Source organism: Thalassophryne amazonica, chromosome 12 (genome assembly GCF_902500255.1).
Source record: "Thalassophryne amazonica chromosome 12, fThaAma1.1, whole genome shotgun sequence".
Classification (NCBI taxonomy): Eukaryota; Metazoa; Chordata; class Actinopteri; order Batrachoidiformes; family Batrachoididae; genus Thalassophryne; species Thalassophryne amazonica.
In genome coordinates, this window is record NC_047114.1 from 62,042,853 (window position 1) to 62,102,424 (window position 59,572).

The 59,572-nt window shown below is 40.2% G+C and overlaps 1 protein-coding gene across 1 annotated transcript; it reads left to right on the forward strand.

The window, feature by feature from the left end:
- The first annotated feature begins 18,692 nt into the window (after positions 1-18,692).
- LOC117522337 (nuclear receptor ROR-beta-like) lies at positions 18,693-58,715 on the forward strand. Its single transcript, XM_034183731.1, has 10 exons — positions 18,693-19,192; positions 44,016-44,101; positions 45,671-45,812; positions 46,408-46,926; positions 52,787-52,908; positions 54,059-54,191; positions 54,684-54,791; positions 56,797-56,907; positions 57,895-58,007; positions 58,098-58,715. Exons 1-10 carry the CDS (start codon positions 19,186-19,188, stop codon positions 58,257-58,259), a joined length of 1,503 nt encoding a protein of 500 aa, XP_034039622.1. The 5' UTR covers positions 18,693-19,185; the 3' UTR covers positions 58,260-58,715.
- Positions 58,716-59,572: the final 857 nt, after the last annotated feature.

Genomic DNA, 59,572 nt, shown 5'->3' on the forward strand with positions numbered 1-59,572 from the left:
CAATTCACAATTTTGTTTCTTCTTTTGCATCTTCAGCAACAGATAAATGCCCCTTGCCTTCTTGTGTGATAAACAATATGCATGATCCTCAAGCACAAGAAAGCAGCAGACGATATACACAGGAGTAACCACTGATTCGTCTTCTTCATTCTTTCAGCCAGCCATGCTGTAAAATGCAAAAAGCAATGTGAGAAACATGGTAGTGTAACATTGTGGCTTCCATGAGGGGACCCACTCCCATAGAATAGAATAGAGGGCAGCACGGTGGCTTGGTGGTTAGCCTTTCTGTGTGCAGTTTGGATGTTCTCCCCATGTTTGTGTGGGTTCCCTCCAGGTGCTCCGGCTTTCTCCCACATCCAAAGACATGCAGGTTGGCTGGATTGGAAACTTTGAATTATCCGTAGGTGTGCGTGTGGGTGTGAATGTGTTTGTTTGTCTGTATGTAGCCCTGCGACAGACTAGCATCATGTCCAGGGTGTACCCTGCCTCACGCCCTATGACTGCTGGGATAGGCTCCAGCCCCGACCCTTCATCGGAGTAAGTGGTTGAAGATGAGTGAATGAGAAGAATAGAATAGAACAGAGAATTTATTATCATTGTACATATATACATACAATAAAATTTGTCCTTTGCATATAACCCATCCTAATTACAGTTAGACACAATCCAACCACTAGGGGCAGTGGGCAGCCACAGTCTGGAGCCCGGTCATGCAGGTCATTATATACTAATGGAGAGATGGTTTTGGAAGCTAAATTTCAGCTGATAAACACCCATAAATCCAAAACACTGTAGCTTTAATGTATAGCTGATATAGCATGAGTATGACTTGACCATCACAAAAAAAAAAAAATTTACTCCCCAATTAAGTCACTTGGGGCAGATGAATATTAGGTCATTAGATCAAAGATTGAGGCAAGTAAACAATTGTGATGCTATGGAGGAAAATGTGGAAGAAATTGGAATACTGCATTATACATGCAGGCCTTACGGAAACATGATAATGCTTCCGGCGTGCACATGTATGTTCGTGTGAATGTGTGTGACTATGCATGTGTACGTGCCCAATTGCATTTGCTCAGGTGTAACTAGGTCAGGATCGCATGGCAAACTATGCTGAATTACACCAAAGATAAACAGTCAGCTGCCATGGAAACATGATATTTTTGTGCATGAATATATTTGTATGGGCACTGGATTTCTATGTTCATGTTTGCGTAGATCACACAGTTGTGTCAATTCAGGTTTGCCAGCATGCATACAGGTCTTCATATCCTTTGATCAGGATAGTTTTTGTTTTGATAATACCAAAATTAGAGGGTTGTCGCTGCATGTGCATATGTCCACACCACCACACACTCCTCCCTATATTCACATGTCAGAGGGTGTTGACTTTGAAAATGCATTGCAAGGAACAAAGGCAAGGTGAAAAGAAATGGAGACACTGAGTGACAGTAACAGAGAAATGGTGCTGAAAGTGTTTGCTGAGACAAGCCTGAACATACAGCTGTATGCTCAACGTGCATCTCCCAGATTCTCATGTGCACACTTGGATACTGTAGATAAGAACATTTACAAGAAGAACTATAGTATGAATTCCAAAAAAAAGAAAATTATGTAATGGTGCAAATTTTAAAAATGTGTGCTGAGGAGATAAATCAACTTGGAACTATTTGTTAAACTAATATGTTCCTGCAGAAGAATCAGAGAAGAAACAACCTTGTCGTATTTGGAAACTACTGTTAAACAAGTCATTTTAAAGTGCCATTTAATGTAAAAATGCAACACGTTTGGGTGCATACGCTGGTGCCACATGTCACTGCCTCCACCATACCACGGAACTGATCCAGATCCTAGATGGCAACCACCCAGCCAGAGAGACAACAATCATCACATCACAAAAGCAGCCACCGGTCTGCTGCAGCCATGTGAAACGTGGGCATCCCATTGGCATTTTTTCCAGTTGCTGGGGTCCTCAACGCTGTGGCACCTGTACATTGGTCATCAACATCAACATCTGGTTGTCACATCTAAAAACCAGAGACAGCAAAATAGAAACACCAGAGACGTGATTAGAACATAAACCATGATGAGCCAGACAAGATGATTTTTTTTATTTTTGGATTCTACAGTACAAATAAAACAATTCTGGAATAGTTAATTTGACAATTTTTTGGGATTCATTCTGATTTCTTTTCATTTTTAAGATTAGCTGTTCAGTGTGTAAACCATCAAAATACTGACAACAAAACAACAAAGTGTATTTTCTGGGGTATAAGTTGCACTGGAGTATACTCGGAATTCGCACCTCAAAAAAAATGCATTGTAAAAAATACTGTATGTATACTTAACAAATATCTGTCAGATCTTGTACAGGATGTCACATACAATATTACAGTTGTAAATCGAGTCAATAAACAGAAAGGTAACGTTCTGGATCAGATCACGGTCAATAGTGTGTGATCACTATGTGCTGCAATTATGAAACCCACTAAATGGTGAATTTCTTGTTGAGGAATGGCCTGCCACTCCTCCATCAAGGATCAAGGCATTCTGGAGTTGAACAACAGTGTTTGGTATTGGGATACAAACGCAACATGACGATCCAGAATATCACATATGTGTTCTGGGGGTCTGTCGCGCATCCTCCCTGTGTCAGGAAACCTCCTCCTTAACCAGCTGATGAACATATTGCACATTTAAACGTCTGTCTATGTTCGACGCTGTCAAACCAGCATCCAGCATGCAAATGGCACTTCCCTGAAGAGTTCCAGTGAGGTGTGGTATGGCAAAAATGCAACAAATTTCATATTTCATCATTTGTTTTTATAGGCCCCTCATACCTCAACTAAATCAACACTCATAATCAGGGATGCCAGTAACTAAGTAACGCTTTACTAATCTGGCCGCTTTTTTCAATAATGAGTAATATAATGCGTTAATATTGCCAAATCAGTAATAAGATTAAAGTTACTTCTCCAAGTCACTGTGTGTTACTGTTATTTTTGTATTTTTATACAGTATAAATCAGAGGTCCCCATTATGTTGATCACAATCAACCGGTCAATCAGTGATAGTGTGGGACAGTCGCAGCGTTAAAACTGGCCTGTTGGCAGGAGGAGGTCGGGGGTTTGGCTGAACTCACATATATGAGCTCTGAGAATGGCTGTGCAACGAGGAATGGAGAAAACTGCCCAAAGATACAGTAGTGTTCAGAATAATAGTGCTATGTGACTAAAAAGATCCAGGTTTTGAGTACTAGTATTAGTACTAGTATTTCTTATTGTTACATGGGAACCAAGGTACCAGTAGATTCAGTAGATTCTCACAAATCCAACAAGACCAAGCATTCATGATATGCACACTCTTAAGGCTGTGAAATTGGGCTATTAGTAAAAAAAAAAAGTAGAAAAGGGGGTGTTCAGCATTCAATCAGTGAGTTCATCAATTTTGTGGAACAAACAGTTTTGAATCAGGTGTCCCCTATTTAAGGATGAAGCCAGCATCTGTTGAACATGCTTTTCTCTTTGAAAGCCTGAGGAAAATGGGACGTTCAAGACATTGTTCAGAAGAACAGCGTAGTTTGATTAAAACGTTGATTGGAGAGGGGAAATCTTACACACAGGTGAAAAAATTATAGGCTGTTCATCTACAATGATCTCCAATGCTTTAAAATGGACAAAAAACCAGAGATGCATGGAAGAAAATGGAAAACAACCATCAAAATGGATAGAAGAATAACCAGAATGGCAAAGGCTCACCCATTGATCAGCTCCAGGATGATCAAAGACAGTCTGGAGTTACCTGTAAGTACTGTGACAGTTAGAAGACGCCTGTGTGAAGCTAATTTATTTGCAAGAATCCCCCGCAAAGTCCCTCTGTTAAATAAAAGACATGTGCAGAAGAGGTTACATTTTGCCAAAGAATACATCAACTGGCCTAAAGAGAAATGGAGGAATATTTTGTGGACTGATGAGAGTAAAATTGTTCTTTTTGGGTCCAAGGGCCGCAGACAGTTTGTGAGACGACCCCCAAACTCTGAATTCAAGCCACAGTTCACAGTGAAGACAGTGAAACATGGTGGTGCAAGTATCATGATATGGGCATGTTTCTCCTACTATGGTGTTGGGCCTATATATCGCATACCAGGTATCATGGATCAGTTTGGATATGTCAAAATACTTGAAGAGATCATGTTGCCTTATGCTGAAGAGGACATGCCCTTGAAATGGGTGTTTTAACAAGACAATGACCCCAAGCACACTAGTAAACGAGCAAAATCTTGGTTCCAAACCAACAAAATTAATGCCTCGCAGATGTGACGAAATCATGAAAAACTGTGGTTATACAACTAAATACCAGTTTAGTGATTCACAGGATTGCTAAAAAAGCAGTTTGAACATAATAGTTTTGAGTTTGTAGCGTCAACAGCAGATGCTACTATTGTTGTGAACACCCCCTTTTCTACTTTTTTTACTAATAGCCCAATTTCATAGCCTTAAGAGTGTGCATACAATGAATGCTTGGTCTTGTTGGATTTGTGAGAATCTATTGAATCTACTGGTACCTTGTTTCCCATGTAACAATAAGAAATATACTCAAAACCTGGATTAATGTTTTTAGTCACATAGCACTACTATTATTCTGAACACTACTGTAGGTGCATGAAGCTTGTGGCATCATTCCAGAAGACTTGAGGCTGTAATTGCTGCCAAAGGTGCATCAACAAAGAATTGAGTAAAGGGTGTGAATACGTATGTACACGTGATTTCTTAGTTGTTTTTTTTTATAAATTTTCTAAAATTTCAAAAATGGTAAATGGACTGCATTTATATAGCAGTTTTCCATCTGCATGAGATGCTCAAAGCGCTTTACAGTAATGCCTCACATTCACCCCGATGTGAGGGTGCTGCCATACAAGGGGCTCACTACACACCGGGAGCAACAAGGGGATTAAGGACCTTGCCCAAGGACCTTTAGTGATTTTCCGGTCAGGCTGGGAAAAAGACTTTTTCATGTTGTCATTATGGGGTGTTGTGAGTAAAATTTTGAAGAAAAAAAATTAATTTACTTTATTTTGGAATGAGGCTGTAAAAGTGAAGTGTTGTGAATACTTTCCGGACGTACCGTACACATTATTGTGATAAAGCCAAAAGTACATGATGCAGGCATGTATTTGCAGAGTGAAATCATAGGTAACTGTGGAGCTGCAATTGAATCTATATGCTACCAAATTCTACAGATAGGGTCACATAAAAATGGAACTGATAAGACAAGAAAAACTAAAACAGTGAGGACTGCAGGGCAGCAACAGCATCTGACAGAATAAGAGAACGGGTTATGAAAAACAGAAAAATTGAGATAGAACAGGGCATAAAGTGTATCTGGTCGGACGTGGATGAAGTATAACAGGGAAGGCTGTTTGAGCTCGATCTGACACACTGACCCAGTGACGTAGGAGAGCACACAGATTACAGAACTGCAGGGGTGGGAAGGGAAAAAAAGGGATTAATGGGACCGAAGAGGAGAAAACAGAAAGATTAACTGAATGATGGTGTTGGGGGGGTGGAATTACAGCTCGGAACAACTAAATAATCCCAGCAAAACTGCAGCTACAGTCCAGTACATATGTGTGTGCATATTAGAATGCCTTTTTCTGCACATTAGTATAAAATAATGGCATGTTAGAGAGCTGTAGTTCAGATAATTTAAGAATATAACCATGTGAGATGTTAGACTGGAACAGAAAGCATTGATGCTGCAAAACCATAGCGATTAGCCAATGGGCCTCGCAGTAATCATGTGCAGCCAAACCCTTACAGTTGGTCCCTCATCTACACAAAGGCTCTTTGATGTGAGTGAGGCCTTTAAATTCAACCCCGGGGAGTCACAAGGCTGCAGCAGCTTTGATCCGAGTCAGGAGAAACCTTATGCTGTTCCCAACAACAAGGCTGCTCACAACAACAAAGTGCCTGCCTGACATTCAGAGCCAGCAGCACACACATTCATGTGGGTGAACAAATCTGAAAATCAGCTTTTAGAGCATACTAAAAGCAAATGTTTGTTGGGAAAAAACTCACTTCTGTCCAAGAGTTCTGTTCATGATTAGAAGCAACAACAGGATGACACCCCCGTGTTTTGTGGACTTTTGAGCAAAATGTGACAGCTCCACTACGCCACATATCCACACCCATTAAATTCATACAGTATTCAAGCAATTTGTGAGGCAGTCATGAGCTTTAAAGGTGGAGATGTTCCTTTGTAGCACATATTAGAGATAAAATGTGTGTAATCTTAGTGCAAATAAATTGGTAAGATGCTTTAGTATTTCATCCATTTAAAAGGTGTCATATATACCTGGCAACACTTGAACATACCAATGTGGAATAACCACATGAACCTTATTCCAAAATAGATGAAATTCATTTTTTTTCTCAAAATTCTACATACAATACCCCATGATGACAATGTGACAAAAGTTTTTTTTTTTTTTTTTTTTGCAAATTTATTAAAAATTTACAAAACTAAGGAATCACATGTACATAAGTATTCACAGCCTTTGCCATGAAGCTCAAGAGTGAGCTCACTTGTATCTTGTTTCTACTGATCATCCTTGAGATGTTTCTATAGCTTAATTGGAGTCCACCTGGGGTAAATTCAGTTGATTGCACATGATTTGGAAAGGCACACACCCATCTATGTAATGGAGGCCAGCAGGAGTTGCTGTGCACTCCCCAACTCCCCAACAGCTCAAAAGGATTCTCTGGTCACAAGACCAGAGTTTTAGCCTTCTGGTTAGCAAGTCCTCCTCCCATGCCAAGGATCGTGCATGTCCTGAGGGGAGTGAATGGGCGGAGTCAAAACAACACAATGTAGAGTGCAGCTGCTACATCTACATATAAGATCACCAAACATGTAGTCAAAGGAATTATCTGCAAACCTCCAAGACAGGATTGTCTTGATGCACAAATCTGGGGAAGGGTACAGAAACATTTCTGCTGCTTTCAAGGTCCCAATGACCACAGTGGCCTCCATAAATGGAAGAAGTTCTGATCCACCAGGACTCTTCCTACAGCTGGCCATCCATCTAAATGCATTTCACACAGTGCAGATGAACTCTGTGGATGTGTCTCACACGTCCAGCAGGAATTCATATGATGGTGGTATAAGTCAAAGAACTGTCTAAAAGGAGATGTGAAGTGTGAAATTTGCTTAAACAAACTTTTGCATTTTAACAAATTGTCAAGATCTATGAATTAAACCTCTATAGTGCGTGATTGCCATTGGTCTTGGCACTAAAAATGTCAGCATTATGGATACAAATGGCCATAATTTCTAAATGGTTAATGTAATGTTTTGTTAAACCCTTGAATTAAAGCTAAAAGACAAACGCATCATGATTGTTCATTTCAATCACAAATTGGTGGCGTATTGAGATAAAATTACAAAACTTGTGTCACTTTTGGCAGTACAGTGGGTTAGTGGTTAGCGCACTGTTGCCTCACAGGTGGGATTGCTTCCCACCTGGTCCTTTCTGTGTGGAGTCACCGGGCGCTCTGACTACCACCCACATCCAAAGACATGCTGGTTATGTGAGCTGGTAACTCTAAACTGACTGTAGGTGTGCATAAATGTGTGAATGTGTTTGTCCAGGGTGTACACCCCCCCCCCATGACCCTTGATTGGATTAAGCGAGTACAGAAAAGGAATGAATGTCAAAATACTTATGGATCTGACTGTATTGCAGTTCCTCAGTTAAAGGCCATTTATTCTTAGACCATTCTTTTACTTACTGTATCTCAGTTACATTTTCTATACTCAGCTACTTGAACAGATAAGTAGCCATAGGTTATGGTTACTTTGTGTCATTTATAGATTAGCCATTACATTATTTATATTCAGTTCAGCTTTTGACAAATGATTAAAGCCAAAATATGGATCTGGCCTTTGATCATTGTTTCATCATATTTGGTCAAGGTGAACCTCTCTGCTAAATTTACACTCAACAAAAATATAAATGCAACACTTTTGGTTTTGCTCCCATTTTGTATGAGATGAACTCAAAGATCTAAAACTTTTTCCACATACACAATATCACCATTTCCCTCAAATATTGTTCACAAACCAGTCTAAATCTGTGATAGTGAGCACTTCTCCTTTGCTGAGATAATCCATCCCACCTCACAGGTGTGCCATATCAAGATGCTGATTAGACACCATGATTAGTGCACAGGTGTGCCTTAGACTGCCCACAATAAAAGGCCACTCTGAAAGGTGCACTTTTATCACACAGCACAATGCCACAGATGTCGCAAGATTTGAGGGAGCGTGCAGTTGGCAGCTGACAGCAGGAATGTCAACCAGAGCTGTTGCTCGTGTATTGAATGTTCATTTCTCTACCATAAGCCGTCTCCAAAGGCGTTTCAGAGAATTTGGCAGTACATCCAACCAGCCTCACAACCGCAGACCACGTGTAACCACACCAGCCCAGGGCCTCCACATCCAGCATGTTCACCTCCAAGATCGTCTGAGACCAGCCACTCAGACAGCTGCTGAAACAATCGGTTTGCATAACCAAAGAAATTCTGCACAAACTGTCAGAAACCGACCTGATCAACTCTATGCGAAAGAGATGTGTTGCACTGCATGAGGCAAATGGTGGTCACACCAGATACTGACTGGTATCCCCCCCCAATAAAACAAAACTGCACCTTTCAGAGTGGCCTTTTATTGTGGACAGTCTAAGGCACACCTGTGCACTAATCATGGTGTCTAATCAGCATCTTGATATGGCACACCTGTGAGGTGGGATGGATTATCTCAGCAAAGGAGAAGTGCTCACTATCACAGATTTAGACTGGTTTGTGAACAATATTTCAGGGAAATGGTGATATTGTGTATGTGGAAAAGGTTTTAGATCTTTGAGTTCATCTCATACAAAATGGGAGCAAAACCAAAAGTGTTGCGTTTATATTTTTGTTGAGTGTAATTGAAATTGATTTATGTCTTTTGAAATATCCACCTGAGAACAAAAAATATTATGCACCAAAACTGAACCAGCTTTTCCTTTGTCAAAGGTCTACTTTTCCACTAAATTTAATTGAAATCCGTTTAATATACTGCAGAAAAACTAACTAATGATGTCGTGGGCCCACAGTCTTAGGTTTTTTCCTTTATGATGTCATAATGGAAACTACTGACTTTACTTTATGTTGTCATGGGGGCAGCATTGTGGTGCAAGTGGCTAGTGCACTTACTTCCATTCTCCATGTAATGTGGAGCTGTGTCAGGAAGGGCACCCAGTGTAAAACATGCAACTCTGTTTCCTTTACAAATTTGTGAGGCAGAAATATGTTTTTCTTTGTGATGCCATAAGGCAAAAGGTCTCATCAGGGCTGATCAAAAGAAAGTCTTTAATGTTACGTTACTTTCGGGTTAGTCAGTTACGTATATTAACTCAAATACCATAAACCAATCAGAAAACCCTCCCTGCTCTCTAACGTCTGTAGTTACCTTAATATTAAATAACTAATTTCTGTAGTGCTTTTTCATCTCATGCAGACACTCAAAGCACTTCACAACAATCACACACACACACACACACACACACACACACACACACACACACACACACACACACACACACACACACACACACACACACACACTCATACACTGACTTAACGTTCTGCAATGCGAGGATCTCAGCTACAAACTAGGAGCCAGTTGGGGATTAAGGATCTTGCTCTAGAGCACCGTTATGATTTTCCAGTCTGAGAAAAAATTGAATCCAGGAATCCTCTGGTTCCAAGGCCACTTCTATCTACTCTAGGCCACTACCTCCCCAAATTATTGTTACTATCAATGATCTTCCAATTGATCTAAGCTAGCAAAAAAGTCCTCCTTCTCCCAGAAATTGTGTATATCCACCAAATTTCAATGACTCTGGTTCATGTCTTTTTTGGGGATATCCTGTTGATTAACAAATCAACAAACACACAAGTGGCAGTGAAAACATGTCCTTCTTGGAGAAGTTAATATCCATTCATCTCATTCATTGTATCTCCTGGCCTCCTATCTCCTCCCTCATCCTGTTATGCTGCTACGTGGCAGCCTTCCACTAAAGATCCTCCTCTCCTGCTCTCTCCTTGTTGCTTCCCTTTCCTTTCACCTCCTGTTTTACACCGTGCAACAAAATGTCTACTGTCTTTGAGCCTTCCTCTTCCCACTTTCCCCTTCCTCTGCTGTCTGATAGTGCTGCAGTTGTTATGTAAGAATGAAGGTCAAAGTGTCACTGCCATTGTCAAGGGAAATGAAGAACAGAGGGGCTTTACAGGGAATGTGCAAGAGGCTAGACACAAACAAGGGAGTAAGGGGGTTGAAAAAACTTCAAAATTATGTTGATTTATTTTAGAGACTACAAGGTAGTAAATGAATATGAATTTATTCTTTGTGATTAATGTAGTCAGACAGTCAGCGGGTCCACAGAATTTCCACAAGGAATGCCATAAAAATTACTGCATATTCAGCTCTGAAATTTGGATTTTGATAGCTACAGGTCAGAACTATATCTCATATTTTATGCTAAGTTAGGATCTTTCAAGATACATAATAACTAGGAGTGTGCATCTTTCCCTTATCAAATAATTGCATACCTATCTAGATATGATATGATTTAGGGGCCGTACTTTTTATTGTGGAATGATTCAATTTGTTGCGATATGATGCAATCCAATACAGTTCTCTGTTTAATCTAGATTTACATTTTCCATGATAAATTACAATGAGCCAAAAGTGGCGTTGCTTCCCTTCAAATACATATTTCATGAAAAACCAGGCAATTTTTCACGTTTTTGCTACAGCGCTGCACAATGTTGGCGCTGCCTCTGCTCGCCTTTTGCTCACCACTGGGGGCAACATCACACACAGTAGCAGAAAGTGCAGCATAAAAGAAGCCCAGAAGAAGAAGCCAGCCATTAGCCTAGCGTAAATACATAGCATAGAAAATTTTCCTGTTCTGAACCAGTAGAACAGCATTAACAAATTGCAAACTAAACATAAAAGTGAAATGGGTACATTTATCCGTTATACCACCTTCACTATCAGAAATGTTGATTTTGTTTTTACCATGCAAAGTTAAAGGTTCCTGTGAATAGTCTTGCAAGGGCCTCAAGAATTTGCAAACACAGAAATAACAGAGTAACTTTAACTCAACTGATTTGTAACATTAAAATAGAGCCGTTGACTGGTTCATAGTACATTCATGTGTACAGTTGCCACCTTTCAATTTCAATGTCAAATTATTTTCATTTATATAGCGCCAAATCACAACAAAGTTGCCTCAAGGCACTTCACACAAGTAAGGTCTAACCTTACCAACCCCTTGAAATGAAAATAACGGATGCCCACCAAGGCTCCTCGGGGCCACTACCTCCACCCAAGAAGTGATATATTTAATTTTGGAAAAAGCATTTAGTCATACTTAAAGCTTTAAGTGCTTTATTAACACAAAACTGTTAATGATAAACTGTTCAATTACTGAAGTGTGCAATAAGAAACATAAATATTAAGGAAAACAGACCAATAATTTTATTCTTTAAAGTGAGACAAGTGAAATTTGAAAGTGACATTTTTACTTTAAGTGGAATAAAAAAAAAAATACTTGTTTGCCTACAGTTTGCCTTGTACCCATTGTCACTAACACTGTCAAACCAGAGGTTCGACTCTTCCCCCTCACGTCTGTACATTTGCAGATGTTTTCTTTGGGTGTGGTGGAGTTTTGGGTGTAGATATGCCAGGCAACCAGGCAACCCGTGACAGGACCGGAAAGGTGGGCACACAGAGATGCAGGCGTGAAAGTCTGAGGTCTATCCGCTGTACCTCGTGTCGGGTCCTCACTACAGGACCCGACATGAGATACATAGATGACATTGGCAGCCCTTAATATTTCCTGTTTTATTTTGTTCATTATTCCGTTTTGATGAGTGTGTGAGTGTGTGTGGGACATTTATGAAAATACGAAGCAATTTACATCCTGTATTGGGGTTAATGTGCTTGGTTTCAGTGCAGAAGGTTCCAGGTTCAAATCCCACCCCTGCCACATTTCTCCATGTAATGTGGAGTTGCATCAGGAAGGGCATCCGGCGTAAAACCTGTGCCAATTCAACATGCAGATCCACCTTGGATTTGCTGTGGCGACCCCGAGTGCAAACAAGGGAGCAGCCGAAGGGACTTACTATTGATTAAATACGGGATGCAACAATTAATTGTCGAATAAAGGACAATACTTTTATTTTAAGGAATGAGTGGCAGCCCTATTCATGTGTTGTGTATTGACATAGTCGTATCTTCGACTTTAAAATCAATTTCTGATTTGTATCAGTTATTTGTTATACCACTAATACTAAAGCCAGACAGGTCTATTGTGAAGCCTTGCTGCAGGGTTCTGGTGGCTAAGAAAGCCGCTGATTCTTGTTATGATTCTGAATGGAAAGTGATCTTGCAAGGGGCAGATGAAAAGAATTCAGACAAGAAAATAAAAAAAAAACATAAGCATGTGACTAGTTATATGTGCATGTGGTGATAAACAGTGAGAATCTGTGTTGAGGTACTCTTTGCTATGATGCTCTACTAACCTAGTTTGAGTAATCTCTGCCTTCATGCTGTTTCATAACACTGCTGCCAGAACATTGCATCATGAGGCCACCTGCTACAGGGCCCCGGCACCCGCCCACCTACGGTCAAACACTGCGCCAAGTACATGTTTGCATCACAACCATAATCCCTTTTAATCTTAACTCAACCAGGAGATTAACGATGCATACAAATAACATATTGATGTGCAAAGAAAAACCCTGCAGTTGACATTTAGTGTATGTGTCCCTTAAAACTTCACAACAGTGTGGATAACATACAGAAATTGAGATAAGTCCTTTGTTATGCTTTTGAAGTAGGCAAGGAATGCAGACATTAAACAGAAATGAGAGCGGTGTGTATCCCACTTTAGAGGTCAGTGGGTGTAAACTTTGGAGCTACTCCATAGAGAATAAACTGGGGGGAAAAAAATGAGTAATTACAGTAGAGAACAGCCAGGGATATTTTCAATAGAAAATGGAAAATTACTCTTTCTGAACACAAACTGAGGATCGAAGCTCAGAGAACTATTTTGCAAAACCACAAATTTAATCTGCATGTCATTACAATAACTTCAGACAGTCCATTACTGTCACATTTTATAAAGGGCACATATACTTTTCCAGCAAGTTATTATAATTCTCTTGGTATCTTAAGAACAGATATTACAGTTTGAAGCCAAAAATACTCCCACAGACACTGAGGTGATACAGCCTTTTTTAAAAATGCTATTAAATAGATAGCCAAGAATGCCTTTTTCCACTTGCAGATTCGGCTGATGCTGTCCATGTCTGATGCAGACACCGGCTGATGTTTTTGTTTCATCAAGTATTGATTATTGTAATGTGTTATTTTGCGCATATTGTACATTGCAAAAGTTTATATTGCAAAAGTTTATACAATAGGTTAGGTTAAAAAAAAAAATTGTCCCTTAACTACACCGAGACCTGGAGAAACTGCATTTCGTTCTGCCTGTAAGGGTTGAGTGACAATAAAAGTGAGTCTGAGTCTGATTTTCTGGCTATTTTCTTGCCACACACTACAATCAGAGGTCTTAAAATGGTTCAAAATTCTGCTGCCCGAGTTGAAACTAAGAAAAGAAAAATTGACTATATTACCCCCATTTTAGAATGTCGTTGCTGCTTTCCTTTGTAAGTTTGAATTTAAGGTTCTGTTGTTAATATATAAAATTCTTAATGATCATGTGCCCTCTTCTGTGAAAGGTGTTGTAAAGCTTTATGTACCTACCTGTGCTCTGTATTCACAGAATGTGTGATTATTGTGTGTTCCAATATTTAACTACAGACATTTTTCACGAAATGCCCCGTACTATTTTCCATGTAAAGTGCAGTAATATGTACATGTGTGGGGTAGGTATTTGGTTGAAGCCTCATGTGTTGATGTAAACTGGGATACACAGTGGAAAAATTGGAGATTGACATTATATTTATTTAGAGGATGTGGCCATCAGTGACCATAAAACGTCGGTAGCCTTCGAACAAATGCAACTATTGATAATTTTTTTTAAAGTAGGTCAAGGTCACTGGCCTTCGAACCCATGCGAAGTACTCCTTCAAGGCATGTACCCACCAAATATGAAGTTTTTTGCAAGCAATAGGTGCCGAGGTACATTGCGGCGAACAAATTTCAGGCAAAGGATTTGACAGTTGTGACCATTGGTGACCTTGAAAAGTAGGTCAAGGCCACCGACCTTCAAACCCATGCGAAGTACTCCTCCAAAGCATGTACCCACCAAATATGAAGTTTCTGCGAGCAGTGGGTGCCGAGCAATGTTGTGGCAAAGGATTTGACAGTTGTAACCATTGGTGACCTTGAAAAGTAGGTCAAGGTCACCGGCCTTTGAACCCATGCGAAGTACTCCTCCAAGGCATGTACCCACCAAATATGAAGTTTTTAGGAGCAATAGGTGCCAAGGTACGTTGTGGCGAATAAAATGCGGCCGGACAGACAGACAGACAAACACACAGACAGAGGGAAGGACAGGCGGACAACCCGGATGCTATATGCCCCGCCTCGCAGCACAAGGGCTGCATGTGGCATAAAAAAAAGAACAAAAAGAAGTCAGCAGGGATTTCTTTTGTAAAATGGACTGCATTTTGTAATGCTCACTTTCTGTGATGTCCCAATCCTGGTCTGAAGTTACGTCTGTTCTTTCAAAGTTATAATTAGCTGTCATACCTCATTTTCTTGTCTATCATATTTCTCAGGCACATCAGCTACATGAAAGGATTTAGTCTTGTCAAGCTCTACTTTTTTAAGTATTAGTTGAGTATAAGAACAAAAAGACTGGCAAATAGGTTCATGGTGGTCCTGGAAGTGAAAGAGCTGAAAATGGGAGTGATGAAGGTGGACAGGATTTGGAATCGGCATTTCAGAGGGACAGAGCAGGTAGGACAGTTTGGAGGCAAAGTCAGAGGAGCAAGATTGACATGGTCTGGACATGCGCAGAGCATCTTTTGAGCATTTCTTCTGAGTGTTTATTCCTGCTTTTGCCTTGCCATGTTTACCCTGTTTTTTGCCTCATGCTTTGGACACTGTTTCTTTTAACAGCCAGCCTTATTGTGTACCAGACAATAAGGCATAAAAGTATCCCCAAAAGTCTTGGCTGTTCACAAGCAAAGATGGGGTGAGGATCACCACTTTGTGAACAACTGCGTGAAAAAACAGTCCAACAGTTTAAGAACAATGTTTCTCAGCATTCAATTGCAAGGAATTTAGGAATTCCATCATCTACAGTCCATAATATAATCAGAAGATTCAGAGAATCTGGAGAACTTTCTACACTTAAGCGGCAAGTCCAAAAACCAACACTGAACGCCCGTGACCTTCGATCCCTCAGGCGGCACTGCATTAAAAACCGACATCATTGTGTAAAGGATCTTACTGTGTGGGCTCAGGAACACTTCAGAAAACCACTGTCAGTTAGCACAGTTTGTCGCTACATCTACAAGTGCAAGTTAAAACTCTACCATGCAAAGCGAAAGCCATACATCAACAACATCCAGAAATGCCACCGCCTTCTCTGGGCCAGAGCTCATTTGAAATGGACAAACGCAAAGTGGAAAAGTGTGCTGTGGTCTGATGAGTCCACATTTCAGATTGTTTTTGGAAATCATAGACGAATGTCATGATTATCATGATGATCATGAATCATGTCCTCTGGACAAAACAGGAAAAAGACCATCCAGATTGTTACCAGTGCAAAGTTCAAAAGCCAGCATCTGTGATGGTATTGAGGTGTGTTAAGTGCCCATGACATGGGCAACTTACACATCTGTGATGGCACCATCAATGCTGAAAGGTACATCCAGGTTTTGAAGCAACACGTGCTGCATCCAAGCAATGTCTTTTTCAGGGACGTCCCTGCTTATTTCAGCAAGACAATGCCAAGCCACATTCTGCACGTGTTACAACAGCGTGGCTTCTTAGTAAAAGAATGCGGGTACTAGACTGGCCTGCCTGCCGTCCAGACCTGTCGCCCATTGAAAATGTGTGGCGCATTATGAAGCACAAAATACGACAACGGAGACCACGGACTGTTGAACAACTGAAGTAGTACATCAAGCAAGAATGGGAAAGAATTACACCTACAAAGCTTCAATAATTAGTGTCCTCAGTTCCCAAACGCTTATTGAGTGTTGTTAGAAGGAAAGGTGATGTAACACAGTGGTAAACATACCACTGTCCCAGCTTTTTTGAAACGTGTTGCAGGCATCTATTTCAAAATGAGCAAATATTTGCACAAAAACAATAAAGTTTATCAGTTTTAACATTAAATATCTTGTCTTTGTGGTGTATCCAGGTGTATAGGTTGAAGAGGATTTGCAAATCATTGTATTGTGTTTTTATTTATATATTATACAACATCCCAACTTCATTGGAATTGGGGTTGTAACATAAAATAACACATATGACAAAAAAAAAAAAAAAACACACAGTTTAATAAAATTACATAAATAAAACCAGAGTACCTATTCAGATTTTATGCAAATGGCTTGAAGGTCCTGACAGGTAACTTGAGGTGCTGAAGGCCAAGGTTTTGTCTACTCTGACGTTATTCCATTTTAAAATTCACCTGTTAAATAGAGTCATAATAACACACTTGTGACAAACAAAACTAATTTTCTTTGGATGAACCAAAGACAAAAGGGGGACCTACCTATTATGTAAAAAAAAAAAAAAAAATAGGAATGAACCCCTTTATTCTTTGGGGGAGAGGGGTGCATGCAGGCCGAGGGTGCTCAGCCTTTCTTAGGTACAAGTGAAAGAAAATAAATCTGGAACCACTGTTCCATGAAACAACATATTTCTGTGGCTGTTTAAAATGTAGAGGAGCTGCTGCTCAACAGGGCCCTCACCCTTTGGAGTGGTTTTAAGTTACAGTGGCTTGCAAAAGTATTCAGCCCCTTGGTATTTCATGCATTTTAATTTATTTATGCCATTTCAAAAACAAAAAGTAAATCAGGTTTCTCAATATAAAAATTTGAAAAATTGTGTTCCAAGATGAGCCAAGATGATGGTTGCATAAATAATCAACCCCTTTGGTATCACACCTGTTAATAATCAACTTTATTGCCAGTTTTCTTTCATCCTCCTCTATACCACTTCATCATAAAGGTGTATAACTGGTGATGCAAAATGCAAAACATGCACTATGTACAATTTCTTCAATCACAGCCACAGCAGCCTGTAACTTCTTCTGGGTTGTCTGGGTGTCTTGGTGGCTTTTCTCACTCTTGTCTTTCTTGCAGACTCACTCAGGTTTTGAGCACTGTCTACTCTATGCAAATTTACCATAGAGTGCTATACTGTTTGTATTTCTTTATAATTGCAGTAAATAAAGTCCAAGACATATTCAGTGACTTGGAAATTTTCATGTATCCATCCCCTGACTTGTCTGAAGAAAACTGGCAATTAAACTTATTATTTACAGGTATTATACCAAAGGGGCTGATTACTTTTGCAACCATCATCTTGGCTTTTATATTTTCTATTAATTTATATCAAGTTGTAGAGATTTGTTTTCAGTTTGAGTTTAAGGAACATGATTTTCCAAATTTTAATATTGAGAAACCTTATTTACTTTTTGTATTTGAAATGGCATAAATAATTTAAAATGCATGAAATACCAAGGGGCTGAATACTTTTGCAAGCCATCTCTCTCCCTGTCTCTCTGTCTTGGTGGCTTCCCTCATTATTCTCCTTATTAAGCCTACTGCCTACTCTGGACACATTCACAACACAGTAACTTGCTGTATTTCTTAATGACTGGAAGAAGTCCAAGGCATATCCAAATGACTTGGAAATGTTCATGAATCCATCCCCTGACTCATCAAAAGAAAACTGTCACTAAATGTGACTATTTGTATTCTCAATAATCCATATTTTGTTTGTCCGATTACTTATTGACTCTGAAAATGGAGGGAATGTGTGTAAAAATGGCTGTAATTCCTAAATGGTTGGTGCAATATTTTTACTGAACCCCTTGAATTAAAGCTAAAAGTCTACACTACAAGCACAGCTTGATTTCAACATGTCAGCCCAAATATTTATGGACCTGATTGCAAATATAATATGTGTATGTATAGACTTTTTTATTTTATTATGTCAAGTTTAATAGTAAAGTCTAAATGGGATTTGTGGAAGGACATGTCTGATAGGCCAACTGTACAAAAAAGAAAGCATTTTTTTTATGTCCAGTTTTTCAAATATTTTCCATGTTGGGGAAATGGAGGGTCAGTGTTCAAACATGCTTCCTATTTAAATGTTCAGCGAGTACAATTGTGGCATAAGAGCAAACAGGTCATTAGAGTTGACCCAAATAAATAATCACTAAATGAGGTTATATCATCAACTCTGAAGAACCTGTTTGATGGCATTGCTGCAGAAGTTGACAACACATTATTAAAATAATCATTACTGCAACGCATCACGTACGGTTCAAATCAAGTAAAATCCCTGGAATGCCCCCTAGACTCATCGGGAGGGGGGGGCAGTTTTTGCACATCATCACGGGCTGTTTTGATAAAAACAAGATCCAGTCGTCAGTCATTCGCTCAACCACCTTAAACTCGCTCTCGAGTGCGCGCACCCGAGCGCTGCCAGAGGAGCTGTCGGCAGTGAGATCATGTGAGCGTCCATACTTGGAGAAAGTAGGTTAGCAGGGTAGACTGAGCGGAGAGCCACAGCACTGAGGGGGGAGCCGGATCCCTGCTGCACTACCGTGGGACTAATCTGTCCAAAAGTTCGGCCGAAAACAGGCTCGACGCCAGTGCGCGCGGTGAAAGTGCGACATGCAGCCACTTTGAACTTGGCCGAGCTGTAAAACAGAAGACTTTGGGATATTTCTTTTATTTATTTATTTATTTATTTTTTGGTCGTGCTGAAGAAGAGCTGCCTGCAAACCGGTGCGAAATTAATCTTTTTTTAAGATCCAGTTTAACTCTGGCTCCGGCGCGTTTTTCTGGTCCTCTCTCGGTGGCCACATGTAGGAGAGTTTTCACCCTCCAGCCTCAAAAACGACCCATCAAAATGAGAGGTGAGTTGCTGTGAGTCCGTGTATGTGCGTGTTTTTGAACTTGACCGTTGATGAACGGGACTGGAACGTCCACATGTGTGCGTACGCAGAGTGCGCCCGCTTTCCAGCCTGTGCGCATTAATCGTTTAGGACTGGATTATGGAGCTGTATCTAGGCTGCACGATGCAAAGAGCTCATCTGAAAAATGTAAAAATAGTCATGTTGCTAAATCGTGACGATCAGATCGTTAAATCAGCGAATAAGAGGTGTTTTAAGCAACTCCCGCCGTTTACAGTGAAGTCCACCCAAGACGCGTAATTGCAATTTATATTTTATAATCCACAGCGCAGCTAAATCTGTGTGTTTGCAGACACATGACTTATTTTACCTGGGACTCCCATCTGTGAATTTTTTGCCTCGGGGTCCATGTCAGAGTTATGCAATAAGGAGGGGGCGGGGCCTGTGACTGGCGTTATCTAAAGAATTATGTCACTAAGTGTTATTTGATCTTATCAGCTAAAATAGATGACAAATTATTATAAAAGACATATAATCCCTTCATATTTATTACTGATTATTGTTACTTATTTGTTTATTACTGCTGATATGACGTGTGGGGGGGCGTGAGGGTGCAAGTTTGACAGTTACGTTGTTGTGGTGTGACTGCGATGCGCGCATGGATGGCTGTGTGAGTGCGTGGAGGGAGATGGACCTGGCTGTTCCACTGACCCAGTTGTGTCACCCAGCATTACGCAGCTTTCGAAGTGGGAGGTGGGGCGAGCTCTGGGAACGGCTGTGCCGCCGCGCGGCCGCGCTACGAGGCGGCATGTGCGCACCTACAGCGCGCGCAGGCGGCAGGCCGCAGACAAGCCCCAAAAACATAAAACCACACCACTGTTCGTAAACCTCTTGAATTTGGAGGTAAACAGTTCAAATTCAATTTAAGTTAAATTTAATTAACCATATTACCATATTCCTGCCTGCTCCAGAACAATTTACCATATGTTTTATATTCTTAATGATGATGAAAATGAAATCCAAGACATATTCAGTGATTTGGAAATGTTCAACAAACAAACAAAAAATATAAAAGTGATGATTTAGTTGGTATACTATAGGTTGCCTTCCGTGTGTGTGTGTGTGTGTGTGTGTGTGTGTGTGTGTGTGTGTGTGTGTGTGTGTGTGTGTGTGTGTGTGTGTGTGTGTGTGTGTGTGTGAGAGAGAGAGAGGGGGGGGGGGGGGGTACCGTGCACCTGGAAAGTATTCACAGCACTGCACCGTTACCACATTTTGTTATATTACAGCCTTATTCCAAAATGGAGTAAATTCATTTTTTTCCCCCTCAAAATTCTACTTACAAACACTCCATATTAACAACATGAAAAAAGTTTTTTCAACAGATACAGTACAAATTTATTAAAACTAAAAACTAAGAAATCATGTACAGAAGTATATTCACACCCTTTGCTCAATACTTTGTTGATGCATCTTTGGCTCTTTGGGTAGTTTTGCCCATTCTTCTTTGCAGCACCTCTCAACCTCCATCAGGTTGGATGGGGAGTGTCGATGCACAGAGTTGTCCTGAAGCCACTCCTTTGATATCTTGCCTGTGTGCTTAGGGTAATTGTCCTGCTGAAAGATGAACTGTCTCCCCAGTCTGAGGTCAAGAGCGCTCTGTAGCAGGTTTTCATCCAGGATGTCTCTGTACATTGCTGCATTCATCTTTCCCCAATCCTGACTAGTCTCCCAGTTCTTGCCACTGAAAAACATCCCCAGAGAATGATGCTGCCATCACCATGATTCACTGTAGGGATGGTGCCTGGTTTCCTCCAAACATGACGCCTGGCATTCACGCCAAAGTGTTCAATCTTTGTCTCAACAGACCAGAGAATTTTGTTTCTCATGGTCTGAGAGTCTTTCAGGTGCCTTTTGGCAAACTCCAGATGGGCTGCTATGTGCCTTTTACTAAGGAGTGGCTTACATCTGGCCACTCTACCATACAGGTCTGATTGGTGGATTCCTGCAGAGATGGTTGTCCTTCTGGAAGGTTCTCCTTTTTCCACAGGGGAAAGCTGGAGGCCTGACAGAGTGACCATCAGGTTCTTGGTCACCTCCCTGACTAAGGTCCTTCTCCCCTGATTGCTGGGTTTAGATGGGCGGCCATTTCTAGGAAAAGTCCTGATGGATCCAAATATCTTCCATTTATAGATGATGGAGGCCACTGTGCTCATTGAGACCTTCAAAGCAGCAGAAATGTTTCTGTACCCTTCCCCAGATTTGTAGCCCAAGACAATCCTGTCTCAGAGGTCTACAGACAATTTCTTTGACTTCAGGCTTGGTTTGTGCTCCGACATGCACTGTCAACTGTGGGACCTTATACAGTTGTGTGCAAAAGTTTGGGCACCCCTGATAATTTTCCTGGTTTTTCTTTATAAATCATTGGTTGTCTGGATCAGAAATTTCAGTTAAATATATCATATAGCAGACAAACACACTAATATTTGAGAAGTGAAATTAAGTTTCTGATATTTACAGAAAGTGTGCAATAATTATTGAAACAAAACTAGGCAGATGCATAAATTTGGGCACCCTTGTCATTTTATTGATTTAAATACATTTAGCACTAATTATTGCAACACAAAATTGTTTTGGTAAGCGCATTGACCCTTGATCTCCTTACACAGGTGAATCCAGTCATGAGAAAGGGTATTTAAAGTGGGCATTTGCAAATGTTTCTCCTCTTTGCATCTTTTCTAATGAGTGGCAACATGTGAGCCTCTAAACAACTCTCAAATGACCTGAAAACAAAGACTGTTCAATATCTTGGTTTAGGGGAAGGATACAAAAAGCTATCTCAGAGATTTTAGCTGTCATTCTCCACTGTGAAGAACATAGTGAGGAAATGGAAGACCACAGGCACAGTACTAGTTAAGGCCCGAAGTGGCAGGCCAAGAAAATCACAGCTAAACTGAAGCGAAGGATGGTGAGAACAGTCATATTCAAGCTACAGACCTGCTCCAAAGACCTACAACATGATCTTGCTGCAGATAGTGTCTCTGTGCATCATTCAACTATACAGCGCACTTTGCACAAGGAGATGCTGTATGATGCTGTAATGCAGAGGAAGCCTTTTCTGCATACACGCTACAAACAGAGTCACTTGAGGTATGCTAAAGCACATTTGGACAAGCCAGCTTCATTTTGGATTCACGTGCTGTGGACTAATGAAACTAAAATTGAGTTATTTGGACATAACAAGGGGCAGAAAAGAACACAGCATTCCAAGAAAAACACTTGCTGCATACAGTAAAATTTGGAGGTGGTTTCATCATGCTGTAGGGCTGTGTGGCCAGTGCAGGTAGTGGGAATCTTGTTAAAGTTGAGGGTCACATGGATTCCAGTTAGTATCAGCAGATTCTTGAGAACAATGTTCAAGAATCATTGACAAAGTTGAAGTTGCACCGGGGCTGGATCTTTTAACAAGACAACGATCCTAAACACTGCTCAAAATCTGCTAAGGCATTCATGCAGAGGAACAAGTACAACGTTCTTGAATGGCCATCTCAGTCCCCAGACCTGAATATTATTGAAAATCTGTGGTGTGAGTTTAAGTGGGCAGTTCATGTGTAGCGGCTGCACTCTGCGTTGTGTTGTTATGACTCCGCCCATTCGCTCCCCTCGGGACGCGAACTCACGAGCTCCAGCATGGGAGTCGGACTCTCTAACCAGAAGGCTAAAACCCAGGGCTCTGGCCTTGTGACCAGAGAATCCTTTTGAGCTGTTGGGAGTGAGGTTTACTAACTACATCTGCACAGCGACACCTGCTGGCCTCCGTTACACATGCTCGGAAGCTAACAAACCTGAGATGTTTTGTAAAGAAGAATGGACCAAAATACCTTCAAACAGAATCCAGACTCTCATTTGGAAGCTATAGGAAGTGTTTAGAGGCTGTTATTTCTGCAAAAGGAGGATCTACTAAATATTGATGTATTTTTTCTGTTGGGGTGCCCAAATTTATGCACCTGCCAATTTTGTTTAAAGAATAATTACAAACTTTCTGTAAATCCTATAAACTTCATTTTACTTCTCAAATATCACTGTGTTTGTTTGCTATGTGATATATTTAACTGAAATTGCTGATCCAGACAACCAACGATTTATAAAGGAAAATCATGGAAATCATCAGGGGTGCCCAAACTTTTACATACCATGACCCCAGGTGGACTCCAATTAAGCTGCAAAAACATCTCAAGGATGATCAGTAGAAACAGGATGCACCTGAGCTCAATTTTGAGCTTCATGGCAAAGCCTTTGAATACTTATGTACATGTAATGTCTTAGTTTTTTAAATTTTTTACTAAATTTGTAAAAAATCTAAAAAAAAACAACTTTTTTCACATTGGCATTATGGGGTGTTCTGAGTAGAATTTTGAGGGGAAAAATGAATTTCATCCATTTTGGAACAACATGTGGGAAAAGTGAAGTACTGTGAATACTTTAGATAGATAGATAGATAGATAGATAGATAGATAGATAGATAGATAGATAGATAGATAGATAGATAGATAGATAGATAGATAGATAGATAGATAGATAGATAGATAGATAGATAGATAGATAGATAGATAGATAGATAGATAGATAGATTGATTGATTGATTTGTTGAATGAACTTTTCTTCAATACAAGAACAACCAATAAATACTTTAACAAATTCATTATAAATAAACAAAAGAAACTTTACCAGAAAATTAAAACATCCATATTTTTAAAGTTAAAATGTGTTTTTATTCATAATAAGTAAGTCCCTTCGGCTTCTCCCTTTTTTACTTGGGGACACATTGCAGAGCCAAGATGGCTCTACATGTCTCTCTCTCTATGTGATGCTGTTGCTGCTGTTGGCAGCACCAGAGTAGTAAAGAATCTGTTCTAAGATGTTTAATATTTAAAAAAAACATATTAAAAATACAAATAATAAAAAAGATTTTAACTGTATTTTTAAGTGTAAAAAACAGGAAGGTCTTAGCCCTCTTAGCCCATTTATTCTAGTGTCCTTGTGTCTGTTGCTTTTACAGCATTTTCATCCACATAATCATAAAGCACTAACATCACCATTTAATAATAATAATTATTATTATTATTATTGTTGTTGTTGTTGTTGTTGTTATTATTATTTGGTCTGTTTAAAATTGTTGTTGCTTTCTTTTGCAATATATGTTTTTATTATATAATCTATAATGAGTCTGAAAAGCAGTTCAAAAACAGTTGCATTTTCTGACAACAAGCTGACATCTGTAAACTGTTGAGTTTAACATTCAAAGGTATTTATTTATTTATCTTTTTTAAGTGGGCACATTTCATTGTATCAAAGTCTCTTTATCAATAGTGACCTGGTGGCACAGTTTTCACAGTTATAGCAGAAATGGGTCATTTCATGAAAAGGGGTCACCAATATGTGACATTAGGGTCAATTTTTAAATTTCCTAGTAAAGTGCTATAGAATGTCACTGTAAGATATGAATATACGGACCATGGGGAAAACATAAAATCCACTATTGAGATAAATCATGTTCTACTTTTTTGGATGGGTTCATGGGAAAGCCCCAGCTACTTTTGGCAGCTATATTAGGACTCGAGCATGAAACAAACATCAGGCGAATAATTGATGACAGTTACTTTATTGTTCAACTAAATTCGATCTCCCCATGGGTTTAAGGCTATCAAGAGTGATGCTTTCAAACAACTGGAGTTTTATTTATTGAATAAATTAGCAGTTTAAGAACATGGGTTTTAAATGTAACAGACCGGGACACTACAGGTTACATTCAACACCACATTTTTGGCATGCTCTCTGCAGCCATATCGAGTGATTAAGACACTGGTCTATGGGGGGAATTAATTTTACTGTGTGCCCATCAAATCAGAAGTAAATTCAGTTAAATTAATTGAAATTATTTATGTTTATTTTTACCAAAATAATACTTAGGTGTTGTGTGTCACAAATCTGGTGGGGTTTGGTGTCCTCCTTTTCAAATAAAAACTCAAAAAAGAAAAATTCCAAGACAGTTATGTCCTCTATATTATCACAGTTATTTAATCAATATGTAGAGACAGTCATTTTATATTTTTTTCCCTGCACATAGGGCTGTTCTGTTTTTACCAACCAATAATGTTGGCTTGTGTAATGGTGACCCCTTTTCATGAAATGACCCAAATATAACAACATTAGAAGCATTTATGATATCAAAATAAATTAGAATATATTAACCTAAAGTGAGTGATTAAAAATCACAGGTGTTTTCACTGTCAGAAAAAACTTTTGTACATCACCAAACTAAAAGCTTTGGATTCCTTTTTGATGTGTGACAAATACTTAATTGCCTGCAAATTAAAATGATTACTTTCCTACTGTAAAGCCGACCAACACCTTTATTTACGCTGTTGATCACATGACAGAAATTAATTGATGGTCGTGCAGGGACACACACCCCTATTTAGACTAAGCATGAGCCGCTCCTGGTTGTTTGCAGACGTTTGGATACAGTGCCAATTTTTTGCACATGCTTCCATGGGTTACAAACAGTCCACTGTCGAGCATCCTTTGCTGTGCACTTCCTGGTTCCAAGCATATAAATAATGTCTGCACCTGAGAGAGGTGAGGTTGCCTGTATAAATACTTTAGTGAGCTCATGCTTAACTGAACTGTGGTTTTACAACAAAAACCTTTCGTGGTGCAGGATGGCACATTTTCTTCAAGGGGAGGAAATAGGGAGGGAGGAAGAAGCTGCGGGGGGTGGTGCACTCTGATTGAGGGAGGTTCCCTTTTTGGCAGGATATCCAAATGTAAACATACTGAGGCTGTTCTTAGTTCACAGATGAAGTAGGTTAGTAACTCATAATAAATCAGTTGCCATTTTCTGAGGAGAAAAGCACATCAGCTTGAACACACGAGCACATCGTCGTTAATTGTTTAAGCAGTTGTTGAGTCATTCGAACCGCTTTATCGCACTGATGGATGCTTAGCAGCCTTGCACGATGCCTCAAATCTGTGGTGACATTTCCACTGGTAAACAACGTCTTTCCAACGAAAGAGAAGCTGGGTTTTAACCGCAAATATTACTCCTTATACCACAATGTTTAAAGATCATAAGTCAAATGTCACAAGCTTGAAAAAGGGCTTCGTGGCATTCTTTTTAATCCCTCTGCTGCGGGTTAATCAGAATACTTTTGCGGCTTATGGAGTCATGATGTCAGTGGGCAGAGGTGTGTGGAGATGGTGATGCGTTTACAGGAGGTCCAGGTCTTTCCTGGTGCTTCCTGTCTTACTGTATGGTTGTACTGCCCCTATGATTGCTGCAATTATTGCGATGGATGGTTGTACCATGTAAATGCTACAAGCAACATCACTCATTTCATCATGATAACATTAACATAAGAGGCCTACTCATTTGGTTTTTCGCAGTATTTAGATAAACCACAAACCTCTTCTCCAACATTTTCCCTTGTTTCCTACTCAAGACCAAAATGTTACTTCTTACCTTGAAGTTGCATCAACAATTCATTAACCAAGTGACATTTTTGGAATGTATTTCTGTGGATTGTTTTTTGAAAATGTGCTTCAGAAACCTCCATCAGAAAATGATGATACATCTTAAGATGAAGGAAAGATCCATTTTTCTTCATAGTTACATGGTATGAAAAAGGAGAAGTAAAATTTTGAAATGGCAGCATCTTCAGCTCTGCCTCCTGTCTTTTTGTTTGCCCCACCCCTTGTAAGCTGTACGGCACAGCTGGTCTCACTACTGTCTTGTAAACTTTCCCCTTCACTCTTTCCGATATCCTTCTGTCACAGATTAGTCGTGCCACCTTTCTCCACGCACTCCACCCTGCCTGCACTCTCTTCTTCACCTCTCTACCACACTATCCATCACTTTGAATAGTTCACTCCAAGTATTTAAACTCATCTACAACCCCTGGCAAAAATTATGGAATCACTGGCCTCGGAGGATGTTCATTCAGTTGTTTAATTTTGTAGAAAAAAAAGCATATCACAGACATGACACAAAACTAAAGTCATTTCAAATGGCAACTTTCTGGCTTTAAGAAACACTATAAAAAATCAGGAAAACAAATGTGGCAGTCAGTAACGGTTACTTTTTTAGACCAAGCAGAGGGAAAAAAATATGGACTCACTCAATTCTGAGGAATAAATTATGGAATCATGAAAAACAAAAGAACGCTCCAACACATCACTTGCACCACCTCTGGCTTTTATAACAGCTTGCAGTCTCTGAGGCATGGACGTAATGAGTGACAAACAGTACTCTTCATCAATCTGGCTCCAACTTTCTCTGATAGCCCTAGCCAGATCAGCTTTGCAGGCTGGAGCCTTGTCATGGACCATTTTCTTCAACTTCCACCAAAGATTTTCAATTGGATTAAGATCCGGACTATTGGCAGGCCATGACATTGACCCTATGTGTCTTTTTGCAAGGAATGTTTTTACAGGTTTTGCTCTATGGCAAGATGCATTATTATCTTGAAAAATGATTTCATCATCCCCAAACATCCTTTCAATTGATGGGATAAGAAAAGTGTCCAAAATATCAATGTAAACTTGTGCATTTATTGATGATGTAATGACAGCCATCTCCCCAGTGCCTTTACCTGACATGCAGCCCCATATCATCAATGACTGTGGAAATTTACATGTTCTCTTCAGGCAGTCATCTTTATAAATCTCATTGGAACGGCACCAAACAAAAGTTCCAGCATCATCACCTTGCCCAGTGCAGATTCGAGATTCATCACTGAATATGACTTTCATCCAGTCATCCACAGTCCACGATTGCTTTTCCTTAGCCCATTGTAACCTTGTTTTTTTCTGTTTAGGTGTTAATGATGGCTTTCATTTAGCTTTTCTGTATGTAAATCCCATTTCCTTTAGGCGGTTTCTTACAGTTCGGTCACAGACGTTGACTCCAGTTTCCTCCCATTCGTTCCTCATTTGTTTTGTTGTGCATTTTCGATTTTTGAGACATATTGCTTTAAGTTTTCTGTCTTGATGCTTCGATTTTTGACACATATTGCTTTAAGTTTTCTGTCTTGACGCTTTGATGTCTTCCTTGGTCTACCAGTATGTTTGCCTTTAACAACCTTCCCATGTTGTTTGTATTTGGTCCAGAGTTTAGACACAGCTGACTGTGAACAACCAACATCTTTTGCAACATTGCGTGATGATTTACCCTCTTTTAAGAGTTTGATAATCCTCTCCTTTGTTTCAATTGACATCTCTCATGTTGGAGCCATGATTCATGTCAGTTCACTTGGTGCAACAGCTCTCCAAGGTGTGATCACTCCTTTTTAGATGCAGACTAACGAGCAGATCTCATTTGATGCAGGTGTTAATTTTGGGGATGAAAATTTACAGGGTGATTCCATAATTTATTCCTCAGAATTGAGTGAGTCCATATTTTTTCCCTCTGCTTGGTCTAAAAAAGTAACTGTTACTGACTGCCACAATTTTTTTTCTTGATTTCTTATAGTGTTTCTTAAAGCCAGAAAGTTGCCATTTGAAATGACTTTAGTTTTGTGTCATGTCTGTGATCTGCTTTTTTTCTACAAAATTAAACAACTGAATGAACATCCTCCGAGGCCGGTGATTCCATAATTTTTGCCAGGGGTTGTACTTTCACCACCTCTACTCCTTGCAATCACACTCCCTCTTATTACTGGGCCCCTTTTTATTCACACACATACTCAGTTTTGCTCCTGCTTTCATTCTCCTTCTCTCCAGAGCTTATCTCCACCTCTCTAGGCTCATCTCAACCTGTTCTCTACTCTCACTACAGATCACAATGCCATGGAGGCTCCTGTCTGATCTCATCTGTCAAACTCTACATCACCATTGCAAACAAGAAAGGACTGAGAGCTGATCCTTGATATAATCCTACCTCCACCTTGAATGCATCTGTACATATTCTGCACCACTCTCACATGCATCTCTGCCACTCCAGACCTCCTCATACAATACCACAGTTCTTCTCTTGGCACTGTGTCATAAGCTTTCTCTAAATCCAAAGCTACACAGTGTAACTCCTTCTAGCCATCTCCATATTTCTCTGTCAGCACTCAATGCATACATTGCATTTGTTATGCTTTTTCAACATGAAACCATATTGCACATCTGCAGTTGTTTATCAGTTGTCCAAATTCACTTTTCTCTATCCAGTGCCTGTCTCACCTTCTCCCTCAATTTTTTAATCCTTTTTCCAAAATCAGTTAACATCTTCCCTTCCACACTCCTCTCCTTGATGCCATATCTACCCATTACTCCACCTCAGTTTCCTTCACCAACATGCCCATGAACGTATAGACCAACCACCACTCTTTCATGCTCTGGTACCCGCTCTTCCACCTCATCTCACTCACAATAGAAATCTTCTTTCTGTTTCATCTCACAAACTATCTGTGGGGCATATGCACTGATGACATTCATCATCACCCCTTTGATTAACAGCTTCACACTCATCACTCTGTCAGACATTTGCTTAACCTCCAACAAAGTCTTAATATGCTTTTCCATTAGAATGACCCAAATACCATTTCTGTTCCCATCCACACCAAGATACAACAATTTAAACCCAACTTAAATTCTCCTGGCCGTACTTTCCTTTCACTTGGTCTCTTGTACACATAATATATCTAATATATAACATAACTCGGACTTCCTAATGTTAGCCTTCGGGCTGGCCGTCCGAATGGAATGACTTGTGCATCGATTGTGGCTGAGATTTGACAAAATGCACAGTGTATTCCCTTCTACATCTACCCTTCTCATTTACCCGGGCTTGGGACCTGCACTCAGAATGCACTGATTTTACACCCTATGAGGCTAAGTTAAATATTACAGAATTCTTTATCATAGGAATGCTGATCCTTACATACAAAAACAGTGAGGTTGGCTAATCCTAGCTGTCTTAAAATGCATGCAGATTATGTGTGACATGTGCTGCCTGTTTACACTTTACTACTCGGAACAACTCAAATGCTACAAGTACTCACCATGTTGACACAGAGTTTGAATGCCATCAGTCATTTTATCTATATTATAGATAAAGCAAGTGTGCGTGCGTGTGTGTGTGCGTGCGTGTGTGTGTGTGTGTGTGTGTGTGTGTGTGTGTGTGTGTGTGTGTGTGTGTGTGTGTGTGTGTGTGTGTGTGTGTGTGTGTGTGTGTGTGTGTGTGTGTGTGGCTTCGATCACGGAGAAACCGGGGAGAGATGGCATTTGCCGTTTGGTATGCTTATGTATTTTTGGTCAAGGATGAATGCTGCAAAAATGGAAAGTTGACAGGACTAATATTTTTGGAGAAATTAGCAATTTTATCTAACTAGTAAACAATGGACATTGTGCTGCAATGCACCAAGGGAGTTTGTGGGGATTTAAATGTTGTTATTGTGGTTTATGCTAGTTTAACAGTGTTCTTAGTGTTATTTAGTCATTGTGTTTTTGTAGTTCAATTGGTTTAGTCAGTTTAGTTAAGTGTCATGTTGCTGTTACCTTAAGTGAAATGTCTATTGTGTTTGATGTCTTCTGCCACCTTTTCTGTTTGTGTCTAAAAATAGAAGCACCTGCTTGAAGTAGAATGTGGAAAAGATAAAAACCTCTCCGTGTGTGTGTGTGTGTGTGTGTGTGTGTGTGTGTGTGTGTGTGTGTGTGTGTGTGTGTGTGTGTGTGTGTGTGTGTGTGTGTGTGTGTGTGTGTGTGTGTGTATGTTACGGTTAGGGGTCTGGACAGGACCAGACCGGTAGTTGGCGAAAGACTTAAATGCAAGGAAGCAAGAAACAGGACAGAATATGAACGAAAGGAGATTTATTAACACTAAACAATGAAATAAAGGTGGCCTGCTGAGGTGAGAGTCAGCCCGCTCGTAGTGGTGGAAATCCAGGTGCTGCAGGATTCCGAGCCAGTCTTGAAGGAGAATGTCAACTAAGGGTTCAAGGACCAGGACCAGGTGGAACACTCACCTCCGAAACCAGGAACTATGGGGAATAAAGACACACAGGGTGAGTGAATGCACTCGTAATGCTGGAGCCTCAGAACGGTCACAGTTCATAAAAGGGTTAACACAGGTTGTTTCAGAGTTCATGAAATGAAGTTATCTTATTAAGAAAAACAGTTCACTGTTCAGCAATTGTTCATAGTCCATAAGATGTATCCAAAGGTCAGAGGTCAAGTGCTATGTGTTGAAGCGCATTGCCAATTAAGCAGGACTTGATACAGCTGGGCTGGGTTCTTCAATTGTTTGATATCAGAGTTCATGCAGTTCTTAAACAAAGTTCTTGGAATAGTCCTTTATCATAGCACAGTCACAAACAGGAACAAGTGAGAATGGGATCCCACTGAGACGAAGGAGAACTTAACTGCCATTTAGGCGAGATGCGGCCCACGCCGGGAGCCGAGACGTTCTCAAAGTGACGTTGCGGTGCAGGTAGTTAGTGTCAGGGTCCAGATCCGCTTGGGAGCTGTACTGGAATCGTCTGGAATATCAGGAAAAGAGATTTCGCTCTAATGCAGGAATTAGAGGGGGAGGCCAGCGTTACCTGAGCTTAAGCTGCAGAAAGCTTTGGTGTCTAGAGCGCACGTGGTCAACGTCACAAGGCGGCATTTAGGTCTGGTCCTCCTGGTATCTGTCTGGATCATAGACAAGTCTTCGGAAGCTAGTAAGGCAAAACGAGGAAAGCAAGGCAACAGACAGTAAAGGACATGCAACATGCAAGTATCTGGCTTGGCTCTTGGAAGAATCTGGCCATTCAAGAACAGAAAGTCCGGGTTTAAATAGTCCATCAGAAATCAGTCACTCATCTGATCCAGGTGTGAAACAAAACTGAGGGTGCCATCTCATGGAGAAACTAACACACAACACTGGTAAAAAACAAACAGTTAAAACCAGGATCCAGGGGAAATCCTTACAGTATAGCTTCAATCACTGACAAACTGAAGATAGCTGACATTTGGTGTTTGGTATGCTTATGTATTTTGGATCAAGCATGAATGCTACCAAAACAGAATAGGACTATTTTTGGAGAAACTACAGATATTAGCTAACGTTGCTAACTACATTCTGGACTAACATGCCATTCCAGCAGGGGGTGGTAAATAATCTTTATATTAAAAGTGTGAGTGTGTGTGTCCATGATTTTATTTAGTAAGTTCAATGTACATAATATAATTGTAAATATGTTCAAAATACATGGATGACACAAGAAAATGAGAACACTTATTTCCATTGTGGTCCATTTAAAAATCAAATGACAAAATAGAAGTAAAAATAAGATAAATGAATAATAATGATGATAGTAATAATAATAATAGTGTATATGTGATAACAAAATCCTAAACAATTTATAAATACATTAAGACAGTAAATTAACATTTAAAAATGACATAGTTGGCAGGAAAAAAGATTGAGTTCTTGTCCTAAAAACTGCTGAGGTCTAACGTTCTAAAAACACTCTCACACACCATTCCAACTCATTATAGAAACTTTGCATAATTTATTACCACCCCTGAAAATTGTCAGCCACCTTTTTTATAATCACTACCCAATGTAGAGTCTGTGGATCCCCACGGGCAACATACTAGTAACTAATTAACGATAAAGTAATGTCAGCTTCCATGGACGCTGGTGTCAGCATGTCACTCGAGGGCATGTGCAGCAGGTACTTGGTTTGTTTACACAATGTGACTTGCTTACCAGGCAAACGTGTGAATTTGAAAAACAGGTTGTAGCAGTGTCAAACTGAAAAGTGACATTTGTGCATCTGTGCTGTGCACAAACTTCACTGTGTGATGAATATGTGACTATTCAGACACACGGCTTTGTGTTTCTTACTGGAGAATTATTGGCAGTTTGCATCGTCCTCAAACCTCACCCTACCCTCCCTGAGTTGGCCTCTTGTAAAGATAACAAGGTTACACATTTAACTAACTGATAAGCTTTGTGGGGTCAGAGCATTTGTTGTTGAACCATTGAGGTGTTTGGTTGAATTTCTCGTGCAGTGTTTGAAAAGGCTGTGGTACAGCATGCAAAGCAGCTATATGGTCTCTCGGTTTCATATAATTAAGTCCAATTTTTGGTTACAGCTTTCATTGTTTTGCCTTATGCATTGTTACCCTGCACGTCAGCAAAGCTGTCGGGTTTTGGCCCTCACCAGGGATTTGATTCCATTTTTCTCTCTTTCTCTTACCAACCGTCTGCCCCGACTTTGATTTATTAGTTGTTTTAATTTTGTCACATGTTTATTCTCTGTTCTGTTTTGCTTTGCCACTTTGTTTCTTTATTACTTTTTATACCTGGGCCATCCGCCCTTTTCAGGTTTCAAATCCCGCAAAACCTCGGAGAGGTCACCGCTCTGTGAGATCTCAGTAACATTGAGAACTGCTCTGATCACGCTACACTTTAACCGTTGCACACGGACAACAGCATTAACATCGCAACATAAAACTATTTTTATATTGTGCCTAAAACTCTTATGAATATATTCTCTGGTTTTATAGACATTGTTATTGCGTTTGTTTTATGTAAACATCTGAGAATTACAGGCTGTCTCTCCGTTATTTTCAATGGGAGCTGCTGTGAGCTACGCTCGCTTCCTGATCATGTCGTTCTGGGGGAAAGTGAAGTTTGCTCTTTAACGTCTTGATTATTGTTCTTTACAACACTGGTTGTCCTCTTTGTTCCAGACTAATATATATAATATGTCTGAAATTCGGTTTGCGTTTATTAAATTCCATAGCAGACACGGATTATTCGTTATAATTATTTTAGCAAGTTTTCAGGGTATCATGCATGCAGTCTCTTATTAACATGACGAAAAGCATAAAAAATTTGTAGTATAATATTAATTTACAATTGTCATCCTGTGGATTCTCAATGTTGCTTTGACTGCAGCGACTCTCTGGTGCGCAAGGGATTATGGGATACATGAAAACCCTGGATAGTTCAGTTCCATTCTTGTTTTGTTCAGCCAGTTTGTGCTTTCATTGTTTATCATTAGTTTTTCACTTATTTTCTTCTTCTCACTTGGGATATTGTTTGTTCTGCTTTAGTATCGGGTTTTATTTTCTGTTATCATGTAGTTTCTCTTTTACTTATAGTTTGTTTAGCCACTTTATTTTCTTAGTTGGTTCCAGTTTAGTTTTGTCCTAGTATTTATTTTCTTATATTCTCTTATCAGTTCATATCTAGTTTTCTTCTGTATGGTTCACTTTTCACTTCTCATGTTCATGCTCTGTTCAGTTCCAGTTCATAGTAATATTATATTCTGTCCTCGACTTTTGTTTGATCTTTGTTCTCCATTTTCCTCACTCCCATCTGATTATGTTGTCACTCCTTGCCCCTGCAATAGCCCTTGTGTCTTCGTCTCTCACTGTGACTCTATTCTGCTTTGTGTTTTCATCCACTCATGCTCTTGCACCTGTTCACGTGTAGTCCTTCCTCACTATCTTGCACCAGGCACAATCTTTGTCCTCCACCCACGCCCCCTTTCCAGATTGTTCACCTGCATGTGCACCTTGTTAACACCAGCCTATTTAAACTCCTCCCAGCCACTACACCTCTGCCAGTTTGTCATCTTTGTACACATTCCAGCTCTTGTATTCAGTCCTGTTTTTGCCTAGCCGTGTTTCCGAATCCTGCTCTGTGTTTTTGACTGCGCCTTTTGCCACAACCCTGATGTCAGTGTTTCCTCATGCCGCTGAACCCTGCTTGACCATGACTGTGTTTTTTCCTAGCCCTGTTTGTACCTCTGCTCCACTGATTGACAGGGTTGGGTAGGATTACTTTGAAATGTAATCCAGAAGTAATTAGATTACAAGTAATCCAAATGTATGTACATACATACATGTAATCCACATGTATTCTTTCAAAGTAATCCTATCCAACCCTGCTGATTGATAACCTGTGTACTGTACGTGGGCCTGGAATAAAGACAATTTCTTTTACACCTAAGCCTGCTCCAGGTGTCGGGCACCCTCGCAGCCTGATAAAAGCAGAGTATTGTAATCGCTCTTGTTTGTATGTCTGCCTGTGAACAAGATAACTTTTAATTGGATTGGTGGACAACTTGGTGGGAATAGATATGCCAAGATGATTCACTTTTGGAGAGGGTTTTCCAAAGGTCAAGGTTAATGTCAACAAAAATATGGTGCAAAAAAATCATTTTCTGCTATGTCGCTGTAACCGGTAGGGCTAGAGAGATGATCTAAAGTTTATATTCATGAGCAATATATTTATGATTGCTTGCTAACATAAACTACAGTATCAGACATGCATATATCCCAGAATGCAGAGCGTGCAGGGTTTGCATCATGTCTGATGTCTTTCATATGTAATTTTGGCAATTTGTGATGCAGTCATCAGTTAGTAGATTAAAACTGGAGCACAATGCATACATTTTTGTTAAAAAACAAAACAAAATGGTCAAATGGCTCCAGGGGAGTGTATTTACTCTGCATTTAAACGGCATCATGCTGTCTTAGTTTTAGGCTCTCCTTCACACAACTGCTGTTTCACAAACCATGAAGCATGAGGGTTTTGAAGTGAGGGAGCAAAAAAATTCTTTCATGGTACATAAATTTGAAAAGGCTGGCCTAGTGTTTTAGTGTGGGTGACAATAAGTGGGCTTTTGCAAATATATAATAATAATCATGCACATACCAAAAAGTCTTAAATACCACAATAAATTGTATATAAACCCTAAGGCCCATTGGTATCACTAACTTATGTCTTTATTGTTGTGTACTGTTATTTTTTTATCTGTGCTGTGCTGCTAATGGAACCTTAATTTCCATAGTTGGTGCTGGTATATTTAATAGACAGCGGTATCAATCAGACAACATTTATTTATAGAGCGCTTTACAGCACCAACTAGTGTCCAAAGCACTTAACATTAAAAACACAAATTCACAATAATAAAACACGTATACAGTAAAATTTTAAAACAGCATGTAAAAACAGAACATGTCACCTCCCCACTAGGTGTTAAAAGCCAGTTTAAATAAATAAGTCTTTAACTTAGATTTAAAAAGTGCTAGGTCAGGAATAGTACGTAACTCAAGAGGTAGCTTGTTCCACAGTCTGGGGCCAGCTACCGCAAAAGCATGATCACCCCAGCGTTTGTATCTTGACCTCGGAACATCTAAGTACAGCTGGCCAGACACCCGTAATGTCCTACTGTAAGTGCGCAAAGTTAAAATTTCAGACAAGTAGGGATGTGCAAGGCCATAGATAGCTTTAAAAACAAACATTAAAATCTTAAAATCAATTCTAAAACGAACTGGAAGCCAGTGGAGTGAGTACAGGATGGGCGTAATATGCTCACGTCTAAAAGTGTTTGTTAAAAGACGAGCAGCAGCATTCTGCACCACTTGGAGACGTGCAAGAGTAGACTGATTAATGCCAGAATAAAGTGCATTACAATAATCAAGTCTGGAGCTGATGAAAGCGTGAATGGCTGTCTCAAGATCACGTCTACTGAGGAAGTGCTTTATTTTAGCCAAAAGACAAAGTAGGAAAAAACTTGCTTTGACAAAAGAATTTATCTGTTGATCGAACCTCAAACAACTGTCAAATATCACTCCCAAATTCTTGACAGCTGGTTTTACATAATTAGCCAGGGCACCAAAATTTGGTGTTACCACATTTGGTATGCCAGAGTGCTCAAACACCATGATCTCAGTTTTACCATAATTCAGGTAAAGGAAGTTTTGGGACAGCCACTGCTTTTTGCAAATACAATTAAATAATGATGACAAAGCATCACTCCCATTAGTCCTCATAGGCAGATAGATTTGCAGATCATCCGCATAGCAATGAAAGGACAGGTTGTGCTGGGTTATACTTGACCCCAGTACAGAATATACAAAGTGACCCAAGAACAGAACCCTGCGGCACTCCACAACACAGACGAGCAGTTGATGAGGAGAGGTCCCAGATCATAACAGAAAAGCTCCTTTCAGCCAAATATGATCTAAACCACTTAAGTGCAGTATGCTGAATGCCAATAAAATGTTCTAACCAGGAAACAAGTACTGTGTTATCCACAGTATCAAAGGCTGCTATGTCAGGTCCAACTGAACCAGCACAGTAGGATTCCCTGCATCCACTGACAAAGTCATTATGAACTTTTAAAAGAGCTGATTCAGTGCTGTGTCGCGATCTAAACCCGGATTGGAATTTTTCAAGGATGTGATTGTCTTCTAAAAATGACTGTAACTGTATAAATGCAACCTTTTCTAAAACCTTAGACAGAAATGGCAGAATTTGATAAAACTGACGAGTCCAGGTGAGGTGTTTTTAACAAGGGGTCGAACCACAGCATGTTTAAAAGCAGCTGGAACAGACCCTGATCTAAGACAAGCAATGATAAATGTTAGGAGGCTCGTCCCAACAGTATTAAAAACCTCCTTCAATACCTTAGCTGGAACATCATCTAAAGGACAACTTGTAGGTTTTATGTGTTTCACAACTTCACCAAGAGATGCAAAAGAAGCGGTATGAATTGAGCAACTCTAAATATAATGAATAATAGAAAAAAAAGTTCACCCATTTGTATTCACAATTGCTATTAATAATTTAGCTCCTGTGTGTATCATACAAAAATTAATTATGGTATTCCTCAGCTGTGATACAGACAGTCCTCTTAAAACCCTGAACTTAACCCTAAACGAACGCTTAACCAACGCATTAAATGCAAAACACTCGTGCAGGAAATTCGTATAAGTATGCACAAAATATCACATTTACCTTTTAGTACAATATCATACCAAACTCATTAGAATGTGTCGTCCTGAGACAGGTGCTGTTTTCCCCCCTCAAGATTGAAGTTTATTTGCCATTATTATCGCTGTTGCCACTTTATTGATGTGGACAGGCAGTTAAATTAATGAAATTCTACGTATGTAAACATAAACTTTGACATTTATTTTATAGCAGATGAGAACAGAGGACTTATTTTTGCCTCCTCTGCCTTCTTGAGGATCTGCAGATAGGCCAAGCAATGAGGACAGTTTATGTGCACTTGAATACAAAGCTAGGGGTGTCTGGACGTCTTTGCGATTGTGGCTGTCTGAACAAGACGAGAATAGAACGAGCGGATGTGGAAGTTCAATGTCAGTGGGGAAGGGGTGGAGGGTGAATGTCTGACGTTGACCGTGTATGAGTATAGAGCTGTGCTTGCTGTTAAGTAACCTGGTTAGTTTCTGCTCTTGTGGTTATGGTAAACTATACTGTTATGTAATACATAGAGTTTTCTGATGCAAGCGGTGTATTTTCAGGGAAATGTTTTATCCAAGGATCACTCGGCCCCACCTTAAAACTGGTCTGTAGAGGCAACCAGGAAAGTGTGTGCTTCCCTCCTTCCTCTGCTCCTGCAGTGGGAAAGTGTGTCAGTAGGACAGACTGTCCACACGGGCTGACAGGGTGCAACGCCAGAGTGACGGAGGCCTCGGCCAGTATCATGGTGGCTTCAAACGCCCCTCAGCCAGTGGGAAGGAGAGCCCACCGAGGGCGGGGAGTCAGTGTTGCTAAACTGAGCCCGCTGAGAGAGTTATATAATCGAGGGGGGAGCTGAGAGAAGGAGAGGAAGAAGAGAGGGGGAGGAGATGGGAGAGATTTTTCCACTGTATGTCTGCAGCTGCCATGATACTAAAGTAAGTTGTTTCAGCTTCTCCTTTCTTATTCTTGGTCGCCACAGCAGATGTGATATGGATCTACATGTTGATTTGGCACAAGTTTTACACGGGATCCTGTCCTGATGCAACTCCACATTACATGGAGAATGGGCGTGGGTGGTCTTGCACCAGGCACCTCTTGTTTTGAAAGCATGTGCACGAACCACTTGGCCACCACGCCACCCTGCAGCTGCCATGATGAAGAATGATTTATACTTGATTAATCCCCTGAGAGGATCTCCATTTAATCCATCCTAATCACAGATAATTTGAAAACAATCTGATCACCCTTTGAGCAGCACCTGGGGACGACCCTGGTTACTGGCTGTGTAAGGAGCACAAACCTAATAAGTATGTTTTGTTTTTATAGTAGGAGGAAACCGAAGCAGTTGGCAGAAACCCTGGGCATGGGTAGATTCACATCCCAGACCTGCTTGCTTTGAGGCAAGAGTGATAACCGCTGCCTCACCGTGCCACCCCTGTTTTACAGAACAAACAGCAGACTGTTGCATTAACGTGTGGAAAGTTGTGCTTTCCAAGACCACAAAGTGTAACAGTGCAGATTCAGTCATGTCTCAGTGATTTTCCACACATTGTCTCCACATTTGGTCCTCTAACACTGAGCAGACATCCAGGCGAAGCAAGATCTATGTTTGATTTTGTGCATTTGACATATATGTGTAGCTCTCGTGATTCCAGTCCCCTCATGGTGTCCATATAAAGGGTGCAGGTGAACATTGTTTATGGCAGCTTATGTTCTGCTTTTTGTTTTTTTGTTGTTGTTTTTTGCTTGTGCACAGGATTGTATTGGTCTGTGAATCATCTGTGCTGATAAAAAAATGTAATGAATTAAGTGATGAGATAATGTGTTCTTACAGCTTGTTGCTCACTTTCTGCATTCAAGAAGTGGTTTGCCTGTGCTTGGATTTGGTTTAAAGCCTTGAATTTGGTTTTGTAAGCTCTTCCCATGCATTTCTCGACCTCGAAGGCTGAAGACTCAGATACGTGAATGTTTTGGTGAAGCCGCATGTCTGAAAATCTTAATAGCTTAAAATCTTGTCATGAACACTTTCGTTTCAAATGAGAAACTCAAAAGGTCCTATTGAAGACTTTTCAAAAGCGAGTGTGAGATTCACTGAAACCAAGTTAGTTAAATGCTGTGAAGCTGCATTTCATTGCAGCTGGAGGCAGATGTCACCGTTCTAATCAGCTCCTGTCTAATGTGACAAGATAAAAATACGGCTGACCTTTTCAAGGTCTACAGGAGTTTTAAAAAAATGCATATATGTGATTTTCCAAGTAGCTGAGAAAAACATTACAAGATAACTAAAAATTGTTTGACCATGAGAACACAGCATGTTATCATAAATTGTACCTGGAAATGAGCGTCACATATTGCACTGCTGGAGAAGATTCCAGGGATGGTGGGGTCAGTCAGTACTGTACCCAATGATACAAAGGGTGACTGAGAAGTTTTGAGCCTGACGCAGAAATAATAGTGAGTGGTTCTCTATCTTTTCGATTCCGAGAAACCAACATTTCTTGAGATTGTGTGAAATTTTGTCTTACTGGGTGCAGTGTTGAGAAATGTTGGTTTCTCAGAATGTAAAAGAAAAAGAACCAAGGCCTACTCTTTCTGGGTCATGCTCAAAACATCTCAATCACCCCTTGTAAAATAGTGAAATCACAGAAGACACTGGAGCTAAAATGGAAGATTCCCATTGACATGTAGCAATAACTAGAATGGACACCAAAGGAGTATGTGTGTTACTTTTTAAACCAATTCACTCAAATTATTTTCTGTTATATTGTCAATAATACAGTCATATATGGTTCTATGTGATCTTGTTATTACTTGTGCCAAGAATGTAATATTATCATCAGTGTTTACTTATTTGTCTGTCTGTTAAAAGGATTACATCAAAAGTACTGCACAGATTGTGACAAAATTTTCAACACAAATATATATTAGGCCGTGGAACACTCCATTAAATTTTGGAGGTGATCTGGATCCGGATCCAGATTCTGGATCAAGTTTCACTTTGTATAGGCTTTGAAGGATTATGTCAAAACTACTTCGCGGATTCTTACCAAACTTGCACCACAGATGTATAATGGGGCATGGAAGACTCCTCTTTTGGAAGTGATCCGGATCCAGATTCTAGATCAAGATTTCACTTTATATCTGCTTTGAAGGATTACATCAAAACTACTTTCTGGATTCTCACCAATTTTGCACCACAGAGAGATACAGTGAGGAAAATAAGCATTTGAACACCCTGCGATTTTGCAAGTTTTCCCACTTAGAAATCATGGAGGGGTCTGAAATTTTCATCTTAGGCCCATGTCCACTGTGAGAGACATAATCTAAAAAAAAAAAAAAAATCCGGAAATCACAATGTATGATTTTTTTAATAATTTATTTCTATGTTACTGCTGCAAATAAGTATTTGAACGCCTGTGAAAATCAATGTTAATATTTGGTACAGTAGCCTTTATTTGCAATTACAGAGGTCAAACGTTTCCTGTAGTTTTTCTCCAGGTTTTCACACACTGCAGCAGGGATTTTGGTCAACTCCTTCAGATCTTCTCTAGATCTTCCAGGTTTGGAGTTTCAGCTCCCTCCAAAGATTTTCTATTGAGTTCAGGTCGTGAGACCGGCCAGACCACTCCAGGACCTTGAAATGCTTCTTACAGAGCCCCTCCTTAGTTGCCCTGGCTGTGTGTTTGGGGTCATTGTCATGCTGGAAGACCCAGCCATGACCCATCTTCAATGCTCTTACTGAGGGAAGGAGGTTGTTTGCCAAAATCTCGCAATACATGACCCCATCAATCCTCCCTTCAATACGGTGCAGTCGTCCTGTCCCCTTTGCAGAAGAGCACCCCCAGAGTATGATGTTTCCACCCCCATGCTTCACGGTTGGGATGGTTTTCTTGGGGTTGTTCTCATCCTCTAAACATGGTAAGTGGAGTTGATTCCAAAAAGTTCTATTCTGGTCTCATCTGACCACATGACCTTCTCCCATGCCTCCTCTGGATCATCCAGAAGGTCATTGGTGAACTTCAAATGGGCCTGGACATGAGCTGGCTTGAGCAGGGGGACCTTGCTGCCCTGCAGGATTTTAAACCATGACAGCATTGTGTGTTACTAATGTAATCTTTGTGACTGTGGTCCCAGCTCTCTTCAGGTCATGGACCAGGACCTCCTGTGTAGTTCTGAGCTTTCTCAGAATCATCCTTACCCCACAAAGTGAGATATTGCATGGAATCCCAGACCGAGGGAGATTGACAGTCATCTTGTGTTTCTTCCACTTTCTAATAAATAATCATAACAGTTGTTGTCTTCTACCAAGCTGCTTGCCTGTTGTCCTGTCCCAGCCTTGTGCAGGTCTACAGTTTCAGATACGGATTTTTCAGACAACTTTATTGATCCCAAAAAAGGGCAATTACGTTTACACTCCAATTACCTCAGACAAGATACAGCAATTAATCCACAATTATTACTTGTTTACCGTAATAATGGCACACATCAAAATTAAAGACAACACATATATATCTGACATTGTTTATGTGCATTGAACTTGAAGTAGTCCGTCTTCCGAATTGAGGCAAAGTGGGTGAAGGCCGCCTGCAACTGTCAAGTCGTGCCGCCTGGTTTTGTCCCTGGTGTCCTTAGACAGCTCTTTGGTCTTGGCTATGGTGGACAGGTTGGAGTGTGATTGATTGAGTGTGTGAACATGTGTCTTTTATACAGGTAACAAGTTCAAACAGGTGCAGTTAATACAGGTAAAGAGTGCAGAATAAGAGGGCTTCTTAAAGAAAAATTAACAGGTCTGTGTGAGCCAGAATTCTTGCTGGTTGGTAAGTGTTCAAATAGTTATTTGCACCAGTAACATACAAATAAATTATTAAAAATCATACATTGTGATTTCTGGATTTTTTTATTTTTTTTTTACATTATGTCTCTCACAGTGGACATGCACCTAAGATGAAAATTTCAGACCCCTCCATGATTTCTAAGTGGGAGAACTTGCAAAATCGCAGGATGTTCAAATACTTATTTTCCTCACTGTATTATGGCATGAAAGGCTCCACTGAATTTTGGCGGTGATCGGGAACTGGATCTAGATTGTGGATCAAGATTTCCCTTTATATAGTCTTTGAAGGATTACTTCAAAACTACTTCACAGATTCTCACCAAATTTGCATCACAGATAGATATTAGGGCATGGAAGGCTCCACTGAATTTTGGAAGTGATCCAGATCCAGATTGTCGGATGTCAGAAATCTCTGATTGCTGTTGTTTCTGACTAAAATTGAACTACTTTATCTCTGACTAACACCAAGCCCTTTAACTAGCTAGCTCAAAACTGGTTGAATTAAAAATCTGTGAGCTTGACATTGACCTTTCAAGGGCATCTAAAGTCAAAAGATCATGTGACTTATAGAAAGATGGTATGGTATGGGTTCATTTTGGTATTTAGTAGTAATTATGGGTGTATTATTAACCAATTCCTCAAAATAGCCATTCTTTATATTGCTTACACATAAACAGTGGTCCAAAATCTTGACGTCGGCCCGTGGCCTTGACTTTTAACCTATTTTTTTTCTAAATCTAATCACTTTATATTATCTCTCAACGACAATCACATGTGTTCCAAATCAGATCAAATCTGTATGACCACAGCATATGGGTGTAACAGCAACAACAGTGTTGCAGTGATGTGAAACCAGCAGATGACACTTCTTTCATGCTAACTTGTTTATCACGGTCAATAAAACATAACGCGATTGAACTGAGTTGAAAGCAAGGATGAGGGCAACAAAGACTAGGAGCAAACAGATGACAGTTTCAGCAGCAAGCCACAAATAGATTCACAGTAATATGATATGAAGCCATTTATTGTTTTCATGAAGAAACATCAGCTAAAATAAAAACAACAGCTTAAGTACTGTATATATGGAAGAAAATGGCAATGCAGAGATGAGGCTGCAGTGAAAATGGCAAATCAGGCACAACTCCTGTGTTTCTAATACTCTAATAGTTTTCTTAAAGGATTAGAGACAGCTTTCTAACCTCTTTTTGCCCATGTCGTTTCTGACCCTGCAGCCCAGATTGAGGTCATCCCCTGTAAGATCTGCGGGGACAAGTCCTCAGGAATTCACTATGGAGTCATCACCTGTGAAGGCTGCAAGGTGAGGAGGAGACACGGCGTGAACAAAACCACAGATCATCAACTTTGTTCTATCTAAACTGTCATACAGTAGTGTTCAGAATAATAGTAGTGCTATGTGACTAAAAAGATTAATCCAGGTTTTGAGTATATTTCTTATGGTTACATGGGAAACAAGGTACCAGTAGATTCAGTAGATTCTCACAAATCCAACAAGACCAAGCATTCATGATATGCACACTCTTAAGGCTATGAAATTGGGCTATTAGTAAAAAAAAGTAGAAAAGGGGGTGTTCACAATAATAGTAGTGTGGCTGCTGTTGACACTACAAACCCAAAACTATTATGTTCAAACTGCTTTTTTTAGCAATCCTGTGAATCACTAAACTAGTATTTAGTTGTATAACCAGAGTTTTTCATGATTTCGTCACATCTGCGAGGCATTAATTTTGTTGGTTTGGAACCAAGATTTTGCTCGTTTACTAGTGTGCTTGGGGTCATTGTCTTGTTGAAACACCCATTTCAAGGGCATGTCCTCTTCAGCATAAGGCAACATGACCTCTTCAAATATTTTGACATATCCAAACTGATCCATGATACCTGGTCTGCGATATATAGGCCCAACACCATAGTAGGAGAAACATGCCCATATCATGATGCTTGCACCACCATGCTTCACTGTCTTCACTGTGAACTGTGGCTTGAATTCAGAGTTTGGGGGTCGTCTCACAAACTGTCTGCGGCCCTTGGACCCAAAAAGAACAATTTTACTCTCATCAGTCCACAAAATATTCCTCCATTTCTCTTTAGGCCAGTCGATGTGTTCTTTGGCAAATTGTAACCTCTTCTGCACATGTCTTTTATTTAACAGAGGGACTTTGCGGGGGATTCTTGCAAATAAATTAGCTTCACACAGGCGTCTTCTAACTGTCACAGCACTTACAGGTAGCTCCAGACTGTCTTTGATCATCCTGGAGCTGATCAATGGGTGAGCCTTTGCCATTCTGGTTATTCTTCTATCCATTTTGATGGTTGTTTTCCGTTTTCTTCCACGCGTCTCTGTTTTTTTTGTTGTTGTTGTTGTTGTTCATTTTAAAGCATTGGAGATCATTGTAGATGAACAGCCTATAATTTTTTTGCACCTGCGTATAAGTTTTCCCATCTCCAATCAACTTTTTAATCAAACTACGCTGTTCTTCTGAACAATGTCTTGAACGTCCCATTTTCCTCAGGCTTTCAAAGAGAAAAGCATGTTCAACAGGTGCTGCCTTCATCCTTAAATAGGGGACACCTGATTCACACCTGTTTGTTCCACAAAATTGACGAACTCACTGACTGAATGCCACACTACTATTATTGTGAACACCCTCTTTTCTACTTTTTTTTACTAATAGCCCAATTTCATAGCCTTAAGAGTGTGCATATCATGAATGCTTGGTCTTGTTGGATTTGTGAGAATCTACTGAATCTACTGGTACCTTGTTTCCCATGTAACAATAAGAAATATACTCAAAACCTGGATTAATCTTTTTAGTCACATAGCACTACTATTATTCTGAAAACTACTGTATATGTGTGTCTTTATGTCCAGGGTTTCTTCCGTCGCAGTCAGCAGAACAATGCCATGTATTCTTGTTCCCGCCAGAGGAACTGTCTGATCGACAGAACGAACCGTAACCGCTGCCAGCACTGCCGCCTGCAGAAATGTCTGGCTTTAGGCATGAGCCGAGACGGTAAACACAAAGAACATCCTCCCCTGCAATTACATTCTGTCACTAGTCCAACGGGTGGGACGATTAATCTGTGCTAAAACTGACATCCTGTATATAAAGTGCCTCACGTATGTGTGTCTGTCCCTCTGCGTGTGGATCCACAGCCCACATATGGGTACAGAGGTGTAGCGTGGGTGACACTATGCATGACTTGGGCGGGAAAGATGAAGCCCGAACAAGCTCAGTTAACAAGCTATCCTCGTTTCGGATGTTTATTAAATCATATTTTGTGGTAATGAGCAGTGTTTCTCATAACGGCTTTGCTTTGGAGTGTGCACTAAAAATTACGACCCACTTATTTTCTCAGTAATTGTGGATTAACGACCTAATGTTGTGAAGCTACCCATAGCTGCTAAAAATGCTAACACCATTAGCATTCAAAAGCAGGTCCTGTAGGGATGGCAGACTATATGCCTTACATTACATCTTAAAAGAATATGCAGTTAGATTATCAATAAAAATGCCACATTTATTTACACATTGATATTGATCATGGCCCATCCATGCACTAAATGCATCTGCTTTCTTTAATAGACAATATATTTTGTTTCTGCAGCTGTGAAGTTTGGCCGCATGTCCAAGAAGCAGCGAGACAGCCTGTATGCTGAGGTGCAAAAGCACCAGAAGACCCAGGAGCGTGTGGGTTCTGGCGGTGGGGCCTCTACTGCTCTGTCCTTACAAAGAGACGATGGTGTGTGCGGTAGCGGTGTGGAGGATGGAGACGAGGGACTGAGCCGGTCCTACAGCAGCGGTGGTTCCAGCGACACCCTCAGCGATTTGGATGACATTGCAGCACTGCCCGACCTGTTCGACCTGCCGCTGACCCCTGAGGAGGCCAGCGAGTATTGCAGCCTGGAGCTGCTTGGAGGTGGTGGAGGAGCCAGCACTGACAACACCTCCGCCTCATCATCCTCTTCTTCTTCATCATCTTCACCCAATCAGAATTCCCCACAGCAGACTATGCTGGACTCAACAGACAGTAGCATCCAGCTCCTGTATACTCACACACATCCACTGCTGGGACACACACTTGCACTGTTCGACCTGCCTGATGATTGTTCAAGGACAGAACTTGGTGAGCAGCTACAGTAACATTAAAAAAGTTGTTTATGGTTCTGTTTGGCCTTGAACCTTGATCAATTCTATTCAAAACAGTTCCAAAATGTCTAATTAATTCTGGCTCCAGACTGTTCGAGTTATACAGTTATATCCTGGAGTTTGACATTTTAGTTATCTGAGGTCAAAGGTCATGGGACCAATAGAAAGGTCATATATGCCTTCATATTAGCTTTCAGTAGTACTCACAGATGTATACCGATTCCGTGGTCAACCATTCTGTTATGGTTGACCAAGTAACTGACAGATTAGACTCAAAATGTAGAGAGCAATGAGAGGTTACGTGGGAAGTGACAAGATTTATTTTCACAGTGAAGCAGATGAATGTACAAGGGAACTTCTGTTGTATTCGAGTTGTATTCGTGTTGGCGAACCTCCTGTCCTGTGCGCCAATAGCATTTCTTGTATATTCATCCGTGAATTGTTCTGTAATTTATGTTTGTAGAATGGCCCAAGCAGAGGGTCACCCCTTTGAGTCTGGTCTGCTTGAGGTTTCTTCCTCAGAGGGAGTTTTTCCTTACCACTGTTGCTCTGGGCGTTGGTAAGGTTAGACCTTACCTGTGTGAAGCACTTTGAGGCAACTCTGTTGTGATTTGGCGCTATATGAATGAAAATAAATTGAAATTGAAATTGGAACAGATAAATGTGCATGAAGGATGATGGCCAAAAGGAGGCGCTGAGGAACTATGGCACTGGAGGACTAGGACACAGGGGGTGGAATACAGCCAGTTGCAGACACTCAAAGTGATGGAAGATTCTGCCCAAGTCATACTTTAGTAGAGACCCAGCAAAGGAGCCCCAGGTGTGTCACTTAGCAACTGGCTGACATCAGGCACTCCAGACAGGAAACAGGGAAAAACTGGAAAGAATCATAACGGACCAGACTGTAGCCCAGACCACAACACTTTCTAAATTTCTCTTATATATACAGTATAAGCAGTATACCCAGATTTTGACCTTGGCTTGTGACTTTTTTTTTTTTTTTTTTTTTACCAATTTTTCTCAAAGTCTAGTCATTTTGTCCTTGGTTGATCCTCAATCATCCTACCAAGTTTGTCCCAAATTTGATCAAAACTCTATGAGTTATTTTGTATAAAAATAGACGAACACCAGTTCTAAAACAATACCAGTTATTACCACCGCTTCCGGATAAGACACAAGTATATCTTATCATATTTGTAGCCAGGACCCCCTCCCGCTCCCCATATTTTTTAAGATGTTGCCATATTAGTGGGAATTTGTGCTTGATACTGTTTGTTGTTCCTTCAAATTAAAACACAGCCAAGCATTTAGCCAAATCTATTCAGCTGTTGAAAGTTGTTTCTTGAAAGGCCTGAATTTCATTAACTTCACGACAACAAAAATAACAAAAAAGTACAAACAATCCAAAGAAAGGTTACACAGAGATTGCAACAGATACGGCTTCCCTGGTTGACTGTAAAATATCAACAACTGAAACAATTATTACATTCTTTATTATCAGCATTTCTTGAATATTGCCTCATTCTTCTCCAAATCCTATCACTTTGTGCTGACAGGAGGCTCTGCGTGCATGTAGCCTTCAATCTCTGTAATGCCCTGCATGCAATTTCTTTGACCTTCCTTTTGACCTTACAACATTACTGACTGTCAAGCTTGAGAAACCATACAGATAGATCATATTTGGCATCATAACTAGATGTTTATGTCAAACCATTCATTACATTCAACTATTCTAAATATGGCCTATATATTATCGCTTTGCTTTGACCTCCTTTGAGTGAGGAACCTTAACTTAATTTTTTGATCCTACATTGTCCTTTGACCTCCACATTAGAGATATTACTAGGACTGCTTTCTTCCACCTGCAAAATATAACAAAGATTCCTCCCATCCTGTCTATGGCTGATGCTGAGACCCTGATTCATGCATTTGTCTCTTCTAGATTGGACTACTGCAATGTTCTATTTTCTGGTTTCCCACAGTCCAGCATTAGGGGTCTCCAGTTGGTTCAGAATGCTGCTGCCAGACTGTTGACACAAAGCAGAAAGTTTGACCACATTACACCCATTTTGGCATCCCTTCACTGGCTTCCTGTCCCTGTGAGATCAGATTTTAAGGTTCTGCTACTAGTGTATAAAATTGTTCACAGACTGGCACCTCCCTACTTAGGTGACCTATTTAAACCTTACGTATCGGCCCGGGCTCTGTGTTCTCAGGGTGCAGGACTACTTTGTGTCCCTAGGGTGAATAAAAAGTCTGCAGGTCATAGAGCTTTCTCTTATCGTGCCCCTGTTCTGTGGAATGATCTCCCTGCATCAATAAAAGTCAGATTCTGTAGAGACATTCAAGTCCAGACTTAAGATGCACTTATTTTCCCTTTCATATGGCTAGCATACTGGCATAGTATGTTACTATGCTTCTTACTCTTTTAAATTCATTTTATTAGGAAACGGAGCATGCTGCGGCCTCAACTTTATCTAAATTTTGGGTCTTTTAGTGAAGCTTAGGGCTAGTGGTCGGCGATCACCTTGGTATTTCTTCTGTTTTTCTTGTTACTTAATGCTGACAAATTATCCTGTATTTGTTGTTTTTCTGATGCCTGATTCTGTTTTTACTCTCTGTTTGAGGTGCGACTCCATCCAGAAGTAGGAGTAGGCATCTTCTTCTGCAGGCCTCCCGTCCAATGCACTAGCATGGACTCCCAAAATTTCCTGTATATTTGTTTTGTCAATTGTGTCGGTAACATGGCCCAAGCAGAGGGTCACCTGAGTCTGGTCTGCTTGAGGTTTCTTCCTCAAATCATCAGAGAGAGTTTTTCCTTACCACTGCCACCTGTGTGCTTGCTCTAGGGGTTGGTAAGGTTAGACCTTACTTGTGTGAAGCACCTTGAGACAACTTTGTTGTGATTTGGCGCTACATAAATAAAAGGAAATGAACCTTATTACAAGACACTGAACAATTCTCAAATCTGAATAAATTCATCCCAAGTGGATTTTCAAGACCAAGTTTGATCCAACTCAAATCAAAACTGTTTCAGACACACAGAACTGATAACACATCCAGTGTGTTACAGTTTTCTTGTATATTTACAAAATGCCTCTCACACAGAAGGCACGTGTGTGTGTGTGTGTGTGTGTGTGTCTGTCTGTCTGTCTGTCACCACTGGAATGCTATACTCACCATCAACACCAGAGTGTGTGTGTGGTGTGCTCGCGACACATGCATGTGGTGTGTCGTCTGCCACTTTCTGGCAGACAGCATAGTGTTTGATCAACTTTGTCTCTTTTTTATTTTTTTATTTTTTATTTATTTATTTATTTTTTTTTATGAATTTGGAGTTTCTGAACAACCTGGTCTTTTCCAGTGTGAAACATAGATGGGGTGTGTATGTGGCGTGTAAGAAGTGACCATGTGATGAGTGAAGTGGAATGATAAGTGCTTTGAACATCAGTGAAACTCTCGCCACACCCTGGCGAGTCCCCAGAACCATTGTGTGAAGTGTTTATGGTGGATAGTTGGGTGGCGAGTGCTACAAACACCTATAAACACCACAAACACGCAGAACACAATGGTGAGTTTGTTGTACCGGTGCCGTGGATGAGTGAGTTATGACGGAAGTACCAGTATAGCCAGACAACAGGGAGTGCCAGCTGTTAATTATTAGCCCTTACTGAGAATTAAAATTGACAGCCGAGCACAAAACCCACAGTATGACTTTAATCTGGATGTGTGCTATCGAAATCGCTCCACTGCAATGGCGGCAAGATCAGTGCTTCAAACACTGTTGGCGCTGGAAACCACATGAGACTGGTGTGGCACGAAGGTGTCATCCTGCAGAGATGTAGCAATTAAAGTAGCTGTAGTAGATAAAAATGTAAAATAAAATAACAAGGTCAAATGTTATCTTAGAGCACAGCAACACCACACCCACATGTCAAAGCATCAAGCAAGGGCTTTTAATTGTCGGGTTCACTAAGAATAAAATATTGGAACTCATTTTGATAAAATTACAGTGTATATACATTTTCCTACATATAAGCATGGGTCTGGAAATTTTACCTCAACTTCTGACTGTGCTGTTAATCAAAATCAAATCACTTCTTCCCATCCATAGTAGTGGTGCAGCTTAGCTAAAACTTCCATAAAAATTGTTCATTTTGTGATAAAAGCATGGAATTTGGCACCCATATTCTAAATTAACTGTTTATTTTCAGGTATGGAGCCATCCTGGAACTCACCTCTAATGAGCTACAGGAGTTACATAGGAGTCAAAATTTAAAAATGCTCCAATCATGTTGAAAACTATACCACGTTATTTGTCTGATCATAACTATTTCAAAAAGTTAGAGTTTGGAATATCCATATCATATATCCATGGAGTTATGGGGTAAAAACAGCAAAAATGGTGACAAAGGTCAGTTTCAGTTTGTACAGGGGTCAAAAGTTAAAGTTGCTCCAGTTTTGGTTAAAAAAAATGATGCAAATTATTGGTTAAGTTAATAGCATTTTTAAAAGGAATACTTTGCACCAACTGTCATGCTTAGTTATCATGTTACGGGTAACGTCATACGTCATAGAATCCAATGGACGTCGACCTTGTTTGACCTTTACTTTGGAGACAAAGCATTCAACACAGTCAAACCTATTCCATTTGTTTATCCTTTTATTTCAACCAACAATTGTTTTGCTATGCCGCCCCACTATAGGCCAAATGTCCCTGCCCAGGCTGATCAAAATCATATTCTGTGTTTTTAAGATAATCTTGCTAAATTACATATAAACATTTCCTAAAGACAGGAATCTACATCCCCAGCAGCAGCGCTCCATAAACCAAGTCAAATATCAATTTATGATACACCCAGATGAACATCTACGACTCTGCTTGGACAGGACATCGGTCCAATCCAGGTTACTTCCCCAGCAAACACTGGGTGGACTAGATGCTGCAGATGAAGTGCCTTCTGTGAGGACCCAGACCATTTGTGTGACGCACACACCTACAACTGAACCCTGGCCTATGTATTTGTAATCCAACGTCTACCCCACAAAACTACCTGCTCTACAATAACTAAACTAAAACAATAAATAAAACAGAATCAAAATTCCACCAAGATAAGTCCAAGGCCATACGGGATAAACAGGGCTATGAAAAGAAGAAGCAGAATAAACAAAGCATGACAAGGCCAAGATTAAATGTGCAAAACAAGCAATGTAAAATAATAAAACAGCAAAAAGTGGTGCAAGATCAAGGACGGAATGATGTGCAATTTGTAGAGACTAAGCAGGGATTTATATTTTTATATTTGTGTCTCCAGAGCTCCTGTGCAGGACACATTTATACAATTTAATTACGTCCACCAATGGGCAGAGGAGGCTGGAGGTTATGTAATATGGTTGTAATTTAAAAGGATTATTTTAAAATTTTGTCCATAGATATTATCTTTACACTGTGGGTTTGAGAACATTGTTGTGGGGAAGTGAATATACAGTACCTCAGAATATTTCCTTTTTAATCCTTCCTTTAGTTGTAACACTACAACATGTTTTCCTTTTGTATCATTCTGTAAGATTCTCACCTTAGGATGTCCTGAAAAATGCATACTATTAAAATCTGAATCCTGACTGCGCTCCTCTGTCCTTTGGTGTGGATAATGGTTGTTGATATTAACCTCTTTTATATATGTTTCTGTTTGCTGGCAAACTTAATATCAGAATGTGCAAAACATCTAATAATTCAAACAGCCATGATTAAGATCTCTATGTAACCAAAAATAAATTAATTAATTAACATACCAAATTACCTGATGCATATTTGTATGTGCTTTTTATCCCCGCAGAGCGCATCACTCAGAGTGTGGTGAAGTCTCATCTGGAGACGTGTCAGTACAGTGCTGAAGACATGAAGAGGTTCACCTGGGTGCAGTACACACCTGAGGAAACACGTGTTTTTCAGAACAAGGTACACAGAGCACACATGATCTCCCACTGAGCCTTCTTTAGTCACAGACCTGTGAAAGTCAGTCCAAGCAGTAACAGTTCAGTCACAACTTCAGATAGACTGACTGGCTTTCAGATTTTATTATTTTTTATGTGTGTTCTTTAACCTACAGTAACTTGACATTAACTTTTAGTTAACATTACTGGTAACTGGACAGCACGGTGGCTTAGTGGTTAGCACTGTTGCCTGACAGCAACAAGGTCATGGGATCGATTCCCACCTGTGTTTCTCCCCGTGTTTGCGTGAGTTCCCCTGCGGGTGCTCCGGTGTCTCAGACCGAACTGTCCGCCCCAAAAAATTGGTCCGCCCTACCTCCACTGCGTTTTGGAGCTTAGCAGCTTGTCTGAGACAGAGTCTCTTAACCCAAAGCGATCAAATGGATTAATGTGATTATAAACAATCAGATGACAAGTTAAAACCTCTTAAATCATTCTAAAGTCAGTTTTAAGCAGAAACGAGGCAATAATCAGTGGACACTTTGAAATGACTGACGCGCAGTCAACGCATCAGCTAGCAGCTCATGTAGTCTTTTGTTATGAACTAATGCTGAATTTATGTGAAAATGATTGTTGTACAAAAGCTTCAGATATCTGTCGCTCAGATAGACAATGACTGGAGTGCAGTTTTAAGCAGAAATGAGGCAATAATTGGTGAATTGCTGTTGACGCTCCGAAATGACATGCAAGTGTTCCTCTTGCAGCTCTAGCTGTACAAGGAAACTGTTGTGGCACAAGCGTGCTAACCAACCATGCTGTCCCTCACACCACTTTGGATAGAGAAACCCATCTGGTGTAAAAAAAACTCAAAGCTAGAAATGGCTCATTTTGCACTTTTGTGACATATGTTACGAGTTGTGTTTTAGAAAACATTTTTTAAAGATGCACCACTTCAGTGCATGTGGGATATTTTTGACTAAAAACATTAACATCTGTTTTTAAGACACCTGGTGACCAATATTACATTTCAGGGGGAAACAAACCAAATAGCAAGACCCTTTTAATGTTCCACAAATGTAATTATTGTCTGTTTTTTAGTGCAGATAATGATCTGATTTGTGTTCAAGAGTGAAATGTGCTGATGATGGAAAAACATGTCTGTGTTTGTGTCTCAGTCGGCTGAGTGGATGTGGCAGCAGTGTGCGTACCATATCACCAACGCCATCCAGTATGTGGTGGAGTTTGCCAAACGGATCACTGGCTTCATGGAGCTGTGTCAGAATGATCAGATTATACTGCTGAAAGCAGGTCAGTGCAAAATATAAAAATGCTCAAACACCAAAGTCACATCATAATTTTTTAGAGACTAAATTGATTCTCAGACTTGCTAAATTTAGATACCGTGTTGTTTTTCTTCTCTGACATTTTCAACTTTGTTCTTTTGGGGGGGGGGGTTATATGAACCTCTGCTTGTTTGCGTTTTGATCAATGGGGAGGAAAAAATCATTCTTTTGTGTATCTGTTTAACTCAAATTTGTGGCAAATATTTCATATTACCTATTCCTTCTGTAAATGTTTTAAACTTTAAAAACAAAATTTTTTGTCTGTTATTGATTTATATCCTGATTGTTTTGAATTGAACCAAAATTGATCATATGTATGCTTTGCGCCAATGTGGGTATAAATTCTTGATATTTTATCATGTGTTTGTGCATGGTGGAGTTGCCTTGTTCCTCCTCTTCCCACTTCTCCCGTTCATGTTCTTTCTCTGTTTTCTTATACCTGTGGTTTCACTTTTAGGCTGTCTGGAAGTCCTGCTCATACGTATGTGCAGAGCATTTAACGTCAACAACAGCACCATTTTCTTCAATGGAAAATTTGCCTCTGCCCCGCTCTTCAAAGCACTTGGTGAGGATCAAACGCCTTTGAATTTCTGAGGCAACATTTTGCACTAATGTGCCTTGCCACCAAATGCATTTAAATAGAGCAATTAACACTGTGATGCACAGCCTGTGTTCTGTCAGTGTTGTAGATCCCTGGATTTCTCAGAGGTCATGTGAACCCGAAGGACAACTGAAAATACAGTGCTGTGAAAAATTTGTGCTTTTATATATTTTAACTAATATACGAGGGCTGTCAATAAAGTAACGGTCCTTTTTATTTTTTTCAAAAACTATATGGATTTCATTCATATGTTTTTACGTCAGACATGCTTGAACCCTCGTGCGCATGCGTGAGTTTTTCCACGCCTGTCAGTGACGTCATTCGCCTGTGAGCACTCCTTGTGGGAGGAGTCATCCAGCCCCTCGTCGGAATTCCTTTGTCTGAGAAGTTGCTGAGAGACTGGCGCGTTGTTTGATCAAAACTTTTTCTAAACCTGTGAGACACATCGAAGTGGACACGGTTCGAAAAATTAAGCTGGTTTTCAGTGAAAATTTTAACGGCTGATGAGAGATTTTGAGGTGATTCTGTCGCTTTAAGGACTTCCCACAGTGCGAGACGTCGCTCAGCGCTCTCAGGCGGCGTCATCAGCCTGTTCAAGCTGAAAACCTCCACATTTCAGGCTCTATTGATCCAGGACGTCGTGAGAGAACAGAGAAGTTTCAGAAGAAGTCGGTTTCAGCATTTTATCCGGATATTCCACTGTTAAAGGAGATTTTTTTAATGAAAGACGTGCAGACGGATCCGCGCGTCGGGATGCAGCCGACGCGGTGCGGCGGCACAGGAAAAACACCTCTGTGTTGATAACCATTTGTAAAATCCAGGCGGCTTTTGATGGCTTTCAGTGGAGTGAGTATATGAGAAATTGTTTAACAGGCAGGACATGTTCCAACTTGTCCTTAAGGCTTTCAACAGAGGTGTTTTTCCTGTGGCGGAGCGTCGCGGCGGCTGCGTCCCGACACGCGGACCCGTCCGCACGTCTTTCATTAAAAAAAATCTCCTTTAACAGTGGAATATCCGGATAAAATGCTGAAACCGACTTCTTCTGAAACTTCTCTGTTCTCTCACGACGTCCTGGATCAATAGAGCCTGAAATGTGGAGGTTTTCAGCTTGAACAGGCTGATGACGGCGCCTGAGAGCGCTGCACGACGTCTCGCACCATGAAAAGTCCTTAAAGCGACAGAATCACCTCAAAATCTCTCATCAGCCGTTAAAATTTTCACTGAAAACCAGCTTAATTTTTCGAACCGTGTCCACTTCGATGTGTCTCACAGGTTTAGAAAAAATTTTGATCAAACAACGCGCCAGTCTCTCAGCAACTTCTCAGACAAAGGAATTCCGACGAGGGGCTGGACGACTCCTCCCACAAGGAGTGCTCACAGGCGAATGATGTCACCGACAGGCGTGGAAAAACTCACGCATGCGCACGAGGGTTCAAGCATGTCTGACGTAAAAACATATGAATGAAATCCATATAGTTTTTGAAAAAAATAAAAAGGACCGTTACTTTATTGACAGCCCTCGTATGACATCAAATGTTAAAATATGACATCGAGTGTAAAAAGAAAGAAAGAAAAGAATTCAGGCTTCCTTATAATTTGTACAACTGTGTCCTATAAACTTGCAGAGAAGCCAAATCTCTACAACATTACATTAAAAAAATTAAAATATCAAAACCAAAACAATGGAATACATAAGTAAGTGCACCTGTTACTACAACGAAATGTATCACTGTGTATAAGTTAAGGGGGCACAAACAGTAGAGTTGCAATAAACAATAACAAAACAAAAAAGTTAACTTGCACACACCAATAAATAAAAATTTTAAAAAGGTGAATTGTCACATTAGGCTGAGCCAGACTGGTCAGAATCAGAAACGATAAACTTGCCTTTCACACCAACAATTGTCACAGCTATTTCCTAGTTCATTGTTCTGATTAGGATTTTTTATTTTTGTATTTTTTTTGGCAGGTTGTGATGACTTGGTCAGTGCAGTGTTCGACCTGGGCAAAGGACTCTGCCACTTACAGCTCTCTGACGAAGAGATGGCGCTGTTCAGTGCTGCTGTCCTTTTATCCCCTGGTGATGTCCTCTATTCCTTTTCCATCTCACTAACACACAAATTCACACAAAAATACCAACATGTTTAATATAAGGCATGATATAGCCAAAAATAAATCAATAAAATGCTCCCAACTCATACATGCTACACTGTAAAATGTTTCAGCCTAGTAATAGTTGAGTTTTTTATTAAGTTTGTCAAAAGAAAATCTAATTGGTAATGTTCAACCAGTCCTATTGCAATAATGCTCAAAACTTTATTTGATTTTTTTTTTCTGTTTTATTAAAGAGACATCATTTCTAAAAAGGTGCAACCATTTTCAAATAAAAATATATAAATAAATAAATAAACCAACCGAACAAAAAAAAGAGATTTCTTTGCTGGTGTTCTCCCAGTACAAAACACAGAGACAGATGTAGATGTCCACTTACTAATCATAAAATAGTAAAATAAATATACAGTATAGTCTCTACTGGTAGAGTCTCCAATCGGAGACTCTACTAGTAGAGTTTCCATTGATTACAAGTTCTTACTTTCTTACTGTGATCACTTCAGCATGGTGTGGCTGTAATGTGATATCTGATATGACAGATATTTTTCTAACTTCCACAGTAAGGTATTGGTGTCATTCTATGTCTAGTTATCATCTTGTCATGATAATGAATGGCTTGGTAGAATCGGAGTCTCTGCTAGTAGAGTCTCCGATCGAAGTCTCTACTGGTAGAGTATCTGATTCTGCCAGTAGATTCCCCAATCGGAGACTTTACTAGTACAGTTTCAGGTCACCATTTTTACTCAGTAATCATATTTCTAAAGGTGTTAAATACTTATTTTACCACACACACAGAAGACGTTGTTTGTTGGTACAATGTAGAAATAAAGTTGAAATCAAGCTAACATTTTGCTCCATGGAGCTACTGAGACTTAAACTGTTCATTGCCCCCCCCCCGATTTAATGGCTTTGCAACAAGGTTTAGTAAAAGAACGATTTTCCCCATTTAATACAGATCGAACCTGGCTGACGGACAGCCACAGAGTTCAGAAACTCCAGGAGAAAGTCTACCTGTCTCTGTATCACAGCCTACATAAGAGTGGTGCTTCTGACGAGAAACTGGACAAGGTAAACACAACAAGTTACAAGACTTTTTCCAACACATGCAATGCCGCCACACACAAAGGTTTACCTTTGCATCATTTTGTCTCCCTGCAGATGGTGTCAAAGCTGCCCATAATGAAATCTATCTGCAACCTTCACATTGATAAACTGGAATTCTTCCGTTTGGTCCACCCAGAGACCGCCTATAGCTTCCCACCATTGTACCGGGAAGTGTTTGGCAGTGAGATGTGTCTGCCGGACTCCACCAACAGCTAGACAGAAAGATAGAGAAGTAGAAAGATGGAGAGAGTTTATAAAGGAGGTAGGGGAGAAAGCGGAAACACAGGGTGAGATATAAACCAGCAGTTACTGTAACAGACAATCCAAGACTTCAGATACTCTGCCTCCCACAATCCCAAAGTAGTCCTCCACCTTACCAGCAGACATAGCACCTTACACGACTGCCCACACATAATCCTCTGCATATTGTAGCATTATCAAGCTGCTGGGCCTTGAACTGATTCAGCAGCCTGCTTAGAATGAGACGGCTCCAAGCTGTAACAATTGTTTCACATCAGATCCGCTGTGGATCATCCAACTAGATATGAATGTACCTCATCAAAAAGCACTAATGCACAAGCCTGAACACTAGAGCGAATGTACAGCCCTGAAACACAGTTTTACACACTAGTATTGAAAGAAAGTCAGCCAGCCCAACAGTTCTCATACCTGATGCACGTCTCAGTCAATATTTCTACTGACCATCACACCTCAGCTTAAGCATGGCGCATGTGCATATTTGTATTCACAGTATCACTGTACTGACCACTTAGGGACCAAAATCATGTCTTTTTTGTTGTTGTTAGCTTTAAAATGAAGGGTGTATACAGCATTGTGCAAATGTTTCAGGCACCCTAGAACTTTGACACAAATGTAGTTTTGCATGGTTTTGTCTTATAATCAGTGGGTGAACACAAAATCGTTCTTATTTTACACACACACATAAATTCAGATGGGGACACTGTTTCACCAAAATACAAGTAACATGGAAGTCAATTGGAGACATTGTGAAAATTATTAGTCAAAAGGATTCTGCAATTGCATCAACTACAGAATTTAACCAACTCTTCTTTGACCCAAGGCCTATAAAATCATTAGTTCCCCTACTTGGCCCACCTGTCAACAAAATTTCATTAAATGTAGTTGACTGGGTTGGAAAACTGTTTATCATATACCACAGCTTATGGCCTACAACGTTCCTGGTTTGATTCCCAAAAATTCATCATATTTGATATATTTAAAAATACATATTTATGACAATATTAACACAGTACTGGAGCTTTGGGGAGGCAATGTTTGAGAGGTTAAAGTGGTGGGCTTGTGATCAGAGGCTCCTCAGTTTGAATTCCCATCAGAAGGTTGGCCCTGGGGTGCAGTTGTGCATATTGCATGACAACACACAGACACTGGTGTGTGTGAATGGATGAATATGAGGCTTTGAGCATCTGCTTTGCTTCAAGTGAAAAGTGCTATACAAATGCAGACTATTTACTGGGTTCAACCAATTGTATGTATTCCAATTTGCTGTC

Coding starts and splice junctions, on each gene's coding strand:
- LOC117522337 (XM_034183731.1), top strand. Junction 46,927..52,786: donor TTGTTCAAGGACAGAACTTG/GTGAGCAGCTAC, acceptor TTATCCCCGCAG/AGCGCATCACTCAGAGTGTG. Junction 56,908..57,894: donor TGCTGTCCTTTTATCCCCTG/GTGATGTCCTCT, acceptor CATTTAATACAG/ATCGAACCTGGCTGACGGAC.